Genomic DNA, 72,089 nt, shown 5'->3' with positions numbered 1-72,089 from the left:
CTCCCCCTAGCCCCTTATCCCCACCCCTGTCCCCCCATCTTCAGCACCTGGCCCCTGGCCCCCCCATCCCCACCCCCCTCCCGTCCCTTATCCCCACCCCCTCCCCGTCGGCCGCCACCCCCATCTTCACCCCCTCTCCCTACGGCTGCCCCTCCCTCCTTCTGCTACCATTCCCTTCGCATTTCCCTCCCCCTGCCTCTACCACCTCCTCCTCCTCCTCTTGCTTGCTCCTCCTCTTGTTACTGCTGGCCACTCTTGTTACTCCTCGCATTCCCTTCGCATTCCATTTACTGCTGCCATTCCCTTAAGTTTTCATTTGATTGTATTTTTTTGTTAATTTATTAGGTTGATATGTGTGTGTATATATATGACGATAATGATATTGATTATTGTTGGGAGTGTTTGTTAGTGGATTCATAAAGCCTTAAGTTGTTGCATGTGATCATTAATTTGGTTTAAAATTATCAATTTTCTCTATTAAAATTTTTTAAAAGTCTTGGGAGGTCTAATTTTTAGGGGAGACTCTGTCAAAATTTTTTAAATTCATTCTTTTCCCTTGAATTGCTTAAATTTAGTTTTTAAGAAAGCCTCATCAAGTTGTTTGCATGTGGTCATTTTTAAGAAGGTCCAATTTTTAACATTAGTATATTCTTTAAGAGTTGACATATAGATTGTAGTTGGATGAATGCTAGACCAACGAGTGATGAGTATGATAATGGGGTGAAGGAATTTTTAGAATTTGCTAAAAAAAATGCTGTTGACAATAGTGCAAGGTTCTATTGTCCTTGTGTTAATTGCTTGAATGAGAGGAGATTAGGTGCTGCCGAAATAAGAGAGCACTTGATTTGTGATGGGATTTGCAAGAATTATATAGTATGGATTTGGCATGGTGAATGATTGGAAAATTATAATAACACGTCTCAATACATGGAAATTGATAATCTAGATGATGAAATAGATATGAATGAAGATCGGTTAGAGGACATGATCCGTAATATGGGGAAATAAGCTTTTGAATGAGTATATGTGTATGATAACTTGTGCACTGATGCGGAGAAGCCTCTATACCTGGGGTGCATTGATTTTAATTTGTTATCTAGGGTGTTAAAATTGGTTACCTTAAAGGCAAAAGCTAGGTGGAGTGACCAAAATTTCACTTGGTTGCTAAAGTTACTTCAAATAATGTTGCCGAAAGGCAATGTACTACCAAATCATTATTATGATGCCAAGAAGATCTTATGTCTAATGGGTATGAAGTATAAAAAAATACATGCACACTCTAATGATTGTGTGTTGTACAGAAAAGAGCTTGAAAGGGAGGAGAAGCATTTGAAATGTGAGGCACCACGGTATAAAGAGAAGGGGGCTCCTGCAAAGGTCTTATGGTATCTTCCAATTATACCAAGGTTCAAGCGCTTGTTTGTAAATACTAATGATGCGAAGAAATTGATGTGGCATGCAAATGAGAGGATATCTGATGGAAAACTTTGACATCCAGTCGATTCTCCTCAATGGAAGAAAATTGATCAATTGTTTCTTAAATTTAGTAATGAGCTATGAAACCTGAGGCTCGGACTTTCTACTGATGGAATGAATCCTTATGGTAGTCTCAGTAGTATACATAGTTCATGGCCTATTCTTTTGGTGATTTACAACCTATCACCTTGGCTGTGCATGAAACGAAAGTACATGATGCTATCCATGTTGATTTCAGGACCAAAACAACCTGAAAATGATATTGATATTTACCTAAACCTCTAATTGAAGATTTGAAAATGTTGTGGGAGTTAAGTATGGAAGTGTTTGATGCAAATTGGAAGGAAAATTTTAAGTTACATGCTATGATCTTTTATACTATAAATGATTTTCCTGCATATAGGAATTTGTTTGGCTATAGTGTGAAAGGTCATAAATCTTGTTCAATTTGTGAAGAAAGCATAAACTATCATCAACTTCAACATGGAAGGAAGACAGTCTACCTTAGCTATTGGAGGTTTCTTAGACGAGATTACCCTTATCGTAAATTGAAGAAAGCTTTTCATGGTCACCAAGAGCACAATCATGCTCTAGATGCTTTGACTAGGGATCAAGTATTTGAATGGGTGAAAGATATCAATATTGTCTTCAGCAAGACTAAAAAGAATATTGGTGCAAAAAACATATGGAAAAAAAGGTCTATCTTTTTTGACCTTCCATATTGGTACAATCTTGAAGTGAGGCACTGTATTGATGTTATGCACATGGAGAAAAATGTGTGTGATAGTATTATTGGAATGCTTCTGAACATACCAGGAAAGACCAAGGACGGTGTGAAAGCAAGATTGGATTTGAAAGAAATGGGAATATGAGAGGATTTACACCTGAGACCAGAAGGTAAGCAAACTTATTGTCCCCCAGCCTCTCATACATTATGCAAGTCTGAGAAAATAAATTTTTGTGAGTGTTTACATGGAATTAAAGTTTCTTCGGGGTATTCTTCAAATATTGGGAAGCTTATGTCTATGAAAGAGTTGAAACTGGTAGGCTTAAAGTCTCATGATTTCCATGTCTTGATGCAACAACTATTAACTTTGGCTATTCGAGGTATATTGAAAGAAGATTTAAGACTTACAATAACTAGACTCTGTTTCTTTTTCAATGCTTTATGCAATAAAGTTGTTGATCCCTGTAAACTAGAAGAGTTAGAATAAGAAGCTTGTATGATTTTGTGCCAACTTGAGATGCACTTTCTTCCTACTTTTTTTGACATTATGGTTTACTTAATAGTGCATCTAGTAAGGGAGGTAAAATTGTGTGGTGCTATTTATTTACGATAGATGTACCCAGTTGAGAGATACATGAAAATACTAAAAGGGTATGTCAAGAATTCATATTGACCTGAAGCATCGATAGTTGAAAAATATGTTGCCGAAGAAGCCATGGAATTTTATTCTAATTACTTGTCAAGCACAGAATCAATTGGACTTCCTAAATCTCATCGTGAGAAGAGGCAATTAGGTCAAGGCATATGTGGAGTATCAGTAAAGAGCATGAGTCATGATGAATTATAAGAAGTATATTTATATATCTTGAATAATATTGATGAAGTTAAAGAATACATTTCTTCTCACAAAGAACTTCTAAAGGCAGAAAATTATCGAATGAGAATGACTGAACAAAGGTTGTTGAAAGAGCATAATAAGACTTTTGTAGATTGGTTCAAGCAGAAAGTTTTGAATGAAAGTAGCGTTTCTGATACAATTAAATGGTTGGCAGGAGGTCCTAACTTTGATGTTATATGTTGGAGTGCATATGATATTAATAGGTATTCTTTCTACACAAAGTCCTTGGATAAAAAGAGTACAGTGTAAAATAGTGGGGTTATAATAGTGGTTGAAGCCGTTCACTTCTCTAACTCAAAAGATAAGAAACCTAAACTAGCAGCAAGGACTTATTTTGGGGTTATTAAAGAGATTTGGGAGGTTGATTATACAAAATTTAGAATTCCTATTTTTAAATGCAAATGGGTTAACATCAACAGTGTTTATGATGATAAGTTAGGATTTACAATAGCTGATCTTAAACTAACTTATGGGGATGAGCCATTTATCATGGCAGACCAACCTAAATAAGTTTTTTATGTGACAGATCTAGAAAATAAAAATTGGTCAATAGCACTGAAAGGAAAAATGGTGATTGATAGTGATGATAATCAAGAATCAAGCTTCGATATTTCTGAAACCCCTACTTTCTCATTAGGGCTACCAATTTTAAATGTAGTAGATGAAGTAGATGACGAACATGCTACAAGAAATGATCACCATGAAGGGATATGGGAGAATATCCCTATATGAATTTAGTTTTTAAATTAAAGTATGTTTCTTAAGTTCAATTAAATTTATATTATGTTTTCTAACTATCTTATATTTGTTTATTTTTCTAATTAATTTAATCTATATGAATTAATAGGAACATGGAGTATTAGAGTGAACATGGTGATGACACTCAAAGCCAACCCACTATTAGCCAGCCACTTAGTGATAACTCAAGTCAGGGTACCCTTAGTGAGAGCCAGTCTGTGAGGAGAGGTAGACGTAGCATACAATTGAGAGATTTAACATTAAGTAGGAGTGTTGGGCACAAGTTACTAATCCAATTTGATCGGAGATGGAATTCGATAGGGGAACACAAGGCTAAGTTTGTTAGTTTTCTTGGCCTCCTATCTCGTACCAAGCCCCCTATTATATTTAAGGACTGGTATGATGTGCCAGAATGTGTGAAGGATCAGATATGGGAAAGTATTTAGGTACATAATTAATTTATGCATGTAGTTATATATCATTGTTAAATTACTAATTATCATCTTGTGTTTTAATTTCAGCTCACGTATAATGTTCCTTCTAATCAAGATTGCTGACACAGGTTGATTTCCTACTATGGAACGTGCTGGTGAAATTTTAAGACTGATCTTGCTAAGAGATATATCCATATTGAGGTGCTAGAGGGTTAGGCTGCTCCTAATCCTCTCGACACATACCAGTTCCTTGATGAAGATACTTGGCAAGAATTTGTCAGGATTCGAACTTCTAAAAAAGCTTTGATTTGTTGATTTCTAATTAATTTAAGTTTTGTTTAGTTTTATTTCAATTATAAAATTTAAAATTAATTTTTTTAACAGGAAAAATGAGCTAGAGGGTAGGAAATTGCTTGATAGAATCAATACCCCCACACGCTGTCTCATGGGGGTTATGTTAGGGCTGATAATATATTAATGGTGGAGAAATAGAAGAAGAGAGAAGAAAAAGCTAAGAAATAGAAGAAGAGAGAAGAAAAAGCTAAGTCCGATCCTTCCATACTCCTTTCTCCACCATCCCCCATCTCCTGAGAGGAGAAATGGAGATATGAACACCAATACAAAAAAGGAGGCAAAAAAGGCTATACAAGCGAGACAGTGCGCGAGATTGCTGAGAGGATTGTAAGTAATATTATTATTTCTTGTCCCTTTAAATTTCTATACAATTATATATAATATTAATTAAGATTGTTATTTTTATGTTACAAGATGCTCTTAAGGAGCAACAAGCTCAAGGAAGTTTCATTCCAGAAGGCAGAAATGATATCTTGATGGTTGTAACAGGAAAACTAGAGCATCCGAGTCGTGTGAGGGGTGTTGGACATGGTATGGGCATAAGAGACTACTTTGGAGCACCTTTATGCCCTAACTCAGGAGGTGTAGTGACTAGAGAAGAACTTGAAACATTGATATCCACTGTGAGACAGCAAACTAAAGAAGAGTTTGAAGCTTCATTCAAGGCTCGACTTTTACAAATGAAGGAGGAGATGATGAGCATGATGAGCTCACGACAGGAGACGCCTACTGAACCAGTTCATACATCTCTTAGATTTCATAGCACAAAAGGGAGTAATGTTCTTGAGTGTATGTCAGAGGGTCCTTCTGGTGACAATATTAGTAAACCATGCAAGATGTTTCTAAAAGATCTTGATAGATGCTTGGTTGCTCTTGGTAGTGTTTACAACTTGGGGTCAACCATCCATCATAAGAAAATTCAAGATTATCAAGTAAAAGTGGTAGTTGAAGATCCAAAAGTGCCAAACACGTTGGTTCCATTCCCTACTAATGAGGTGAAGACTGTAGCAGAAGCTGTTGGCAATTTTATTCTGTGGCCCAAGAGACTTGTGAATATGGTTCATCCTGTGGTATGTAATTTTATTATGTTGCAACTTTCCTAAAATGTTTTCTTACTAACTATTTCTTTCTTTTTTATTATGTATAATAGCTTTTCTCGCCAAATCTCCCAAAACTTCTAGAACCCTCGTTAACTCCACACTAACAAATGATCTTAATGGCATATGATCCATCATTCAAATTCAAAAATTTAAAAATGGATTCAAAGGTTGTGGGTAAGAAAGATATGATAGCGACAATTGAACGGGAAGATTTGCTTGGATTTTTGTCAGATAGTCAGCTTACCACACTACACATTGAACTATTTATGATGTAAGTTTGTGTTTCTTTAATGAAATTAAGTTAATTATCAAGTCTAATGATCTAACACAATTGTATTACTGTAGGTACCTTCATTATTTGTGTATCACATCAGGCAAAGATGATAAGTTTGGATTCCTTTGCCCACATCACATGACAGAGAAAGGAAATACTCTGGAGTTAAGGGCCCAGTATCTCTAACAAAGAATATGTGAAGTCAAGAAAAATGTTTTTATGGCTCCATACGTGCACTCGTAAGGATCAATTTGTAATTAATAGTTTTTTTAATGTAGATTTACTTTAACTCGTCATATTTTGTAGGAACCATTGGCAGTTGTTTATTCTTTTAATGAAGAGCAACTGTCTTCTTATATTCCCTCCATTACAAACTTAGGAAGGAAATGAAGAAGATGATAGACTCATAAGTATATTTGTGCAAAAACATTTAATATAATTTACACTAAATATTGTAGTTACTAACTTGGTGATCTTGAACATAGAGCAATGAAAACATATCAAATGTGGTCATGCAAAAGCACGAACATGAGCTCAAGGATCCTACATGGATCGAGCCAAAGGTAATGCTATACTTTATAAATATGTTCAATTACTAAGATTTTTTTTATTGATTTCTTATGATTTATTCTTATATAGAGCCGTAGACAACTAGTGAAGACGAATTTGTGCAGCCTATATGTCATAAGACATATGCTCAACATTATCACATTGGGTATGACTGAATTTACAAAAGAGGTAAATATATTTTTAAGAGTTTTATTTTATTATGTTATTTGAGAATACATAATAAGTCTCTTTTACAAATTATATTTTAGATATTTGACAATTCAGATCCATTCCTCGAAGCTGAAATTGAAGACATTCGCATATGTTGGGCAACTTATTTTGGGGAGAATTTGTGAGTTTTGTAGAAAGTTTCATACAATTTAAGAAGTTTGTTAGTTATAAACAACTTTTGAAAACATTTATTGACACAATATTTTGGATAGCTCAATATATAGTTCTTAGATAGTTCATAGATAACTTTGAGTTTTAGATAGTTGTTAATTTAATTTTATATTGAAAATTGTAAATAAATTGAGCTCTCTGATTTGCCTGTGGTAATTTTTATGTATAGAGTAGGGTAAATTTAAAAATATGGATATTTATTTTAAAAATAAAATACACTTTTTACAGAGGTTATTACCATAACCGATGTAGAAATAAATATTCTACATCGGTTAATGTAAAAACTGGTGTAAAATAGCAAACTTTCTACAGTGGTTGTGTTGGAACAATTGGGCAATTGAAGTCAACACTTCTTGAGGTCAATGGCTGATGGTTTGCACATGAATTATGATTATTTTAAGAGATTAAATTAGCTTAAATGATGTGGATGACATATAAAAAATTAGATACACATTGGAATCATCTATAAACTAATAGGAGGTTGCCACCTTTCAAGTGTGACAAGGCCCTCATTTCCATTTTAATTTCTTTTCTTATTTTTTAATTAAGCCTTCAGCTAATGGGAAATAGAATAAGCACGCCATTTTACCCCTCAAATGAGATCCAACACTCATCTCATTCATCTTTCACATTTTCTCTCTCCTGTTCATAGTGTTCTTCATTTTCTCTCTTTTGTTCTTCATTTTCCAGCACCCTAACCTCCATTTTCAGCCACTAAACCTCCACAAAACTCATACCATTCTTCTCCTCTCTTCATTTTCATTCCATCCCTTCCATTTTCAAAAGGATTGAAGCTCATTTCCATCATTCAAGAGCTATGGAGTTTGGTCTTCACAAGAAATTACTAGGGTTCTTGAATATGATGAAGATTGGCTAAGTTTCTTTGTATAATCCTAGAGAGATGAAGATGAAGGATGAGTCTTGAGCTTCAAATTGGCTAAGTTCTTTTGTTTCCTACCCTTTTCTCTTTTTACTAGATGGTTAGATTCCTTAATCTAGGGTTTAATCATCTTAACTTGTAAATTTTAATTTGAATTTGATGTTAATGTAAAGAGAGAGGATTGTTTCATTTAATTTCTTCCTTGGATAGCCATGACTGAATTTTGCCACTCTTTGTTTGGCACATAATCTTGTGTTTTTCAATTAGTAAATTACTTGTGTTAATATTGCATAATCTTGTAGTGTTAATGCTTGTATTGTTGAGTAGCTTGACATAATCTTGTGGTTACTCATATTGTTGTTTTGATCATGGTTGTTGAGAGGAGATTTTGAGTGAATCACTTGGCTAATTTCTTCACCAATTGGTTAATTGAAATAAGGACTTTAGTCTAAGACCTAGGGAAGTTAGCTAATTAGGTTAATTGGCTTAATATAATTTTCTTAGGTCATGACATCTTTGGTCAAGAGGAAAGGGAAGCTAAACTTAGCCTAATCATAAGAAGATAATGAGTTCAAAATTAACTAATCTCTTGGGTTCCATTATTGTGAAAAGAAAAGTTCATTTCACTCACTTTCACTAGCATTTTAATTACTTGCACATTAGGTAATTAGTTTAGATAATTAGCTAGGTAACTAAATTCCTACAAACTTTGGTTGATTTATTTCACTAGATAACTTTCAATTAAACTTAAAATCATTCCTTGGGAGATGACTTAGGGTTGACCCTATATTGCATTAGGGTTACCTTTACTTTAGTTTTGAGGATAAGCGACTAATGTCCTTATCAGTTGACCACCAAGCCACTCAAGTCTCTCAATAATATAATGCAAATAATATGTAGAGAGAGTTAAATCCTAACTTCATTTGTTATAAACACTAACTCTGTTAGTTTTTTGCATTATATAATTAAGAGGCTTGGGTGACTTGGTGATCAATCCTATTTTGCCAAGTAAAAGGGTGGTGGGATTAAATCTCTATTGGCCAAGTCAGAGAATTAGTTCTCTGCCAACTAGCTAAGCTCTAGTAATGGTGGCAAAGCTCTGGTGGCAAGAGCCCTGGTAGGCTTCTAGCCAGGGTGACTAAAATATGTTCAAAAATAAATAAAGAGTATTTCAATAATTTGCCATCAAAACATAATTTCCATTCAGTCCCTAGTAAAATTTCACAATCTATTGGATGTAATTTGAAGATAAGTCACATTCATGATCCTTTAGTGATGAACATAATTAATTGACAAAAAAAAAGTGATGAATATAATTATTAAAATTTTTATATTTATAAAATTTTATTTTGATAAATGTAAAATAAGAATAAAAATTTTTAAATCTAAACCATCTAAATCTTATTAGGAATGGTAAGTACAATCTGTTTTGATACAATTACCCATTATTCATGGGTCGAGTTAGGTAGGACTACATTGGCGGCAAAGCTCTCTCAATGAATATTTAACACAATTGCATATTTAGGATTTGAACTTGAGGCCACTGGCTAAACTAGCACAACCTCTTACCAGTTGAGTTATGTGCTTATTGGTAGGAATGATTAGTACAATAGTATTCATTGTTTAATGAGCATTGAAGATAGTCTAGTTTTAATATTATTTTTTATAATTTTTGTAAATTTTTATTTTGAAAAATAAATTATTAAAAATACCTAAAAATCAATTTCAATATCAAATGAAAAATATCATTTCAAAGTAAAATAAAAAACTCAAATGAATGAAAATATTGATAATCACTTGATGCTCATCACCTTGATGAGAATTTAATGCAGATCTATCTAAGAACACAGTCTTATCTAGTAAAAGAAAATGGATGCAATTTAGGGTTTTTAATATATATATATATATATATATATTTCATCCTATCCTTAATTTAATATGAATTTTGAATTTTTTTTATCCTTAATGTAAGGCAAAGTTAAAGTGATTAATGATTTATTCTAATTTATTTATTTATGGGAAAATGATAATAAAATTCTTCTAAAATATGCAAATGATAAGTTAGTCCTTTGAAATGTCATAATTTCATAAAAATCCCTAGGGCTTTTCTGTCACTAATGAAGTTATATAAATGACCAAATTGCCCTTGATGAAAATAAAACAATTCACAAGTTTTGTTTAAATAATCACAACTTTTTTTTATATTCACAACAATGCAATAACAAATTATAAATTTAACATGTGAAGTTGTAATTTATTATTGTATTATTGTGAATATAAGAAGGAAAGTTGTGATTATTTGAACAAAATTTGTGAATTATTTTGTTTTCAACAAGGGCAATTTCATCATTTATATATAAATTCATTAATAATAAAAAAGTCTATAGGGACTTGAGTGAAATTATGGCATTTTGAGGGACCAAATTGTTATTTATATAAATCAAAGGGATTTTATTATTATTTTTCCTTTATTTATTATCATTTGAATTTTTAGAATATAATTTATTATGATTATTAATTGCAAAGAATGATAAAATTAGGAACTTATATTTTTTAATAATTTTAGAGATGTAACTACCATTTTTTAATAAATATGAGATTGGTTAATTTTGTTTTATATTAAGAATATGAATATTTGTTCCCAAAAAAAATAAAAAATAGAAGACCGGAGTGGTACTCACAAGTCACGAATCCCGGCTACCCTTGTATTAATTTATCCTTCTGCACTTATGTTTTTTTTAAATAAAGTAATTTCTTTGGACATCTCAAATTTTGTCGACATAACATTTTTCTGTTTGTGTTAAGCCCGCGAGGGTGGTAGCAGAGGGAGGAACATATCAATCAAATTTTAAAGTTTAAAATGTGGTCCTCAGAATTCAAGGAACTATTTTATTCATTTTCATAACTATTTTAATTCCTTATTTTCTGGTTCAATCTTTTTTTTTTTTAGAAAAGTTATCATGAAGTCGGATTAACGTAGAGTCATAGACCATATTAGATAACAAACAACCATGCACCTTTTTCTATTTTACAATATTTACCAACATAAATATAAATAATAATTACATAAAAAATTGTATTTTGCATTAAAAAATAGGACAAATTGAGAAAATTGGACATCTAGAATTCTAAACTAATTTTTTGTACAATGTTTTTCTTCAATTTTGAAAACAAAATAATTTAGATGTTCTTGTTAACAAAAGTTAATTCTGACAGCTAGTTAAGTAAAAAATGATCGAAAAAGACCTTATGATGTTCAAGGGAGATTAAAAAAAATTATAATAAATAATCCAAAATTATAGTTAATTAATGGTCAAAATTAATTTTGTTAACGTAGGAGCCAAGTTACACTATTTTCAAAAGTTAAATAAAAATATTACATAAAAAATAAGTTTAGAATCTTAAATATTCATAAACCTATAATTTAGAGACCAATAATTTTCTCTTTTATCCTAAAAAAATAAAATGATATTTTAAGTAGGACATTTTAACATAGAATAATTGACCTATTGACTTGTGCACTCTTGATCTTCTTCCGCCGCCAAAGTGGGGCAGTCATAGATTTTGTCATAAGCACATATGGCCAATACATTTCAGGTTAATATTAGAAAAGCTTCCAAATTTTTAGCCAACACAATTTTGTTTTCCCATTTTTCTTTGTTCTTCAACGGCGTACGTGAAGATTTCGTAATAGCTAGCGAGTGTGGGTTAGAGATTGAGATATAGAGCTTGTTTGGCGTACGTTGTTGGTTTGATCTGAGGAATTGATCGAAGCAGTAAACATGGCGCACGGGAAGATGCAATCTCGAACGGAGTTTAGGAATGTCTGGCGAACCAAAATGATGAGCACCATCAGTGAAGATTGCCCTTGTATGCAATTTCACTCTTCTTGTTTCTCTCTCTATGTGCCCAGAATTCTCTTAAAAAAAAGTAAAAAAAAAAAATTGGAATGGCATGTCATGTACTAATGATATGAAGTTGCAACTGGGGGGAGAGAGACAGGTAGAAATTATCTGCTTTTCATCCTCGAAAAAGAAGCACAATGTTGCCCCTAAAGTACGTGGGACCCATTTGAGAGGCAATACCATGTATTGACTAAAAGTGTATTTGGTTGGAGGTTTTTGAAGGAGGGAGGAAGGGAGGTGAGAGGAGATGCTCCCCTCTTCTCATTTGTTTAAAAAATTTTGGATGGAAGGGGAGTTAAAATAACCCCTCTCCTCCCCTCATATAGCTCCTCTTCAAATTGAGATTTTTTGAAGAAAAACTAATTTTTTTGACCATTTTGTCCTTATTTAATTTTTAATATTATAAGTATATTCATAACTAAAAAAAATTTCCTTTATATTAGATTGCACTTCACTCCTAAACTTCAACTAACCTCATTGGATTTTTTTTTAAAAAAAGTTACATTTTATCATATTTTATTATATATTTAGTTATTTATTTTTTATAAAAAATTTTATCATTATAATTATTGGTTTTTAATTTTTTTAACATATTGATAATATGATAGGATAAGAGTGAATTTTAAGAAAATCATGCAATTTAAATTGACGTGTAAACTTTTTTTTTTACAAGAAAAAATTTTAAATTATTATATAAGGATATAATAGTAAACTAGTTATTATCTCCTCTCCTCTCCTCTTTTAAACCAAACAAAAGATTATTAAAAATTGCTCCCTTCCTATGCTCGATAGCAAAACCAAACAAAGTAACATTAAAACCTTTCCTTCCTCTCTCTTTTCCTCCCCTCCATCACCTCCCCTTGAACCAAACACACCTTAAGGGTTGGTTTGATTACAGGAGAGAAAAAGAATTCTAATGACTTTCATTTAAAAAAAAAAAGATTAGTGGGATTGAAAGATTTTAATGATTTTTTTGAAAAAAAAATTAATCATTTAGTTCCTATAATTTTAGCCCGATTATAATTCAATTCTTAAACTTTAAATCTTTAACTCAGTTTTTACTATTTTAACAATTTAAAATATTGATATCTATATTTTAAAAATTAAATTATAAAGATCAAAACTATTTTAAATTTTAATCTTCATATATATTAAAGGGGTTTAGTAATTTAAAATATTAGTTCTAAATTTTAATATAATTTTAATCTTTATAATTTACTTCTTAGAATATAGGGAGTAATTTTTAAAAAAATATAGGGAATAAATTACAAAAGTTAAAGTTCAAGAATTAAATTATAATCGAACTAAAACTGTAAGGACCAAATTATAATAAGTTAAAGCTCAGAAATCAAGTTATAATTGAATCAAAATTACAATGATTAAATGATTACTTTTTTCTTAATTTTTTCACTCATTTAATTTATATCTTCTATTAATTAAAATTTTATAATTTTATTTTTTTTCTAAATCAAAATCACTAGAATCTCTCGTTCTCTCCCCTAAAATTAAACGAGGGTGAAGGATGGGAAGGGGCATTTTACATCCAAAGAAGATACATTATTGAGTATCGTTTGACAAATGGGGTCTATATCTAATTAATTATATATATCCTCTCTAAGAGTTATTATCTCGATTTATTTCAGATGAATTTTGGGTCAACGAATCAATTTCAAAATGGAGAAGACTCAATTCGAAAATAATAAAAGAAAGTTGTATGTAATGTTATTTTTTTTTTTTAAGAAAAAAAGATTTTAGGTGAGTTGGATCCTAAATTTTTAGGGACTCACCAAGGTCAGGATGTGTTTTCAAGATCAATGAGAGCTTATAGATGTATTTACAGATTGCCAACCAAAAATGTTTTCATGACAATATTAAAATTTGATCTCATGACTTTATAAATTATGGGTCAAAATTACATATAATTTAATTAAATAGGCATTCATATGTATTTTTTTTTTAATTTTTTGATATAATGGAGGCCCAAGGCCCAAATACAGTTCATACGTATGTTTAATCCCACAAATGTCATCACCATTTGTTATGAGGATGATTCAATGACATTCACAGGTAAAAAAGTATGGAAAAAATTGCTCATCAGAGAGGATTTAGATTATATTATCAACAAAAAGTTAGCCGAGTTAATAAAAATTCAGTCTATAATTAATAAGATTATTAGATCAAATATTGCTAGGGCTGTGCAACAGGCGGGACGGGTTGGCCCGTAAGGCTGCCCGTAGCCCGTCCCGTTTTGTCCAAAACGGGCTGGGCCAACCCGTACCCGTTTGTAGCCCGTTTCAGCCCGTTTAAAAACGGGCTGGGCGGGCTGCAAATGGGTCTGGGCGGGCTGGCCAGCCCGTTTTGGACAAACAGCCCTCAATTTGCTTTAAAATAAAAAAATATTCTATGCTTTAAATTTCTTGTAATTCTACCTAAAAATAGTTAAAATATCACCATCATCAAAGGAAATAAACTCTAATATTAGCAGTTACATATTACAGTCATCCAAGGCATCAAGCATCATCAGTCTTCAAAAATACAACATTAATCAAATCAAAGTAACCATACAAATTGACAAATGGTCTTGCCACAAGGCACAAGCAAAAAGCAATAATCCGACACAAATAATCTTGTCACAACTCACAAGCCAACAAGGCAACAAAACAATCCATCACATATTTAATCTTGCATTGGATCATCGTCGTCGTCGTCGTCATCTTCAGAATCACTAGAGATGGTTGAACGTTGAGCCCCTGATTCTTCCTCTACAAAACAAATTAAGAAAATTATATTCATTAATATTTGAACAATGTAAAGTAATATAAAGTGAAAATGTTAATGAAATTACCAATAATAAGATTGTCAGACTCATCAAAATTATCAACATCAAGCTCTTTCAATTTAAAAGTAGGTTGAGAAAGCCAACTTTGAGCACAAATGAGTGCCTCCACCATTTTTGCAGAGAGGGAGCTCCTAAAAGTATCCAGTACTCGACCTCCCGTACTAAAAGCAGATTCTGAAGAGACAGTAGAGACAGGTGAAGCTAACACATCACGTGCAATCAAACTCAAGACCTTATACTTGAAAGCATTTACTTTCCACCAAGCTAAAACATCAAATTTTGGATCACGAGAAGCAACTAACTCAGCGTGAAGATATTCATCCACCTCCGAATTTTTTTCCTCTTGGCGTTCAATACTTGCAATTGTATAGAATTGTCTCATTGTTTCATCATCCATGACCGCCAAAACATCATCATCGGGAATTGAATCTTGATTCTCCCCAACATTGTCATCACCATGTTCTGCTCTTGCTTGAGATTGAGAAGCTTCACTATCAAAGACATCCTTTGAATATTCACCATATAAGCTATACAAGACATCCATGATATTTTTTGTAACCAGCTCACGTTGTATAGGCTCAGAATACATATTTTCCAAAGCAACTTGGACATATTTAAATTTGTATCTAGGGTCTAGTATCACTGCTATCACCAACAATGGATTCATGCTATCTGCCTTACCCCAATATTTATCCAACTTACTTTGCATTCTTCTCACCATGTCACCCAATAGAGCATTAGAATTAGTTGCACTTGTCTTAAACTTAGTTTGCATTGCAACTATTTGCTGGAAACATGTGTTAGATGTCACAAAATTTGATGCAGAAAACTTCAATGTCATGGAGTAAAATAGCTTCAAAAAGACTATAAACTCTTTTGCAACACCCCAATCATATGGACTAGGAGGTTCTTCTTCAACTTTCTTTTTAAAGTATTCATTGTAATCTTCATCTTCTTCTTCCATCCGATCAAAAACTTTAATGAACTTCACAGCATTTTCCAACATCAGATATGTTGAATTCCACCTAACAACATAAAAAAAGCTCGATTAATATTAGAAAAATAAATATAAATTAACAATTCATAACAATAATTAAAATTACCTAGTGGGACAATCCATACTAAGTAGACTTTTTGAATCAATTCTTTGCTTTCCCATGAGCTCCTTGAATCTACGTAGCCTAGCCGGAGAAGATCTAACAAATTTTATCGCATGCCGAATGAGTTCAATGGACTTATTCATCTCTTTCAATCCTTCAGAGACAATCAAATTCAAAATATGAGCAGCACACCGCATATGCATATACTCTCCATCACATATAAGGCCATTCCATTCCCTCAAACGTTTTTTTAAATATGCAATTGCAGTGTCATTGGAAGAAGCATTGTCAACTGTAATTGTAAATACTTTGTCAATACCCCAACTAAATAAACATCCCTCAATTTCCTTCCCGATGGTATCTCCTTTGTGGTTTTCAATTACAAAAAAATTCAAAATCCGCTTTTGTAATGTCCAATTCTCATCAACCCAGTGAGCAGTCAAACACATGTAGTTGGCATTTTGGATTGAAGTCCAACAATCTGTGGTAAGGGACACACGAACTTTAAATTTCTTAAAATATTTCTTTAGATGTCTTGCTTCTTCAAGATACAACTTGTAACAATCCCTAGCAACTGTCCATCGTGAAGGGATTTGAAATCTAGGCTCAAGTCCGTGCAATAGTTCTTTAAAACCCTCCCCTTCCACAACTCGAAAAGGCATCTCATCTTTTACAATAAATTTAGCAAGATCCTTCCTGCACCTCTCTTGATTGAACAATTGTGTAGACATTGTTTGGCTACAAGTAACAGAGAATAAAGATTGTGTCATCTTGTTGGCTTTGTTTGGATTCTTTGGGCACTTTTCAAAATGCCGCCAAAGTGCTTTAGTCCCATGGTTCGAAGGATGACTCGCATAATCCATGCCACAATAGTTGCATTTGGCACGGTGCTTCCCTTTAGTTTGCTCAAGTGGCATCCTCGTAAAATGCTTCCAAGCTTCAGATCTTTGCTTCTTCCTTTTCCTAGCCGGTGCTTGTTTTTGTCCCTCATTATTTGTGGCATTCTCTACTCGAGTAGTGGGACTGTGTGATGTCGCAGTAGCCTTAGTTTCAATATCACCTTCTTCCACATTTGCTTTAAGGGTTTGAGTGTTGCTCATCCTTTTAAATTCTAAAAAATTAGGAAGGTACAATTATTCCAATCAAGCAGCCACATAATTTCATAATACAAAAAAAATCACATAATTTTAATTTTCAAGCATAATTTCAGTCAAGCAATGTATTTATACATGTTCCCACCAATGTGGAGATCTTTACATTATGAAATAGTTCAATATATTCAAAAGTAAGTTAATTAACTTATGCATCCATTCTTTTGTGGGATTCTCATGGAATCTGGTGCTTCTTTGCAAGCTGGTTACAAACTTACAGGCACATCGACACTGCTTGGGAATATGGCGTTCAAGAAATTAATTAACTACAACAGGTTGGACACGCAAGCAATACTGGAAATTGGAAAAGAAGGATTTGTTTGTCACCTCTAAACTCTGTTAATGAAATCTATTGGTGGCATATCCAATTCAGTTAAACTAATTCACAACTAAGAGCAAAGGCAGAGTCGCTGAGTCAAATAATCATCACTATAATGTTAATAACTTACTTGGTCTTAGCTTGGCAGGAAGACACGCACAAGATTGAATCAGGGAGTGAGCAAGCCAGCAAGGCAGCAAGATATTGTGACTAAGCGACAGAGCAAGATTAATTATATCATACACAAATATCATATAAGAAAGAAATTACAAGTAATTAATATAGATTAGTGATTAATCATACTTGGAAGATGTTTCTAAAAAGCACGGTAGCGACTGTGAGAAAGAAGAATCCTTCGAAAGGAATTCTCAAAAGCTTACCCCACAGCCTTGTGGCCCAGAATCCTTGGAAACACTCCAGAAGACAAGTTTCCTCTACGACTGAGAATGCGAGATTGGAGCTGTGGAGGTATGCGACTATGTCTATGAGTCTGCCCGAGTGCCCTCTGCCGCTCTGCGTTTACGAGTTTGGCTGTCTGAGTGAAGCTGCAGCTGCCTGGTCTGCCGTCTGTGAGAAAGAAGAATCCTTCAGAAGGAATTCTCAGAAGCTTACCCCATAGCCTCGTGGCCCAGAATCCTTGGAAACACTCCAGAAGACAAGTTTGCTCTACGACTGTGAGAATGCGCGATTAGAGCTGTGGAGGTATGCGACTATGTCTATGAGTCTGCCCGATTGCCCTCTGCCGCTCTGCGTTTACGAGTCTGGCTGTCTGAGTGAAGCTGCAGCTGCCTGGTCTGCCGTCTGCGTGCGATGATTTGCGATTGCGAGGGAGAGGGACCGAGTCCGAGGGTTTTGATTTCAGGCTTTCAGCAGGCAGGAAATGGTATTTGAAAAACCGCAGAAGGCAAAACGCAGCGTGTGCCAGCGTCCTGTTTCACTGTTCACTCTTCCAGTATTTTAATAAAAAATAATTTGCAAATTTTTTTTAATTATTACGGGATGGGACGGGTTGCCCGGTGGCTAACCCGTAGCCCATCCCGCCCGTATATCTTATTAACGGGCTAGCTCGTAATTTCAGCCCGCCCGTTTTTTTGTTAAATGGGCGGGTTTTTACCCGCTCATTTTTAACGGGTACAAGCGGGTCGAGCGGGTAGCGGGTTACTTGCTCAGCCCTAAATATTGCTATAGATATAAGGAACTTGTTGGTAGATGATTTGTAAGTATCTTTATTAATATTATTTAATCTTGAAACATGCTCTAATTTTAATGAGTTTGCAGGACTTAATTCACATAATTTTTTTTATTAACAAAAAAAAAATTACATTGTGGGGCCCACCACACTCCTAATGTGCGCAAATTAAACTGTTGAAAAATGTTGGTTAGTTAAAAAAACCCGTTGAAAAATATTTTTTTCAACAGTGTTTGCCTGTTTGGGCTTGTTTTGCATATCTCTTTCGTACTGATATGTCTGAACTAATGTGCAGGTTGCTGCTTCGCATGTTTTTGGTAAGTGGTTTGACCATTCTTTTTAATGATAAGCGGTTCCTTAATCAAGTTGCGTGAGTTTTGTTTGTTGAATTTTGTTAATACTTCCTCCAATAAAAAAAACGTAAATTATAAATAACTAATTCACACAAATTAAAAAAAATTAGTTAAGTTACTTGTTTATGAAAAAATATGTCTTGATTTTTCTCATAAATACCATCCCACTGTGCAGTCAATAGGGTAGGGAGTTTTGCAAAATTAATAAATGTGAGTGGTAAATAAGATTGAGATCTTAATTAAGGTGTTGGAAGGAAAAAAAAAGGGAGATCTAAATTTAGGATTAATAAAACAAACTACTCAACTAGTTTCTACATTTAAGACTGGAGAGGGATTAAAAGCAGGTTACATTATGGTAAGGATATCTTGGACATGGAACTTAATTATTTCCTGCATTTTATTTCCATGGCCCATAAAAGAGAAAATAGTCAAAATACCAATAATCAATATGTGAATATGTGATTTCATCAATAATCAATATTTTTCTCATCAACCTTGAAGTGATTTCATCTGCCGAAAATATATGGAAATAAAAAGGTTCTTCATTTTGGACCTTACACTAGGAGATTCTATCGCTGGGTCTTAATTTGATATTTCTCTTATTCTTAGGAAAAGGGCACTTTTTAAAATAATTTTTGGGTCACTAATATAAGGCAAGTAGAATGTTATTTATCATTATTTAATTTTATCCCTATTATAAATTTAGTTTTATGATTCATTATATATTATGTATATCTCTCTTTCTTTTTTAATAAGGATAAAGTTGAATTTTTTTTCATTTTTTTATACAATTTTTTTTGTTTTTAAGACATGAGTTAATTGTTATTTCTTACTTCTAGTAAAGCAATTACCTCACACTCCAAAAATAAATGATGACTGACACAGGATATGAACCATATCACACATCCCTTAAACTTAAAATTTAAAAATCTTTCTATTTTAAAACATAATTGAATTTGTACTTAAAATTATAACATACTTAATAGAAATAATTATAAAGAAAGTTTCAATATTTTTGTAGAAATTTCGGTAGAACCTCCCTTATAAATAAAATCTCCTGAAAATTCTACAACACAATATAGTATCAATCAAGAGCTTAACTCCTTCCAAACAGTAGACAACATATATTAAAATAGAAACTTAGCTATAGGCTATGTGGAGCATCTTAACCTTACTTTCAAAATAAAATACATCAACTCAAATATTTACATCAAGCGGAGATAATGCAAGGAAAAATTCCACCCAGAACAATGGTATGCCCTTCAGAGGTTAGTAGTAGGATCAGTGTTAGCTAATAAATTTGAGACCAAAATAAATTTCTAGTGAATAACATCCCAATAATAAATAATTAAATATGTATGAAATGAAGGTTTAAAATAATTATGTGTGCTAGAGATGACAATTTTCGCAAATAATATTTAATAAACTTTAGCATAAAAGGGCTCTGTGTAACTTTAAATAAAATCTTGATTCATTAACGTATTATGTCAAATGTCATTATCATTTAATTTCAATAAAGCAAATAACTACATTAAATAATTATAAATGTCACTGATCAAAACTAATGAAAAATATATTCATTAAATAATTAAAAATTCATAACTATAGGGACTTATTAGAACAAGTAACAAACGTGGACATGCAGTCCACGAGGATAAATAACCAAACGCGACTTATGCCATGAAAACAAACGTGGACACACATCCACAAGGGTAAATAACTAAACTCGGCCGGAGCCATGAAACAAACGTAAACACACAGTCCATGAGGGTAATACTAACCAAACATGGCTTGAAGCCATGAAAACAAACACGGGTACAAGACCCACTAATAACAAATATGAAAACAGAGCTCACAAATATCAAACTAGCTAGTTATTAACTATGGCGTGCCGAGAGCTAACGGAATTGCTGTTAGCAACCAATGTTTTACATAAAGTTCCCTTCAAATCTATTTTTAAATATGTGAGAAAATCATCGCTTTCAAAATAAAGTTTTTATTTTCAATGTCAAACTCACATGAATCATATTTCATAGCAATTCAATAATTTTCAGAATGAAATCCCATAATTAGAATTCAAACTTGTATTTACTGATTAACTAAAATTATCAATTCTGGTAAAATAATTTCACAAAATAAAGAAATTTAATTAATAAAATATCTACTAATCACATTGTTGTTGTAAAAAGAATTTGCATAAAAATGTAATATTTTAATAAAGAAAATTTTATTGAAATATCAATTGGGACACTATCCACTCACCTAAAATTTTCAAGATTCAAATTTTACCTCTCAACTTTAATCAAATTTCTCTTCTTTCAAAGACCCTATAAATCATATTAAAATTTTATTCAACTCTCAGTTAGTATAAGAATTCCTTTTCAACATTCCCACTGATAATCAATTATAATAAATTTGAAACTTTAAAACAAAAACTTTACACTAAAAAATATTCCTCATTAGCATTTTGTCAAGGTACAAAATACAAATCCTTTCCAATTCCCTCATAACAACTCTAGCATTTAAATATTTTCTCAACAAACTATCGATCTCCAAGAATTCCAATAATCCAATATTATTAATTTCATAGTCAAATGTCTTTGCAACTTTCAAGTCCAATTTATAGCTTAATACATCTAAGCTAAGTCTACTTCACACCAAAATCAATGAAATTTCAAAATCAAGTTCAATTCCTCTAACAAGTATTCTAATAAACATCTTATAAATACTAATCTCTAAGTATCCCATCTAAGCTCTTTTTTTTCACTTTCATTCTAACAAATGTTTTAACATCAACCATTCCAAACAAATTAATTTAACTTAACCATAAATATATATATATATATATATATATCATCATCATCAAGCTTCAAGATAAATTTCTAACTCCATATTTGAAGCTCTTCCCTATAATAGCACGGTAGCACAAAACACACACCAATTATGTAATTTCATGCACATATAGACCAAGCGACACTCTCACACACATGAAAAGTAGACAGCACTCACTAGCACATAAATAATGAAGAAAAAGAGACCCGAATCTCCTATCTTTGTTTGGTGCAATTAAGGGCAAAGAAGAAAGTGAAATAGTAACTTAGATCTCCATGGTAGAAAGCACGGAGGCAAGAGACAGTTTCAATAGTTGAATAGGAAAGAAGGAAACTAAACACAACTTGCAAGAAAAGAAAGAAACTGAATCACCAACACATGTCCAAGCTTGCGACAGCACCACCAACTCTTGTGATTTGGTTTCTCACACCCATCAGTGACTTGAATGCAAACATTAAGAATAAAATAGCAATTGAAAAAGGAAACAGAGATAGGAAACACAACGGAGCACCTGGACTTTGCACAGCTACAATAAGAATCCACTTCTGTCAGTGACAACCAGAAACAGGAGGGAAGAGATGAAGGAAACGATGGGAGTTCCAAAGCTTTCTTCTCTAGTTCAGCGTGTTTCTTTCTCTACCAGCTATGAAATTGAGCAAAAATGAGAGAGAGATTTAGCTACTCAATCTTAACAGAAACGAACACCCAACTGAAGGAACAGAAGAGACAAATAGCTAGCGATGAGGAGGCAAGTCCATTGCCAGTAAGGACGAAGCTCGCACAATAGAGGAGAGAAGAAAAATACAGAACACTCGTGAAACTCTCTCTTACTTTCATCTGTCAATCTCACCGAAAAAGGGAAAGGCAGAAATAAAATATAAAGCTTGTGGGGAAAATTATAAAATTAGACCAAAGCTAATTGAAAAAATTACCAGTCAAGGCCTCATCATATGAATATTCTATTTATAATATGTTTATATATATATATATATATATGAAGTAAGGGGCACTTTAATAGTTTTCCATATAAGAAAAATAAAACTAACATTTAGCTTAAATGATATTCAACTCTAGATCTCCATCTAAATAACTGATAAAAATTTCACTAAGCCTCTACTCTTTACTTGTCATAAACTTAAAATAAATAAATATCATTTCGAAGAGAATTTATTTAATTTAAAATTCAGGGTTATTACAAATTAAAAGTTCCTTATAGTAGAGACCAAGATACGTATATATTAATTAATTGATATCTTTCTTTTATATATGTGTTCATCACTATTTCACAACTGGTTAATTAAAATTTGAATATTGTGAAGCTTCAAATGAAGATAGCTCTATTGTATTTGAACTAAAGAATATACATAAAAAAATATCAAATCATGAAATTGAAGATGTCACAAACGTTATAAGTCCTAGATAAAACACAAGTTAGGCTAAAAAAAGTTATGAGTAGTAGAAAATCGACATCACATATTAACTTAAAATTTTAAGCATGAGTGCTTCCAATTTATTATACATTGCTCATGAAGCCCAAATTTATCTGGGATGCAACTTCTCATATTAGTTTAAGTCTAGGGAAAATTTCAATGAGGAACTCTTGACAAACATAATGAAAAGAGGATTCCTGAATTTCTAAAATTTCACTAAATGACCTGTACAGATTTTCATTTGAATTTGTGACAGAAATGATAAAATTGCCCTCATTTAAATGAACAACATAAATGACTTATTTATTTTCATACTGTATGTTGTTCATTTACTTATTGAATATTCATTTCCTTACTTCACTTGTTTCTAGCCCTAGTTTCACTTGATTTCATTCCAAGTATTAGTTTCATGATAAGATGACTTGTTCATTTTCATACTGTATGTTGTTCATTTACTTACAAAATGTTATTCGTTTATTTACTTCACTTGTTTATAGCCCTGAAATAAAATCAAGTAAAAGTAGGACTATAAACAAGTAAAGTAGGAAAACAAACAATATTTCATAAGTAAATAAACAACATATAGTATAGGAACAAATAAATCATTTATGTTGTTCATTTAAATGAGGAAAATTTTGTCATTTCTATTACAAATTCAAACGAAAATCCATATGGATCCTTCAATGAAATTTCAAAAATTCAAGGGTCCTCTTTTTCATTATGTTTGATCGATGGTCCCTCACTAAAATTTTCTCTTAAGTCTACCCACACTTAGACATCGTAATCCTTTCTCTAATGATTTTTGATTTAATTACATTTGTATCTCTTCTATACGGTAGATTAATGGATAGGCATTGTATAATTTTGTTCATGTATTTTCTGTTGTAGCACATCATGTACATCATATATCCTTTAAAAACGAGCAATTTACGATGACATGACAAGGTATAATAATTGATCTTGTTTCAGATTTGTTTCCTCAAGCTTTTCAAAATTATTAAAATGGTCATTTTGTCTTGTTTATAATTTGTTGCAGATATGAATGTTGTGCTAGATACATGCCCTACAGTGGTAGGTGTAAGGAAAGTGAATGTCCTAAGTTTTTCCTTTGCACTGAGGTGTATTATGTTGTACTCTTCTTTATTGTTATTGTTGTTGTCGTCGTCGTCGTTGTCATCATCGTCATCGTCATGGTTGTTATTGTTGTTGTTGTTGTTGGTGTTGTTGTTGTCATTGTCATCATTGTTGTTGTCATTGTTGTCATCGTCGTCATTGTTGTTGGAACCAAAAAAAAGGAGATTATTTATGCTTGGCTATAAAATTATCAAAGTATTCAAAGGTTAAGGTATAAAAATACCCATAAATTTTTTCTCCAGGATCAAGTTTTTAGTATTCTTAAGTTAACAATGCTATATGAATTTTCATTACTTTTATAAAAGAGGTTAACCTCCTTCAATTCATTAAGTTCTAAATTATTCTATCATTAATGATCAACGGCAAGTTATTTTAATGAATTGAAAAATGTTGGAATCTTTTATAGAGTTAATGGATACTTATGCATCATTGTTGATTTAAGGATATCAGAAGTTTTTAGAAAAAAAGTTTCTGAATATTTTTGCACCAAAACCAAATATTCTATTATAATTTTGAACAACACTTTAATTTTCTGATATTAATTTGCTATTATAATGTTTAGTCCCATTTTGCAGGTTTTTTTTCTGCTTAGCAACTTCAATGGCCTCAACTCGCTTTCTCGTACAAGATGAAATCAATATTCAAAATGCATAGTGTGACAATTGCTTGATTGTACTCTCTCTCTCTCTCTCTCTCTCAAGCACACATACAAGCACAAATATTCCTTTTGAACTATAATATAGTCATTATTAATTAAGTTACGTTTTTTAAAAAAAGTTGGTTTAAAATCTTACTTTTTAAAATTTTCACATATTTTCAATTGTACCCTTGAGTATAATAAATATAACATTTAACTTATTCAAAAAATACCCTAATTACTTACTTATTAAAGAAAGGGTATAATTAAAAAATATATATATAACACCTACTACTCAATATCTTCTATTTGAATCAAGCAATATTTCTAGGAAATGAAATATTTATTTACATGATACTGATAAGTGAAATACATGGCAATGGTTATTATATGTGTAGGCGTTTATGATTATTGTGGATCAAATTTCATGCATATTCTCACTTATTGTGTGTATATGGGAAGTGATGAATTGAATGAGCTTGCTCATGTGCTACGTTGTTTTGCTGAATTAGCATACTGCACATGAGAGTTTAGAATATCTTTATCTCTTTGGTTTTGCACTTTGATCATGGAAAATATTATTATTTTACTTTACTAATGTTTTATGTTTTCTTTATAGGGTTTGTGCTTGCATGCAGGTTAGTTAAGTTAGTTAAGTAATATATGATGAAGGAATCTAGATCATATCATTATGTGGTGATTGTTTTTTCCATTTGTCTCTATAAGTTTTTAACTGTTGGAACAATCTCAAATTAACAAATGGCAATGGCATATATGTGATTAAACAAATTTGAATTCCCTATAATGATTGACTCTTCTTAATTTGCCATGAGATTTGTAACACTTGCCCCGAGTGTTATCCAAAAATCACACAATTCAAATAAACTAAGTGTGGTTAAGGAATTAATCCTAAAACCAACTTAGGAAACAAACCATTTAAATCACTAAGCAAATACACAATTGCAAATTAAACATTTAAAGCCTTTAAAAAATTTTATAGGTTCTACCTATAGCACACGGAAGCAAGCTAGACGAAAGTGAAATAAAAAGATGCTGTCATGACAGCATTAAATTGCTGTCATGACAGCCCTCCTGGGCCAACTTCTGGGAGGCACCGTTTCGTCATTCGACCTTCGATCGAAGTGATTTTAAAGCTCACATGTCACATTCAAGGGTACTATAAGTATACCAAATTTCAAAAAGATCCAACGGTCGGATTGAAAATTAAACATGTTAAAAAATTAGTTATTTTTGCTGTCATAACAGCTAAAAAGCTGTCATGACAGCACTTCCGAACCAACTTCCGGAGTACACCATTTCATCATCTGACCTCCGATCGGAGTGATTCTAAAACCCACATGTCACTTTTAAAGAATACTATTAGTATACTAAATTTTAAAAAGATCCAACGGACGGATTGAATTTGTGCAGGTTACAACATCAACACTGTAACTGTCATGACAGCATTAAATTAGTATACTAAATTTTGAAAAGATCCAACGGACGGATTGAATTTTGTGCAGGTTACAACATCAACACTGTAGCTATCATGACAGCAATTTAATGCTATCATGACAGCACCTCATGGCTTCAATCCACTTTGAAACATAATCAACACCAAGTAATATGTACTCAAAACTAAAGGATGGTGGAAAGGGACCCATGAAGTCAATGCCCCAAACATCAAAAATCTCACAAAATAAAATGGGTTGTTGAGGCATTTCATGTCTCTTACCCCAACTACTAACCTTTTGACATTTCAAGCATGCTTTACAAAATTCATAAGAGTCTTTAAACAAGCTAGGCCAATACAATCCACAATCTAAAACCTTCCTAGCTGTCTTATTTGAGCTAAAATGACCACCACATGCATTAGAGTGACAAAATTCAAGAACAGAAGGCACATCAACATCATCAACACACCTCCTAATCACTTTATCACTACAAATCTTCCACATCAAAGATGATTCCCAAATGTAAAATCTAGACTCTCTTTTCAATTTTTCAATGGTAAAACGTGAAGCACAAGGAGGCAAGACTCCACACTCAATATAGTTAGCAAAAGAGGCATACCATGGAGGCTTAGATGAAATGGCACACAATGCCTCATCAGGAAATGAATCACAAGGAATAATAGGGTTAGAGTTTACCATAGTAGCTTTTAAATGAGGTAGTCTAGACAAATGATCCGCTACTTGATTGGTAGAACCACTCCTATCCCTTATCTCCACATCAAATTATTGCATCAAGATCACCCATCGAATCAAGCGAGGCTTAGAATCTGTCTTCTTAAACAAGTACCTCACAGCAACATGGTCAGTGTACACAACAACTTTAGAGTTAAGAAGATATGATCTAAACTTATCAAGTGCAAAAACAATAGCAAACAACTCTTTCTCAGTCGTGGTGTAATTAACTTGAGCTGAATTTAGGGTCCTAGATGCATAAGCAATCACATATTATAACTTGCCCTCTCTTTGACCAAGCATAGCTCTCACAGCAAAATTAGAAGCATCACATGACAACTCAAAAGGCAAAGACCAATTTGGGGCTTTAAGAATGGGAGGGGAAATGAGCATGCTTTCAAAGTGTCAAAACTCCTTTTGCAAGCATTATCAAAAACAAAATCAACATCTTTTTGTAAGAGTTTAGACATAAGCAAAGCAATTTCACTAAACCCCTTTATAAATCTCCTATAAAAGCTTGCATGTCCCAAAAATGATCTCAAATCTTTCAAACAAACAGGATATGGCAAAGAAGAAATCACATCTACTTTGGCCTTATCCACCTCTATGCCATTGGAAGAAATCAAATGGCCTAAAACAATTCCTTTATCTACCATGAAATGGCATTTTTCAAAGTTAAGCACAAGCTTCTTTTCAATGCACCTACCAAGCACTTTATCTAAAGAATGCAAGCATGAATCAAAGGACTCACCATACACAGTAAAATCATCCATAAAGACTTCCATGCAATGTTCAATAAAATCACAAAATATGGACATCATGCATCTTTAAAAAGTACCAGGTGCATTGTAAAGACCAAAGGGCATCCTCCTATAGGCAAATGTACCAAAGGGGCATGTAAAGGTTGTCTTATCTTGGTCACTAGGAGCTACAGGAATCTGAAAATACCCACTAAACCCATCTAGGAAGCAATAATGGGACTTGGAAGCCAATCTCTCAAGCATTTGATCAATAAAAGGCAAAGGAAAATGGTCCTTCCTAGTCACATTATTGAGCTTCCTATAGTCTATGCACACTCTCCAAGCATTTGAACTCTAGTTGGAACAAGCTCTCCTTTTGTCATTTTTTACCACAGTAATCCCCCCTTTCTTAGGTATAACTTGGGTTGGAGACACCCACTCATTGTCAGCTATAGGATAGATGATCCCAGCACTAAGTAGCTTAACAACCTCTTTCTTTACCACATCTAAAATCAATGGTTAAGTCTCCTTTGTGGTTGCCTAATGGGCTTAGCATTGTCCTCAAGAAAAATTTTATGTGTGCACACAATAGGGTACCAGGAATGTCAGCCAAAGTCCAACCAATAGCATGTATGTTCTTTCTCAACACATCAAGCAATGCATTTTCTTCCTTGAGAGATAAAGAGTTAGAAATTATTACTGGAAGCTTCTCATTCTCAATGAGATATGCATACTTGAGATTGGATGGTAAAGGCTTCAACTCCAAGGTAAGTGGCTCTACACAAGAGGGAATAAGCTTCTTCAAGTCTAATTTGGTGAAATATTCCATGGTATTATCTTGTCTTTTAAGCTTCTCACTTGTTTTTGGTTTCTCCTCTTCTTTCTTTACAGCCTCCCCCTTTTCTTGCAACTTGTCCTCAAGTGCTTGGACTTGAGCCACGGCCTCAACATGTGAAAGTGTAGAATTTTCCTCCAATAGCTTGGGAATCCTAAGAACATCAAGCTCGAGTGGAGAAAAACTCATAGATTCAGCCTTAATGGCTTTAGTACCTACAACACAAGAAGATGTACCCTTCTCAAGCATTTCAAGATCAAGCATAGGAGATATTTTAAACAAATCATGAGAAGAAGTAGTTGCATCATTCAAGCATGCATCAATCTCTAAACAAATAGGACAACTACATCTATCAATACATAGTAGTAACAAGAGACAAATCATCATCAACATGTGAGAAAGAATCAAGCATGTGAGACTCACAAGCATCATGAAGCAATAACTCAATGGAACTTACACCTAACAAAGAATAATCCTCAAAAGGATGTTTCATTGCATCATATATATTAAAAATAACATGATCCTCTCCACATTTCAAAATCAAACTACCTTTTTCCATGTCAATCAATGTACGAGCAGTCCTCATAAATGGCCTTCCTAAAATCAAAATATCATCCCCACTCCCTTCTTTTGACATATCAAGCACATAGAAATCCACAGGAAATAATAGACCTTTAACACAAACCAACAAGTCTTCTACTACTCCATGTGGTCTTCTAACACTTCTATCCGCTAATTGGCATATCATAGGTGTCTTATGCATGCAATCAAGACTCAAGGCATGATAAATTGAAAGAAGCATAACATTAATGGCTGCACCTAAGTCTATCAATGCATGAGAAAAATGTGTGTTGCCAATCTTGCATGGAATTGTGAAGGAACCGGGGTCCTCACATTTTATAGGGAGTTGAGGCTTCATGATAGCACTCACAGATGAGGGTAATTGTACCCTTGCATTAGGCCTAAATTTTCTTTTATTTGTACAACAATCTTTCAAAAATTTGGCATACTTAGGAAAGTTCTTAACTACATCCATCAAGGGTACATTAACATGAATCTTGTGGAAGAAATCATATACCTCTTGATCAAATTGTCCCTTCACTTGCTTAGGGACTACTTGTGCTTGTGGAAAAGGAAGCTTCTTCATAATCTCTTGACTTTGCTTTCCTTCTTCCTTCCTTGAACTCTCCTTTCTTGTTTCACTTCGCTCGACCTCTCCCTCTTTTTCCTTACTAAACAACTCGGCCATAGTCCCCTTTCCACCTTAGATGGTGGTTGCTCACATATGATCTCCTCAATGTTTTCATCCTCATCATCTCTACAAAAAGATGCATCATTAGGAGCAAAAGAAGAACTAGAAACATTAACATCAATTGAAGAATTTAAAGAGGGCTTCTTGGCCTTCCCTTGTCTTTTGTCTTCTTGTACTCTTTTTCCAACTCCTTGCCACTCCTCAATGTGATAGCATTAAGATTAGCTTTAAGATTAGCAACGGTGTTGGATGGTAATGTAGAGGCTTGAGCATTGGCTGCACTTAATTGGTTAGCAAGCATATTCATTTGAGAAGTAAGGGCATCAATTTTAGAGTTCATGTTCTCACACTTGTTACCCATACTCTCTACCTTGTTCCCTAAGCCATCATACATGTTTTTATACAAAGAGTTCATTTCAATCAACTGCTTACGTAACACATTCACATCATTAGAAGAGTTTGAATTAGAAGAACTCTCAATTGGAACAAGCTCCTATCACTATAAGAATTAGATGAAGGTGCAAGAGAATTACCACTTGGATTGTAGCTTTGAGAAGAGCTACCTTGAGACAAATGAGGTAGAGGGTCACGGCCAAAGGTGTTTTGATAGGATCCTCTTTGTTGATTGTCTTGTAAAGCCACATTTGGATTTGAATAGGAGAAATTAGGATGGTCTCTCCATGAAGGGTTGTAAGTATTAGAATAAGCTCCTTGCCCTTGCCTCCCACCATAGGATTGTTTTCCATTGTAGATAGCATTTACTTGTTCAAACTTAATAGGACAATTGCTTTCTACATGCATAGGTGAGTCACAAAAAGTACAAGAATAAGGGACAAGTGCTTGAGAAGTACTTACATTGCTCACTTGAGATATTTGTGGAGCCAACATTCTCCCAATCTTGGCAGCTAGCAAGTCCACATATGAATCATTAAGAATTGAAGAACCTACCATATTCACATTTTTCTTTTCCCTTGTAGAGTATTGAGCACCACTTGAAGCCATCTTGTCAATTAGTTCCCAAGCCTTTAAGGGAGTGAGGTCAATTAAGCATCCACCACTAGCGGCATCAATGTTAACTTTGTCTCTTGGAATCAAGCCCTCATAGAAATATTGGACTAAATTCTCACTAGAAATTTGATGGTGTGGGCATTTAGCCAAAAGGCCTTGGAATCTAGTCCAATACTCATAGAGACTTTCATCCTCTCCTTGTTGGACCCATAGATTTGCTTCCTCAAATTGGTGACCTTGGAATTTGGAAAGAATTTATCTAAGAAGAGTCTTCTTAGCTCGGCCCATGTGCTTACTTTCACATAAGAAGGGTAGTTGAAATACCACTCCTTTGCTAAACCTTCAAGAGAAAATACAAAAGCCTTAGCTTGAACATCATCAACATTTACATGTAGGCTTCATAGTATCACAAACCAATAGGAGAGTATGCAAAAACCTATGGCAATCCTCTCCTGGTAACCCATGAAATTTAGGCAATGCATTAATCAAAGAGGATTTAATTTCAAATTGAACATTAGTAGGAGGAACATATAAGCCATAAGGATTATCATGCCAATTAGGTTGAGTTAATTGCCTAATGCTCCTTCCTCTCTAGGGTTATGCAAGCCTTCAAATTCATTATTAACATGGCCATCATCATGCAAATTCTCATTTCCATTCCCCTGGCCCTCATTATGCACATGCTCATGTCCTAAGATACCTTCCATTGTTGAATTACAAACCAAATTAGAATCAAGAATAAGTTGTGATCTTCTCAATCTAGAAATAGTCCTTTCAATTTCTGGATCTAATTCAACAAAAGAGGTATGTTTTCTTCGGGTCATGCACTAATCAAGCTCAAGAAAATTAAGAACAAAGAACAAGCTAAACTAAAATGCAAATCAACACGAAACAATTCAAAACACACAAAAGCAAGAGAAATAATTTTTTTTTTAATATACTCAATAGCAACAAAATGAAAAAAAATAACACCAAACAAGTAGAAAGAGAGTTAGAAATGCTCAATCAAGAAGCTTTGGCAATTCTGGAATTCGCACAGTAGGCTCTCTGGAGACAGTGAACTTGTGAATTTTCTAGCAGCAAATCCACATGATAAATTCCCCTAAAAATTTTATGAGAAACACGAGATATACAGGAAAATTATATAAAACTTTCCGATTAAAAATCCTTCCCAATCGTTCCCAGAATTTTTCACAAGTTGGTCCTCAGGTCTGGAGAAACAGGATTTCGTCCAGAAGACCTTCAGAGCTTCTAACAAACTTTCAAATAGGAAAATGGAAAAATTGAAGAAAATCCTAAACACAAGAAACAAAGATAAGACAGTGATAAGAAAAATGAAACTAGAATCAATCAATTTGAACGCACAAAGAGGAAGATATGCTAACTCAAAGTTGAAACAGGGTTTGGGAATCCTCTGTAATGGCTCCCTGGACCTTGTTAGATTGTAAAATTCCCACAGGACACTTCCCACGTCCAAAATTGACCAAACAAATTTTAAAGTGAAGCTAAGATATAGAGCTTTCAATGAAATAAATTTAAAGTTCAAATTCCCTCAGACTCATTCCCAGTTAATTTTTCAATTTCAGACAGAGACACTAGAAACAGAGTATTTTCAGCTCTACACCAAACCAACGAAAATTGCACTAATTTTTTTTTCTTTTTCAAAACAGAATAAAAACACTCAAAACACACAAAAAACACTAAACAAAACACAAAACACAAATTTTTAATTTTTCAGGAACACTAAAAATGTAAATTAAGTACTAAACAACCTTAGAATTAAACTTAAACCATTCCCCGGCAACGGCGCCAAAATTTTGATAGGAAATTAGTTTTATCCTCAAAATTACACTAAAGCTAACCCTAATGCAATATAGGGCCAACCCTAGGTCATCTCCCAAGGAATGGTTTTAAGTCTAATTGAAAGTTATCTAGTGAAATAAATCAACCAAAGTTTGTAGGAATTTAGTTACCTAGCTAATTATCTAAACTAATTACCTAATGTGCAAGTAATTAAAATGCTAGTGAAAGTGAGTGAAATGAACTTCCCTTTTTACAATAATGGAACCCTAGAGATTAGTTGATTTTGGACTCATTATCTTCTCATGATTAGGCTAAGTTTAGCTTCCCTTTCCTCTTGACTAAAGCTGTCATGACTTAAGAAAATTATCCTAAGCCAATTAACCTAATTAGCTAACCTCCCTAGGTCTTAGATTAAAGTCCCTAGTTCAATTAACCAATTGGTGAAGACATTAGCCAAATGATTCACTCAAAATCCTCTCTCAACAGCCATGGTCAAACACATAAATTGAGCAACCACAAGATTATGTCAAGCTACTCAACAACACAAGCATTAACACCACAAGATTATGCAATATTAACACAAGAAATTCACTAATTGAAAAACACAAGATTATGTGCCAAACAAAGAGTGACAAAATTCAATCATGGCTGTCCAAGGGAGAAATAAAATGAAACAATCCTCTCTCTTTACATCAACATCAAATTCAAATTAGAATTTATAAGCTAAGATGATTAAACCCTAGATTAAGGAATCTAACCATCTAGTAAAAAGAGAAGAGGATAGGAAACAAAAGAACTTAGCCAATTTGAAGCTCAAGACTCATCCTCCATCTTCATCTCTCTAGGATTCCACAAAGAAACTTAGCCAATCTTCATCTTCAAGAACCCTAGTGATTGCTTGTGAAGGCCAAACTCCATAGCTCTTGAATGATGGAAATGAGCTTCAATCCTTGTGAAAATGGAAGGGATGGAACGAAAATGAAGAGAGGAGAAGAATGGTATGAGTTTTGTGGAGGTTTGGTGGCTGAAAATGGAGGTTAGGGTGCTGGAAAATGAAGAACAAAAGAGAGAAAATGAAGAACACTATGAACAAGAGAGAGAGAATGTGGAAGATGAATGAGATATGTGTTGGATCTCCATTTGGGGCTTAAAATGGCATGCTCCTTGGTGTCTCCCATCAGCTGAAGCTTAATTAAAATAAGGAAAAAGAAATTAAATGTAAATGGGAGCCTTGTCACACTTGCAAGGTGGCAACTTCCTATTGGTTTGTAGATGATTCCAATGTGTGCCTAATTTTCCATGTGTCATCCACATCATTTTAGCTGATTTAACCCTCAAAATAATCATAATTCACGTGCAAACCATCAGCCATTGACCTCAAGGAGTGTTGACCTCAATTGCCCAATTGATGCACAAGTCACATGCCACCTATGTCACATAAATCACATAATTCAATTAAATAGCATATGATATAATAAAATCTAATTCATGTCCAGAATTAAATTCATAATTAGAAGGGAGAATTTATTAAATTAACCAAGTTTCAGGCTGCACAAAATTATATAAAAATTTTCACACAAAGGCAAACCAAAAACTAGGACAAACTAAGACACTTAAGAAAGTGTTGACTTTTTTATTTAATTACTCCCAAACTAAAATGAATTTTAAAAATATAATTTCACCATTCATCAACTGGACATAAAATGCACTTTGTCAATTTTTCTTGTACATTTTCTCAAAAGTTCATTTTTTGGACCAAAATGCCCCTAGTGCACTGAACCTAGAAACTTAGGCAAAGTTCCAAATCTAATGCAATGTGTGCACTTGAAGGTGATAATCATTAATAAAATGGTCCTAATTGACAAATAAAAGTGGGTAACAAATGTGTTCTATCAGCGGGTTTGAGACTCAATAATTTTTCTTTCACAAACATAAGTTTGATATCAAATACTTTATTCGGGTTTCTTGGTTTATATAGTATACTACAGATTTGTTATCACAGTAAATGGTTAGAGGACATGATATTGACTCAATTAGGTGCATGGCAGATATCAACTTCCTCAGCCATATAGCGTGACATGTAGTCTCAAAACAAAGAAATATACTCAACTTCCATAGATGAAATTACTATAAGTGTCTATTTCACACTTTTGCAAGAAACAGTTCTTCCAAACAGCATGCAAATTTAGCCAGTTGTGGATTTACGATCATCCAGACAGGAGGCAAAATCTAAATTTAAAAAGCCAACAATTTCAATATCTTCTGATCCCTTAAAGTCATAACCAGAATACCCAATAACCTCAAGAGAATTTGACCTTTTGTAAGTCAACATATAATTCTTCGTACCTTAAAGATACCTCATAACTTTCTTAGCAGATTTCCAATGATTCAGACCTGGATCATTTAAGTATCGACCTAGCACTCTAATGGCGGCTATCTCTGGTCGAGTACACACTTGAACATACATAAGGCTGTTGACAATGGAAGTGTATGGTATCTTTCTCATTTCAACCCTGTTCTTATCATTCTTAGAACACTATAACTCTGACAATAGCTTACCTTTCTATATAGGAGCAGGTGAGGTAGAACATGAATCCATTTTAAATTTTTAAGTACCTGCTCAATATAGATGGTTTGTGATAAACCAAGAATACCATAAGATCTATCACTTATGTCCTTCATGTCAAAATGGCAAGATAATAGGTATTTTATCTGATTGAGAAAATTTATTAAATTGCTGGCTTACAAGATATTATTAACATAGAGAACAAAAATGGCAAAATTGTTCCCATCAAACTTCTGATAGATACACTAATCTAAGACATTCTCAACAAAACCGAGCAAGGTGATAACTTTATCAAACTTCAAATACCATTGCCTAGAGGCCTGTTTTAGCTCATAGATGGATCTCTTCAATCTGCACACTATATGTTCTTTACCAGATTCAACAAAACTATTAGGTTGTGTCATGTAGACTTCTTCATAGAAATCGCCATTTAAGAATGCAGTCTTGACATCTATATAGTGAAGATCAAGATTAAACTGTGCAACTAAAGCCATTACCACTCTAAAAGTATCTTTGGTGGATACCAGAGAGAAGGTCTCTGTGTAATCAATACCTTCTTTCTGGTTGTAGCCCTTAGCTACATGCCTGGCTTTGTATCTATCAATTTCACCTCTAACTCCTCGTTTTGTTTTAAAGACCCACTGGTTTAAAACTTTTTAGTAGCTCTACAAGCTCCCATACGTGATTACGGTACATAGAGGTGATTTCTTAACTCATAGCCTCCAACCATTCAGAAAAATGTGAGCTAAAAACAGCCTCTTGATAAGATATCGGGTCTAAACTATCAATAGTATCTGAATCAAATTCCTGCAAATACATCATGTAATCATCTAGAATAGCAGACCTATAAACCCTTTGGGACTGTCTTGGTTCAACAACTAGATCCTTATTATCCTCTAAAGGTGGTTCATCTTCAGCTTCATCTTGATCCATGACATTATTTCTGTCAAATGAGGGGTTGCCACGATAGGCATAGGCAAAATACTGCTTTTGTCATGTAAAGTGATATGCCTTGGCATAGAGCTCCCACTGTCTAAGGCATCTTCAAAGAAATAAGCTCGGTTAGATTCAATAACTTTGGTAGTGTGATTTGGACAATAGAATCTGTACCCATAAGATCCGATGCAATGGTCGATAAAGAAACCATCAATAGTTTTAACATCAAACTTCATCAGTTGTGGATTATAAGATCTTACATGTGCTTTACAACCCCAAACTCGTATATGCTTTAGCGTAGGAGTCCTTCCAAAATACAACTCATATGGAGTGTTAGAACTGACTTGCTAGGAACTTGATTCAAAATATAAACAGCAATTTTAAATGCATCACCCTATAAGAATTCTGGTAGTAAGGAGTGACTGATCATGCTTCAACTATATCCATAAAAGTATAATTTCACATTTTTGTAACTCCATTCTGCTGCAGCATGCCAGGCATAGTATACTGAGCTTCAATGCCATGCTCTTGAAGGTATAAAGTGAATGGCCCAAGGTTCTTACCAGTCTCAGTATATCTCCCATAAAATTTTTCTCTTCTATCAGATCTCACACATTTAATCAACTCGCCATATTTCAATTTGACTTTTGCCTAAAGGTCTCAAATGCATTAAGAGACTCTCTCTTTTCACATAAAAGTTTAATCTATCCATGATGAGAAAATCATCTGTGAAGGTGATGAAATATTTGAAACCACCCATAGCTGGAGGTGTGATAGGTCCATAGATGTCAGTATGAATTAGGCCTAAAGTGTTTTCAGACCTCTTTACCCTTTTGATTCTAGCTCTAGCAAGGAATTTTTCCTTTATGCAATCAACACAAGTCTTAAAATATGAGAAATCAAGGTCTTGTGAGACACCTTGCTTGGCCATACGTTCCAATCTCTCTCTAAAGATATGACCCAAATGATAATGCCATAACATAGAGGAATTATCATTGGGCCTTTGATGTTTATGCCCAATAGCAGCATTGAAATGGAGATTAGGAAGTTCAAGTGACTAATCATTCAATTGATATAAACCCTATATTAAAGAAGCATAACAAACATTAATGGAATCAAAACAAATATCGATTTTTACATTTCCTTGGAAGAATGAATAGCCATAAATATCTAATGCAAAAGTTGAAATTAAATTCCTCTTTGTAGAAGGTACATAAATAACATTGTTCAAATTAAAAACATGACTAGAATTTAAATACAAAGAAATAATTCCAATGCATTCAATTGATGCCTTGCTCCCTGCTATGTCAAAGACTGACGTCTGTGCCTCACTTGGAACCTTTGGTTTCTTAGCCGTTATAGAGAATTAACATCATGTACAGTGGCATCAGAATCTAGCCACCATGAGTTAAAGGAAGTTTCAATGGTGTTAGATTCAAAACAAACTAGAGCTAAAGGGACAGTTTGAAGAATTTTACCTTACTTTCTTATTTGTTCTTCAGTTTGAAGTAATTAGCTTTAATGTGACTCAATTTCTTGCAATAATTGCATAACCCCTCAAAGGGTTTCTTCCTTGACTTCTCACTCTTATCACCATCCTTCTTAAAAGTTAAATTATTAGGCTTTGGGGCCTCATACTTCTTCCCTTTTTCTTATACGACCCTCTAGATTTGCTGCTAAAGCCATGAGAAACATATTTTACTGAGTGAGAGGAATTCTTCTTTATAGCTTCTTCTTCTTGAGTGACTGTTGATATCATCTGGTCAACAGACCATTCGGCTTCTGTGAGTTGTATAAAGTCCTTAAGAATGCGTACTCCGATGGCAGTGATTGAAAAACATGGTAAACTAAGGTACTTTCACCCAAGTCAATTTCATATGATTTAAGCTTGTTATAGTATAAAACAAGCTTCAGAATATGCTCCCTGACACCAGAAACTCTATCATATCGAGTATTGTCAAGAAGTGACAAATAGTAGTTCTTTTGAGTCTTACAAGCTTCTTGTATTTGTTACCAACAGCTTTTAAGTATTCCACTGCAATATCCTTTTCAAAAATGCTGTCCCTAATTCCCTTTTTAATTGTATACTTGATAATCACTAGACAGATCTGGTTGGACTCACTCCATTATTTATGGAAGGCCATTTTAGAAGCACTGAACTTGGAAGAGAGATCCGCAGGCTTGGGTTCTCTCAGAGCTAAATCTTTATCAAAAATGGTAAGATACATATTCAGGAACTATTTCCAATTATCATAGCTAGTCCTATTGAGAGCCTTCATAAAGAACAGTTGCGCAAAAGCAGAAATTGAAATTGCAAAACAAAAAATGGAAAATATAAATTATGCGTGCACAACATAATTATAAAACAAAATTCCCCAACAAGCAATTATCAATTACACAACTATAATCATGCACCAAGAAGGCTCAAATACCATAAAGATTTTAGCTCATACAAAAGTCCATACAAAATAATGCATTAAAATTTCCATACCTATAGGGTACAACAAATATTAACAAATTAAAGGAGTGCTATTAGCCTATCTTCAAAACTAACCATCAAAATTACATTAATAATGTCACGCCTATGGGTATGTCCATTATCAATGGTACAAGATCCTAGAGATTATCAATAACTCACAAAGTCATAAATTTATGACCTTAGGACAAAAGAAAATAATTTCAAAAATCCTTGGGGTCTTTTGGGAATTAGGGAACAAATATAGAAGTTAAGTAAAATTTTGAAAGGTGCCCAGGGGTAAATAAGTAATTCTAGAAGAGATTTAGGTCCAAATGTAATTCTAAAAGTTAAGGGACTCAAATGTTATTTTCAAAATTATCCTGGGGTTATGATGTAAATCCTAAAATTATAGGCCAAGTAATGTAATTTAAACTGGGACTGAAACATAATTAACAAAAATAATATTTATATATATATATATGGGCCTAAGGAATTTTGGCCTAGAAACTTTACAAAAAAAATTCACTCGGTCCAGTTGTCTTCCCTTACCCCCTCGTTTTTTAATGATATGTGCCCATATGAAAAATGGGCCCAAAACCTATGAAACTGGATCCCTGAGATTTAGTTCCTGACCCTATTTTAGGTCTTCTCCAGTTGTGAGCTAGAAATGAGGAAGAAAAGGGGGTTGGCGTTCAGGGAGTTCCAGCTGCCAGAAAGGACAACACTATTGGGGGCTGGCGTTTAGGGAGTTCAAGCCGCTAAAGAGGACAACCCCGCTATGATGGCGACTTGGGCAGTGGTTGCTGACATCATGAACTAAAACAATGAGACTATGTTGGTCGACACTCTACTGCTGATCATGACACGACAGCGTGAACCAAGACTATGCAAAAATGAATCTACAGCAACCAAAATGGCGGTACGAAACTAGATTCTCTACCGCAGGTTTGACGCCATGAAGGAGAATCTCTGGCAAAAACATAGCGAAATAAAGAAGACGCTGAGGAAGAAGAGAATAATGAATGCGACAACAACAAAGGGATAACATATTAAATTTTATATTTGATCACAATATTCCCTTAAACATAATATCACAATTCACACATGAATAATTGAATATATTTAAATCTCATTCATACTCATGTTCAATAAGAAGGATACCAAGAAAATTGGTAACATATGAACATGAATCTTTATCAATATATCATCATATGCATTAGAAGAATTGAGATATAGAAAATTTAAAATTCGTAACCAAGCTCTGATGCCACATGTTGTGTTTGTATATCTCAATTCATATAAACAAGTAAAATAATGTAAGCATACCTAAAGAATTCATGAGCATTTGAAAAAGCTCAATTACCTCGAATGTAGGCAGATGCACAAACCTACTGGTCCTCAAAGTCTTTAGAGAGTGTAGAGATAATGGAGCAAAAGAAAATAAGTCGTATGTTTGCGGTTAACCGACTGATTGACTTATAAGGATCATATCAGTAACCACTTTATTTAAATAATTAAATAATTATTTTCTATTATCTCTGACTCAATCAGTTAGAGATAGGAAATAACTTATGACTATTGGGTGATAAGTTGGACCTTTGCCCATTGGGCTCACTTGTGTGGTCTACCTATCACAGTCCACACAAGATTATAAAGACCAATCTATTTGAGCTTATTAATTAATGTTAATCCATAAATAAATATTTTAATAGAATAATCACGCAAAACCACCAAAAGATATTGATTGAAGGTAAAAAGATGAAAGGAAGAAAACTCAGCAACTGCATCCACTTCCTTTAAAAACTCAGCAAAGATAAAGTACAAAGACGTGATTTCTACTTTAAATTTAACTAGTGCAAGGACCTATGTGTTGCACGAGAAATTCATGGATCAATTTTTTGAACCCAATCAATCAAATATTAGTTAAGATTGAATGATATAGAGTCCATCTTACAATAAAAGAAAAAATATATATTTTATTGAAGAAAATTCAATTAAAAATTGAAAAACATGTTAATAAGTAAAAACATTTAAAAATTCAATTAAAAAGTAAAACCATTATCAATTTTTTTTAAAAAACTAATTTTTTTAATCATATGATATTATGTTATATCATGTGACTTGTTAACTCATGATAAAATTAAAATATAGTCTTACTTTTAAGTTAAGTAACAGTTTCATATCTATTTCTTATATTTAGATTATTATATACATATATAATTTTTTTAATTTTAATTATTACATCACTGATTCAACCATTGGTTGGACCATGTGAACCGTGAACCACTAGCTTTTTCAGTTTAATATCCAATCTAATTCTGAAGACATTAATTTGTATGCATAGTGATCTAAAACCAATTATTTGATTTTCACCATTCTTGTTCACAAAGCTCTTTCTTCTTCCTATGTGAAAGGAGCCATGCAATTTAAGAAACTTTAAATATAAAAAAAACAAAATCCGAAAGCATCTTTAAGGATACATATATTATAATACTATGAAACCCCTTTGGCATCTGTTAGAGCATATCTCCATCTGAAATAAATTAATGAGGAAAAATTTGTCATTGCCATCAAGAATTCCTATGATTCAATAAAATTCAATAATACAAATATAAACTCTAATTGATTCACAACAACAATCATTATAACATGTTATATAGCTAACCAAACTTTCATTATGTTTGAACTCATAACTATAATATTATGACTTGGACCAAAGACATCATCATCAAATTATGACTTTAGACAAGAGGCTACAGACAATAAATTAGAAGTTTGGACTTTGGATAACACAAAAATAAAAATATTAAGTAATAAAGTTGTCTTGTTAGATACAATGAAAGTTGTTTAGATGTATATTTAAGATACAAGAAATATTTCACGTAATGTTGCCAAAAAAATACTAACAGAAAAAGGTAACAATGTCTTCTAATAGGAAGATATTCAATATAAGTGTATTAATTCAAACACATAGTTATACCCATTTTTTTAGAAAATTTGATCAAAATTTACATTACATAATAGAGGATCAAAGAAGTTGATAATAGTTATTTAGGATCATTTAAATGTTTCTTTCTCTATTCAGTATCATTAACCACACCCTTCATCTTCTACCCTTTTGCAAGCAAATCTTTACCTAGACCAAGGTCCTTTCCTACTTTTTTTTAGAGTATTCTTTTGAATTTGAAGTTCCATAAGCTAAAAAACAATATACTACAACCATTTAGGAACCATCTGCCACATCACCTACTATATATTTTTCCTTACGGAAATAGAAGCTATTATTACTAACTATTTTACACTATCTCTTCGAAATTCTTGCATTTGATTCATCTCTACCTCTTCTACATGCATTTATTCTTCCAACTTTACAAGACGAGGGTATGAAAACAAAACCAAACAATCATCAACCTAATTTTGAACATCAACGTAATAAGATTTTAAAGAGATTTTGAAGTGACAACACTATACTTGCCTCTTTCCTCCTTTCTACTCGTTCACTACTTTTTGAAGTTGAAAGCCACAGCCCTTGGCCTAGCCTCAGACTTTCTGGAACTTGAATTGACACTTGGGTTCACCCTAAACAATAGTACCATACTAGTTCATATCAAAAGGAAAGAAAAAAATTGATCCTTAATATAAGTGTACAAACCATTTGGGTTTTAAAAAGTACGAAGTTTCCATGTGTGAAATATGTAATGTTTTTAGACCTAAGAAACAACAATTTCCCTTTCCCCTCACAAGTTACTTTTTTCTCACTTTTTGAAACCTGTATACAGAAACCCATGCACACTGTTGTTCCATTTTCACTAATGATGATGCATTGAGGGCATTAATAATCAACATAATTTATTAAGACAAATAATTATCAACCTATTAATCTTCCATTCTTCTAGAGATACACTACTACCATTAAATCCTTACTTCTTTTAAAGTTTTGCTTACTGAATGAGTCCTTGGGTTTGCGAGTTTTGATGAATTATTTTCCACATTCGTTTTCCTTAGACTCTCTCTACTAGAATTTCTTGCCAAGCCCTCAGGTGATCTAACTAAACTATTTTTCCAGACTTTAACACAGTTGACTATAGAGCTCAACCCACACTCAGGCTGTGTTTACTATGCATTAGTCCACAAAATCACAGGACAACATATTATATGAGTATATTTAAATATTGCACAACATGAACAATGCATAAGTAAACACCAACAGAAACAACTCCATATTTAAGAAAAAAATATTTAATAATGTTTAACTATATTATTTCCTTTCTAGACTTTCCATTATTTTCCCATGGTTAAAAAAAAATGAAGCATCACTAAGGAGAAGCATACCCTTAGAGAGGGACTTGGAAGATCATTGAGAGTTGCTTACTCAACACCTCTAGCTGGTTCAGTCACATTCATAATTCTTAATGATTCATCATTATTGACAATAGCATCATGGTCCTTTTTCACTTCCATAACTATTGTGTCATCAACAGAGATTATGCTGCTTGTCTCTTTTTCAGGTTTAGGGAGCTTCATCAAAAATTCTATTATTATCAATAGCATCCTCCAAACATTATAGTTGCTTCTAGCAAATTGCATATGCTAGTTAAAAGATGAAACTTTTAGCCCTTCTGTGACCAAATCTTCCATTTCATATTCAGTTACTCCATACTTTCCATTATAATCTTTTAAGTTTCAATAGAGACTAAGTCCATATATGTTTTATGCTAGTTAGTAAAAAAGTATAAATATGAATACAAAAGATAAAAATAAGGCTTTTTTTTGGTGTGGGGGGGTAACCATCCTAAGATGTTACAGGAATACAAAGCAAACCTATCATAGTTAGTTGCCTCAAACTTAGGCCCTAGCATCAATTTGCCTCCCATCAGTAGATAATCCAGGCACAGACTAAAATCAGAAGAACTGTCATGAATACATGAAAAGAAATTTTAAAAAGAGAGGATAGTTAATCTTAACTGATACAAAGGCAAACTACTCAAACTATAGAGAAATTATTCTGTACAGCTATTACAATACAATAAAGCAACTTCAAAGTAACATATGAAAGTTTAGATTAAAATTTTAAACAATTAAGAATCCCAAAGCTATAACCTAACTATATTGATATGCTGGCTTCTACAACCAAGAATTTAACTACACTTTCTAATGAGTTTTCCATAACTTCTAATACTCAATTCCAGACAAGAGAGCATAATGAACATCAACTATCCCTGTTTTAAATACAAAGTAAATTCACTTGTTTTCCTTCTACTTTGTTCATTTGTCATGCATTAAGGAGTTTTACTTTCTCTTTCTTAGTTACTGTCCAATAAGTAGATGTACCTAATAGTTGTAATGAAATTCAAAAGAATAATACATTCATTCAAAGCTTTTTCTTCATCATGCATTGAATGAGTTTAATTATTTTGAAGTAATCTAAAATCCTGAAAGCACCAATCATCTGTGGAATGGGGATAAAGCATGGATTCTACTATTAATCACCCTTCACCAACTCATATACAAGTACATGCCATGCATGTCAAACACGTCTCTTTTATTATTTCCTATAGCATCAAGTTTTCACTTGATTTATTTCCTTTTGTATTAGCAACATTTTATATATAGGTTGCCTTTTCTTCTCTAATGAATAAGATAAACAAAATTTTTGTCAATGCTCCCAAAATCTACAAAAGCAATGGCAAGACTAATTTTTAAAATTCTTAGCTTAAGAAAAATCAAGAGCAGCCATGTATTCGCTAGATTAATATACTTGGTTGACAAAAAGTTGTAGGACTTTCACATTTTTGATGTTGAGGTAAAAATATAAATTTAATTCTCAAACACTGCTTTTAATGCTGCATTTCAAACCTGTAGTGACTAAGAAAAAATAATCTTCATGTCACAAATGAATCATGCTAGTAAATGTTTGTTGTTAAGTATTAGCTTTTAAGAGTTAGTAACTAAGGGAGTTAAAAAAAGATGGTAAACACTAGCCAAAATCATATCACTTGGTTTGACACATTATTGTGGTGAAAATGCACCCTATATTTGAGTCCATTTTCCTGGCTCAAAATCTTAGTATATTTTTCTAGAAATTCTTGAGAAGACCCACATAATTGCAGTCCCAAGAAGTGGTCTTGGTCCACAAATAAAATTTTGTGTCACTTAAAGGTTCACAAACTCTTGACTTGAAGGTTCATAAATAAATATAAGGGTAGAACATTTTAGATACCTTTATAAGCTTGTTGCGTGCAGCTTGATCAACTTCAATTGTTTTTCTCACTTGAATGTTGGTCATGTTTGTTGCAACAGTTAATTCCTCCTTTGTTAGTTCTGTTTTGAGATCCTTTTGTAAATCTACTTTTACTCGAAGGAGAGCATAAATGATAAAGTTTCAATGAACTTAAGTCAAGATTTGATCTATGTTGCTCCCATTCCCGCATAAAATAATTTCCACCAAATGTTATTTGTGAACCTTCAAGTTAAGAGGCTCTAACATGATGAACATGTTAAAGTAAAATCTAGCACCACTTGACTGCTAAAGCTGTAGACGAACTATAATTAATCTTATGATATTTAAAGGGCTTATTCTCATTTAAATCATGGCATAGAAGTTGATCTTTTATATATTACACGTTCCTTAAAACAATATTATTATTATTAAAAACAGTATTCATTCTTTAACATGCACATCAGAACATTGATTACTAGCTAATTTAATAAATCACAATACAAAGACAAGTACCATAATAACATTGCAACTTCCATTAAACATCACAACACAATTTCCTCTATGAAAAAAAATTAAAAAAACTCATCAACTATTTATCACTACATCTTACATTGTTTAATATAACTTCAATGAACACATAGTACAAATTTCAATGATCATAGCAAAACAATGATAAAAGTCATGTGCAAACATTCATGTTAATTTTTTAATTTATGTTCAAGAAGAACATGATACTTCAAAATCTTGACATTGTCAATCTCTTACACAAAAAAGCAGCAAAAAATGTCTAGGATTTTATAATTTATTTACTTTTCAGTAGTTGAGCATGAATGTTTGCTAATTTATCAAGAATTTCAATAGATTCATACACATATACCATATTTATATTATTTATATTAATTTTTTCAAGGAAGAACATCACCACTACCAAGTTCAATGATGATTTCTTTTGTATAAAGAAGTCCGCAAAACTTTTGAGAATAATAAACAAAAGGATCAAGTTCTTCAAAATAAGAATGGAACTTTTGTGTTTTACAGCATTTTATGCAAAAAATAAAATAAAATAGAAGCACCACAATATATGCATAACGAACATTTCTCTTAAAACAAACAGAGATTTATTTCCTTACCTGGCTTTATGTATCTTTTAGCTACTCTTTGTGATCATTGACTTGTTGCATCAGGTTTATGTTTTCAAATACAAATTTTTGAATCCACAATGTAGTTAACAAAGAATCAGAGAAAAAGAGTGAAGATCCCAACAATAGAGGTAAAGGAAAAATATGAAAGAAGGAAATCGCCAATCTTAGCATAGCACATAATTCAATGTAGGCTCAGATAGTCTGCTTCATGCATAATTGTAAATTTATGTTTTGCAGGAAGAGAATGATGATAACTATAAAGAGGAGCTAGAAGTTGCTGATGAATTTGATAGGGATTTTGATGAGGATGTGAGTTACAAGTGCTTGTTTGTGATTATGTGCTAAAAATATTATTTAATTGTGTCTTAGTTATGCAAAAGGATACTTGGCGTATTTTTCTTCTTTATTGATGCAGCTGTTTCAATTGTTCTTATCAATATTTAGTGCTGATATTGAATTTCAACATCCTTAAGAACTTGAGCCTAATGAAGAAAGTGAAAATGAAGCTGTTGAAAGGTAAATCTTTTTATCTCTTAGTGCAAACTTGTAACGTGCAGATTTTGGTTTGTTGATATGCTAATCTATCTAAACTCATATAAGGTGCCAAAAAAGAAGCAATTAATATTCCTAGGGAAGAGAATGTCTATGAAGAAAAAGAAGAAAGGAAACAAAACACATACTACTCTATACCATCTCATCCTTGGGGACAACTAGATACTATTATGCTTTTAACTACATAACTCCAACAGTCTCTGAGGCATCTGTCAACAAAAAATCAGATAAAGGGGATAAAAAATATATGAAATAATATGATTATAGACATGAATTGTTATAGTAGATAACTTTTTATTTTCTGATTATAGTTTGTCCAGTGGGCTAAAAACACTAGTTTTTGGCCTATTGCTTAGCCATATTTTTTGTCTCTATTTATGGTTTATTTCTCCATTTCACACCTTCAAGAGAAAGTTGTTTACTTTTTAGTATCAAACCACATGATTTTGGAGCCACAAAAGTCACTCCAATGTTTTCTCTCACTTTTCATAAGTTGTGGTAGAATAAAATGCTAACTTCAATTATTCTCATATTCCAAATATCTTTACCTCTAGTTTGTCCAACTTGTACTTTTAAGTCACACTTTATGATGTTCATGTGCGCCATTTCTTCTTAGTCTACTTGTTCATCAAAATAAGTAGATTTACAATCAAAGAAAGCCAAGCACAACAACCCTGTCAAAGTTAATACCAAGAAGGACATTATGTTAGGCTTTACATAACACTTGAAACAGAAAACAGTAAGTTTAGAACTAAAATATAACATGAAAATGTATGAAAGAATACAAAATTAGAGTAATAAATCAAAGAAAGTAATGAAAGAAAATATATATACATGATAACAAAATTATAGAAAATACCTACTCCAAACTATACAATAGTGCATGGAGTCTTAGGCCTATCAGTATATAAGGCATGGATTGCTGCAACTTACGTAAAAAAATATACACAAATCATGTCAACTATTACACATACATCTAGGACTTTGCTTATGACCAAGTGATCAAGTTAATGACTAAGATATCACCTTGTCATCCAACCTTCCTTCAGAAAATAAACATATCCTTAGTGACCTTACAAAACAATACATTAAATAATAGGTTATAATGATTGTTGTTAGTTATTACCTGTAAAATTCAAACTATAATGTCTACTACAATATCCTAACAACCTTGAGCCAAGGGCAAAGCTGACAAAAGAAAAGAGATGCAGATAAAGTCAGAACCATTTCAAACAAATTCTTTCAAACAGTGTCTACATCTCAAATAGTAACGTGAGGGATGAGCATACTTTATTGTACAATCAACTAAAGCAAATGTTTGTAATAATTTAAATATAATCATGGTTGTAATTCAGTACAAATTGAATTCTTTTTTTTAAAGCATAACATGAATGTTGGAATATTTTTGCAACTAACTTACAAAAGTGAACCAAGAAACATCAACTAATAAAAAAAAAGTACGTCAACTACTACAAGTTTATAAAAATCTAAACTAAAAGTATGAGCATAAATGGAAAACAAACTTATGAGAGAACAATATTAATCTCACCAGTTGACAAAACATATGGAAATTGTGAGCTAGAATGATAGTTATAGGTTATGAGACAAAGTAACCGAACAATTAGAAATGAAAAACCATAATTACAGATGGAGTAACCAAAAACAATTAGAAATGAAATACATAGTTTATGAGAAAATAACCACTCAAAACCATATTGCAACTAAAAGGAACCTGCATTGAACTTTTACAAGAAATAAAAGAAAATAGGGGTAATCAATACAGGTAACAGCATATAGAAAAGCTTTTCTTAAGATGATGACTGATACAAGTTCTCCAGATATTCAAGTTTCTTTTTCTTCTTTTGTGACGGGGAACTAAAATCATCAAGTAGAAGATGAAAATAGTGGACAGGAACCATGTTATCATGTAACAGTTTGCTTCTAATTTCTTTAGTTAGCCTTGTATTCTGGTTTAGTTTGTAATTCAAGCTATATGCTTGCTTGATAAATATTAAAAAAATCAAGATTGAACCTTTCTCATGTTCTTTTGGATTCTGGGGAAGAAAAGGAACATACAATTAACAAAGAAATGGAAGAGATATAAAGGGCAAAAATAATTTTCATAAGTATTGAATAGCCTTGCCAATGTCACCAGAATAAGGAACTTGATGAAATAGTGGAACGAACCCTAGGAAAAAAAGGATATGTTTAACCATGAATTAATATAAAGTTTTGAATCCAATCATATGTTAACCTTAAACTATGAACTAAAACATCCTTCAGAGATTTTCTAAGATAAATCATTCCCAGATAAAGGGATAATGGTATAACATCCAATAGTATGATCAATTGATCTATAGGTCAAAAGGCTCTATGAAAAAGAGTAGAACAAATCCTAGGAAAAAATATAAAGTTCTGAATCCATTCATATAATTATCATCTTGAAAGTTAGTTCTTATTTAATATTAGTTGTCTTTCCCACATTCCTATTTTTCCCTCTTTTTTACTGTTCTCTCTGTTTCTTTCTCCTTGAGAATTCTATCTATACGTGAAACGCAATCCAGCTACTTCTCCATTAAGACCCTCCCAGGATGCGAATAGAAACTTCACCATATGGGTTTTCTATAAAACATACGACCACAAATAAAACCATTGGTCCAACTTTCTATATGGAAATAAAACAAACACCTACTTCAATATTATAGTAGTCTGAAAATCCACATAAAAAAATCAATGTCATAGAGAAATAAGCCAACATTCAGACCTGAAAGTGATAATCAAAATAAAATTTCTACTATTCACAAAAACTTGGATTCCTTATCATAACAGATCTGGAGTCAACAGAAGCACCCTCACTTAACAAAAATTGGTTGACGAGCACGAAGAAGGAAGAAACATGAATAGTATAGCAATTAGTTCAGAACAGTTAAGGTAACATTGAATATCTCAAAACCTTCAGAAAAATACATGGATGATCGATTAGACTCACCAAAATTAATGCAAGGGCTTCCCTTTGCAACTCGATGAATGAACTCAAGCACCATACTCAGTCTCAGCTCAGGCTTCTGATGTGCTAAATCTCTATCTCTCACAATCTCGTATTCATGATTTTCTACTAAATCTCTCTCTTATGCTTTCATATATTGCTTCACTACATCTTCTTTAACCTCGAGCAGAGAGAGAGAGATTGCGTCTGGAGAGAGAAGTAGTGGGGTTTAGAGGTGGTGATGGTAGATGAAAGGGATACAAAGAGAACGTAGTGACAACAAAGGAGGGGAGATGAAGTTGAAGAGAAGCTCAATTGGAGGAGGACTGAAGACAAAAAGGAGGCACGGTGATGATGGGGGAGAGTCTCCGCCGCAGTGGCAGTAAGGATGAGAGGGTAAGAGGGCGGCAAATCCGATAGATGGAATGATCTGGAAGGTGAGAGAGAAGAAGAAGATGGCATTTTTCCAAAGCCAAAATTTAAATTACAAACATTGTGTGGGACTTGCACCAGAAGGTCATTCAGGATAAAACACTGTAGAATACACTCATTGAGCAGGGCCATTTGAGGGAAACACTGTAGATGAATAGTACAAGAATAAAAAGTACACGGGCCTTATAAGATATAAGATACTTTGCATCCCCTGCCTTTAGACATTTTAAACCCATAACTCAAATTCTTAATTCTACCATGGATACCATTATGGATGGCTAAATGTGTGTGTATATATTAATGACTCATTTGTTTAAACTTAATTAAAAAGGTGATTTATATATATTAAGTCAGGGCTCTTGTGTTTCAATTTATTTATAAAAGGGTTAATAAACATCACATACTCTAAATTATTATGTGAGTAGTTTTTTGGACCCTAAACTTTTAAAATATAAAAAAAATTCTCTAAACTTTAAAATTCAAAGTGAATTATTAACGCACCGTTAACATATAAATAACTGCCATTAGCTATTAACTTTATGGGGTTCGGTTAAATGCTGATGTGGTAGTCCTCCTTGCTGATGTGTCATCCCTCCTTGCACATAAACGATGCCACATATGAGAATTTTCCTTTTCTGTCATTGCCATGTTTCTTCATTCTTCTTCTTCCTGTGCTTCTTCTTTTTTCTTGTTCCATGTTGCTCATCAGACCCAACTCACACACACATTTCTCTTTGAGTTATTCTATCATGTTTTGGCAACTATTCTACTAAAGCCATGAGAAGAGAATAAGAATGATGGTATATTAAGATCTAAGTTAGAGCAGGCTTGTGAGTCTTATCTGAGTAATGACGCTAATATAAGTATTATGTTAGTGATGGGTAGCGAACAGAATGAAGAAGAAAGACATTGATTTGTGCCTTTGTGATGAGTAGCAACGTCGATCTGAGCAATAGCAACGCCGATCTTCCGTTGCTTGCTAGATTGCCAACTCCAATTTTGGAAAAGTACTCACTTCTTCCTTGATTGATGCTTGACTAATCAAGCATTGAGTGATCTTCAAGCATCATCCAATGTAGATCATGCCATGGCATGCACTTCATTGTTTAGACTCTTAGTTTTGGAAAACCCCTTCTCAAATGTATGCTTTTGACCTTGGGCTTGTGCAATTGGCAATTTTAGTAAAATCAAAGTAGATTTGAGTTTTTGTTTAAACTTGCAATTACTTTCATGCTACAATTTTTGTTGAGGTTTTGAAGCAATTTTCTTAAATCCTCTTTATTGTTTGAAGTTGATGGTGATGGTTGATTGGGTATTGATATGATTTTTTATGAATTCCTCCTCATTGTCCCATCACCGTCGTCCAAGGCGAACCTGGAGTATTCTTCTCTGGCTTTTCTTGTTGATATGGGTTGTTGATTTTTTGTTCAGGATAATTTGGTTCTTTCCTTTACATGTGGCATGCTAGCTTGTAACTTTTGATCTACATAACAGTCAACATTCTACAAACAAACGATGGGGGGTACAAACATATGATGGGGGTAATCTACTCTAAAATTCAAAGTTTAGGTGAGTTTTTGCACACTTTAGGAGTGTTTAGGATACTACTCATGTAATAATTTAGGATTTGTGGTGCTCTTTAACCCTATATAAAAAATCAATTATTTTTTAAAAAAATTATTTTGCGAGTTTTTATAATGTTTATTTAAAATTTTGAAAATAATTTGAATCTAATAAAAAAATTCTAATGACTTTGATTTTTTCCCCTAAAAAATGGATTAGTGGGATTAAAAGATTTTAATTTTTTAAAAAAATTAATGATTTAGTTTTTGTAGTTTTGACCCAATTGTAATTTATTTTTTGAGCTTTGACTTGTTATAACTTAGTCTTTATACTTTTATTTTTGTTGTAACTCAATCCTTGAACTCTTACAACTTAGTCCTTATAATTTTAACCATTTAAAATATTGGTTCCTATATTTTTAAAATAAAATCACAAAGATTAAAGCTATTTCAAAATTTTAATCTTTATAAAGATTAAAAAGGTTTAGTAATTTAAAATATTAGGTCTAAATTTTAACATAATTTTAATTTCTATAATTTTATTTTTTAAAATATAAGGACTAATATTTTAAATATTTAAAATTATAAGAATTGAGTTATAAGAGTCAAAGTTTAAAGATTGGGTTATAACTAAACCAAAACTGTAAGAACCAAACTACAAGAAATCAAGATTTAAGGATTAAATTATATTATTAAGTTAAACTATATATCAAATGATTAGTTTTTGCCTCTTCTAAAATCAAACAAGCGTGAAGGATGGGAATAGGCATTTTGCATCAAAAGAAGGTATATTATTGAGTCTTATTTGACAAATGGGGTTCATATCTATATCGTCTCTAACGAGTTATTATCTTTTTTTTTTTTTTTACGTCGGATGAACTTTAAGTCAACGAATGAATTTCAAAATGGAGGAGTTAACTTTTTTTTTTTGTTTTTTGTTTTATAAAAGAGGAGTTAACTTGGAAAAAAAAATGAAAGAATGTTGAATGTAATGCTTAATTAAATTGGGCCTACTTATGTTTTTGGTAAAATGGAGGCCCAAGGCCCAAATACAGTCAGATGTATGTTTAATCACACAAATGTCTTCCCCATTTTTTAAAAGAATAACTCGTTAAAGAGGATCTAGTTGCCAAAAAAACAGAAAAGAAAAGATCTGAGAGGATGCAGATTATATTACCAACAAAAATTATTTCAATGATAAAGATTTGATTAAAAACTCACAAGGTTGTGGACAAAATTTTATTATAAATATAATGATTTTATTGGCTGGCGATTGGTAAGTATAATAATAAGTACTTAAAGGCTTGCTGTGTTATGAAACCCAGTTCACTTAAATTTAGTTATTTACCAAAAATTTATATTTTGGGGCCCACCACAGTATCTCTCCTAAAGCACACAGATTTCATTGAACTATTGACAAATACTTTATTTCAGTGTTTGCCAGTTTGGGCCTGTTTCGCGCATCTCATTCGTTCTAATGTGTTTAAAATAATGTGCAGTTTGCTGCTTCGCCTGTTTCTGGCAAGTGGATCGAACATTCTCTTTAATGATAATTAAGCTGTACTTTAATCACGTTGCGTGAGTTTTGTTTGTTGAATTCTGTTAATACTTCCTCCGATAATAAACGTAAATGCTAAATAACTAATTCACATAAATTAAAAAAATTAGTTAAGTTAGTTATTTATAAAAAAATGTGTCTTGATTTTTCTCAATACCATATCCCTTTGTGCAGTCAATAGGGTAAGGAGTTTGGAAAAATAAATGTGAAAGGTAAATAATATTAAGATCCTAAATTTAGGAGTTGGCAGGAAAAAAAAAAGATATTAAATTTAGGATTAAAACAAACTACTCAACTTATAGTTTCTATATTTAAAATCAGAGGGAGTAGAAGTAGGTTGCATATAATGGCAAGGATATATATTTTTGACATAGAACTTAATGATTTCCTGTATTTTATTTCCATGTCCCATAAAAGCGAAAAAACTAATCATAGATATGTAAATATGTAAATTAGCATCAATATGTAAATATTTTTCTAATCAATTCCTTGAAGTGATTTCATCTGCTGCTGAACATATCAAGAAGAAAACATAGAGGTTCTTCATTTTGGATCTCATACTATTATCGTGGGGTCACAATTTGATATTTCTACGAAAATTGTTTTTGGTCTGGTCTCATAGTTTCATTATTAATTGATCCTTCTTTTCTGTGACCATCATTTGACATCTGATTAATTAAAATTTGAACATTGTGATCAAATCGAGATAGTTCTCACGTATTCGAGCTAAAGAATATACACACAAAAAAAAATTTAAATATCAAATCATTAACATGAAAAATGTCACAAACATCAAGTTCTAACAGTTTGACATCCAAACAGTTTCACTAATTGATCTTTCATTTAAGGGTAAAAAAGTAAATTGACTCCTAAACTATAGACTCAATAGCATTTGCAACATTAAACTCATTTTTGATGCAATTTTGCCCTTCGACTTTTTAAAAGTATAATTTGACTCCTATCATTAATAAAAATTAAATTCGACCATTAATTGATTTTCAAAATTACATAAAATTAACAAAAATTACAGACAACCTAAAAAATTACAAAAAATGACTAACGAAATTTTATTGGTCATTTTTTTATAATTTTTGAGGAATTTATTTAGACAATTAATCGTCAAAGTTAACTTTAATTAACGGTAGGAGTTAGAATACACCATTTTTAAAATTTGAAGGAAAACATTATATCAAAAATAAATTTAGAGTCCCATACGCTCTAGAACCTATAGTTTAAAAACTAATTTACTCTTTTACCTATAATTTAATTACGTTTGTATCTCTTCCATAGGCCATGTTAACATACATTGTATAATTTTGTTCATGTATTTTCTTTTGCAGCGCCTCATGTACATTGCACATCCTTCGAAAATGAGAAATTAATAATGACATGACAAGGCATAATAATTTATCTATATGTTCAGTTTTGTTTCCTCAAGTTTTTCAAAATTATTAAAAATGTCATTTTGTCTTGTATATAAGTCGTTGTAGATATGAATGTTGTGCTGGATACATGCCTTGTGGTGATAGTGTATGGAAAGTGAATGTCCTGAGTTTTGCCTTTTGTACTGAGGTGCATTATGTAGTCCTCTTTACTGACTTATTATTATTATTTTGCCTTCTTGCATCAATATTATAGGATTAAATGGCCAATTGACTTTTAAACTTATTTCTAGTATAATTTTCTCTTTCAACTTTTGAAAGTGATATAATCTGACTTCTATCATTAATAAAAAGTAAACTTTAAATATTAATTGACTAGACATTGATATAAAATAACAAAAAAATTATAGTAATAGACCTAAAAATTACATAAAAGGCCCAAGGAAATATTATTGGTTCTTTTTCTTCCTTGTAATTTTTGAGATTATTTTCTATCACTTTCTAGTTAAAATATAAACACAACACATGATAGAGGACTAGTCTACATAGTTGAAGTAGAGGACTAGTCTAAATTACAATTATAACTCTAATCAGATACATAATGTATATAGATGAGATGCATATATATTGTAGACACATCACAAGATAGGGATGGACAAGTGAGATAGGATGTTTGAAGGAGAAGCAATAATAAGAGTGCCATTGATGTAGATAATGTCAAGGATGGATCAGCTATTGTCTCTAATAGTAGGATACCCTCCTCCTCCTCATCCACCAATAATAGATGGACGGCCTTATTATCCATCACCTCCTCACTATCCTCCTCCTCCTTATAGTGCCCCTCCACCGCCTCCTCATCACTTTCCTTACCCTCCTCCTCCTCCTCCTTATGATCCCTATGCCCCTCTGTAAGATATGTTGGTCACCCAATAGGGGGTGAATTTGGTGTCCTCTGATCTTTTACTTAAAGCTCTTGACCACAGAAAGTTGGAATATGAATGGTAGATTAAGATGAGAGAGATAAAGAATAATACACAGAGAATTTATTCTAGTTTAGCCGAATCCACTTGGCCTATATCCAATCCCCAAGAATCTCCTGAGATTTTTTACTATAACCACAAGTTCAATCTGGGCACTCGTAAAGCCACAATATAATCTCAGACTTAATGTCTGTATCACTTTCCTTTACAAAAACCCCACAGTTTGATCTAGACACTTGTAAAGCCACTTACAATCTCTCAAACTTACAAGTTATTTCTCTACCCTTATAGAGGTAATTTTAACACCCATTTAAGATTCCCTTATCTTAAGTCTGCTCAAATAAATAATAGAGAAATTTTGATCACAAAGTGATCTTGATACTAGCTTACTCATTGAGTAAATAAATACATTGAAGTATAATAATATTGGAGACAAATACAAAGAGTAGTTGAAGGTATTGAATATCACAGCTTGTGCCACTCACTTCTCTTCTCTACTCTCCTTTGGTCTTCATAAATAAGTCCTTTTATAGTTAGAGTTGATCAGTGATTTGTTAGACTCATTAAAATAGCCATTGGAGTAGTCTCCTTCTCTCTTTTGATCTTTTCCATATAGTATAAGTTTGGTTAGAGCTTTCGGCAAAGGTCTATTTTGTCTTGCAAAGCATCCATTAGACACAATCAATTTTTCGTTGCTCTTCAATCTTTAATGTTGTAGATGTAAGTATAGCTTGTAGCTTTGCAATGGTATTGTTACCTAAAAAGGATAGTAATAATTGATAGCTTTTTAGATGGGTTTACTTGTTGGAGCCAAAAGCAAATATAACAGTATTTATGTATTTAATGCTTTGACAAAAGTAGGTGAAGGTTTATACTGGTGTAGCATTTTAGCAAGGTGTTATAAATCAATAATGAATCACAAAGATTTTGTCTTAGTGCTAATAGACAGAAATTTCTTCAAGGAAGAAGATTAGTACTGGTGTTGTAGAATAGTATAGGTGTTAACCAATGAAACACGTAAACAGCCACTTAGAATATTTGAAGAAATAAGGATTGGTACTAATGTAAAAAAGTAATATTGGTGCTAAAAAGTAGTGCTGGTGCTAAAAATATTAATAGCATAGGTGTTAACACTTAGTACTAGTGCTAAAGAGAGATTTTTACCAAAACTGAAGGAATAGCACTAATGTTAATAGCACAGCACTGGTGCCAAAGGAACATTTTTGTAACATAGTTTATGGGTCGAATTCTAATAATTATAACTCTTTCATTTTAAATTCAAAATAGGAAAATGACCTATGGTTGGAAAGTGCTGGATGTCTAGTTTCCAAGGAAATAATACCACTCAAAAATTCATACTAATGTGAGAGATAGGATGAAAATTGTGAGCAAAGGTTAGTAGCGTTTTTCTGTATATTGGAAGCTTTAATAGCCAACTATAAAAAATCATATCTATTTCATATAAAATCTATTTTGAATGAAATAGATGTCTTTAGAAATATTTAAAAGTATACTTTTAAATGAAAGAAGTTTCACATTAGATATATTTTCATAATAAGAGATATATAGAAAATACTGAATCAAGGTTGAAACTGAATATCTCCAAAACTCTTAATGAACTTCAAATGTTAATAATATAACTCCACTTTGAGTAAATATAACTTTTAAGAAACTTTATGGAGTTAGTTTTTCAATAATATTTAAGAAAAATTTTTTTAAATCTTGTGAGATATAATTGATTGAAAACAAGATTAAGGTTATATCTCACTATTTATTTTAAAACTAAATTATATGTTATGATGCATATAAAACAATGAGTTTAACATAAAGATTAGAAAGCCTAATAATATTATACTTATCAAGACCAAGGCTATGATAGATCGAAGCTTGTTTACTTAAACTTCGATTGGATCATCTTTCTTATTATCTTTATGTCCTTTATTTCTGAGTGAAGCATGTTAATGATAACTCAAATGGCTTCCTCTTCATGCTCAATCAAATTTCTATTTTAGATAACCTTCAATAATATGTCAAGAGTAAAGTAGTTAGTCCAAGTATCAATATACATGGGAATAAATAAAAAAGTTATTATATCATCCTATGCATATAAAAACTCTTATATATATATATATATATATTGTAAATATTCAAGTTATGAAAAAGAACACCTTGATCACTCTTGGATATATAATCAATTTAGGATAAAGAAAAATATGATAGAATAAAATAACTTTCAAGCACATAAACGATTTTTTCAAATCTCATATAGTATGTAATAATATAAGTAAAAACACTTTAAAATACTTATTCCATAGTTATAGTTAACTAATATATATAAGAAAACAACTAATGCATATAGTCATATAGTCAACTATTCTATATTCTCAAACATATTACCTATGTTAATATGACTATATTTGTTATCATCAAATCTCAAATTTAACATAATGTCATAAGCTATTATGTCCAAGACCCTCCACCATGATATTCCAAGTAATTCATCACTTTAGAATTCATACACTTACCAACACTATATACATGTACATATGTATGTATATGTATAGCATAGTCTACTTTGTTTCTTCTTACTTACTTCTTTCTTTCTTTAGTTGCAAAGACTATGGATCTTGTAAACCTCTTAACTTTCTCAGGGAGAAATATATTCCAAGCATAACTTTATGAGGCAAAAGTATGCCTTCGATTATTTACCTTTACATAAAATTTCAATTTGGTTCCTCAATTTTATAAAGTGTTTTTTTAGTTTTTTTAACTTTGACATCGTTAGCCTTATTAATAGAAAATACTGACATTACAATTTTAAATTCTAATAAAATATTTTCAAGTGTTGACATATTAATTTTAAGTTTTATCGGCATTTATAATTGCAATGTTGGCAGTTAACAAAATTAAGGCTGAAAGACTAAAATGACACCTTATAGAATAAAGTGGCCAAACTAAAACTATATAAATTTAGAAGATCAAAGATATATTTTTTCCTTCTTATTATTGTTTGAGCAATTCACCCTATAAATTCTTCAATAAGAATTTAAAGTCCATAAAAATTACTTTTGTTTAGATGTAGATAGGATAAGATGAGTCTATACATATATTTACATGTAACTAATAAAAATATAGAAATGATAGTTGTTGGATTGAAAGGTGCGACAAATCACGATCGTAGATCGATCGAACTCATTTAAATCAAGGTAGATAGAAGAGTTACCTTTTGTTTTTGAACTTCTCAATTGTTTTCTTCAAGTATTCAAATTTCAGGAGTTGACAATATAGATTTGCTCCCTCTACTATTATCCATACAAATAGCTTTCCAACATGAATAGCATGCTAGTGCTCTTTGTACATAATGTCTGTTTGTCAATCAGATGCTCCTTTTATTTTCTAGGGTATTTTCATGGCTTTCAGAGTTTTGCCATCAAAAGACTCACTCACTTAAGAAACTTGTCTCTCTTCTCTATGTTATATAAATTAGGGTTTTTATGTAGCCAAAGAAATTAAATTAAATTTATCTCATAAATTAAATCTATGATATCATCTTATCTAATTTGAATTTATCTCATAAATTTAAATTATAAAACTAATATGATATCTTTTTATATCATGTTAATTATTAAATTTAATTTATCATATAAAACTAAATTTAAAACTAACATAGTAATATAATATAATATAATATAACATATATATATATATATTATATACATAAATATATATGTATTTCAAAACACACACACACACGCACACACACAGATATTATATTTTAAATTTCATATTTCATATACATATACTTAGTTAAAAATTGACTAATTAAGGGATAAATTAGCTCAAAGTATGATTAATTAATTTAATTATATTTTTGGGTTGCTAATTGGCTTTTTAGGTCATATTTGGCTCTAAATTGAGTTAGGATGGAAGTTGGATCAAATCAGGTGGCATCGGGGGAGTAAAAATGACATTTTGCTTACTGCGTCGTGAGCCGCAGCGCATGACATAGCACAAACAAGTTAAATTTTGAAAATCATCAAAAAAAGGTAGTTTTTATGAGGGGAAACCTAGAACACGAAGGGGAAGGGTTAAGGAACTACTAGGGCTTCATTTTAGGATAATTTTAAAGACAAATTGGGCCTTCAAACTCTTGAGTAAGTTTTCCACTCTTTTCCTCTATCTTTCTATCTCATTTTCCATGGAATTTGAAAGTAGGAGAATTTGCTCTAAATGGATTAAGCTATGGGTCTATGTTTTAAAGATCTAAAGTAATTCTAAAGGTTTGATTTAAGTTTCTTAACCTTGGATAAGTGATAATATGAAGCTATTTTGTTGTTTGGTGAAAGTTACATCAAGCCCTAGCTTGATTATGGGGTTTTGAAGTATGATAAGTTGAGATATTAAGTGTTATGTTGCAATAGAGTAAGTGGGAGGTTTGAGGGGAATGTGTACAAATTGTAATCTTGGCAAGCCTCTTTGTTGAGAATATGAGTGAGAAGTGGGAGAATTGGAATGTTATTGATAGCTAATAGTGCTTGTGTTAATTGAAAATTAACATATAGTACTTGTTGATGATTGTGGTGTGGGAACACTTGCCTTGACACAAGAAGAGATTTAGTACCATGGGTAACCCTTTTAGTAACAAAAGAGTTGAGGTAACTAGATAATTTGCATTACTTATTACCTTGTATAAGTTATTATCAAGTTGTTCTTGTATGATTTGTTATGTATATATGTATAAATTTTGTAAAAGTTAACTATTTTAGAAAATGAGTGAAATGTTGATATGTAAAATGTCATGTTTTTTAAGCAAGTGTTAAGATTCATTATCTTGATTTAGAAAGTGGTTTATGCATGGTTAAGTGGAGATATATAGTGAAATGTAGCATCTTAGAGGGTGGGAGGTCACCTAGTAGAGTTAGTGGAGGTTAAGTCCACATGGCATTGCTGGCACCTCGGGATGCCAGGTGCAGCTCATATTTCTCCTTAGTGCTTAAAAAGGGTGAGATATTCCAGACTTACTCTCCTTAGTACCTAGAAGGGTGTGAAATTGGAGACTATACTCCTTAGCACGCATAGGATGCGATGTTGGAGTAACGACACTTCAATTACTTGTAATAAGGGAAACCTGTAGTTCAGAAGTGGTTTAGGACACCTTGGTTGGGTAGTCCTACCATGGATGGTGAGTTTTGGGACCATACATGCAGTTTGATTCTGTGAAATAGCCTACCAATTTAATTGAGAGTATTAGAGGACCGGATGATTAGCGATCATGCATTTAAATTGTGGTGATTGTATATGGTGTCTTTATTATGCTTATTTTAAAGCTTGTTTATAACTTGGCATGTTAATCGATAATGTACATTATCTTACTTACTAAGATTTTTATCTCACCCTTTGATTATCATTTTACAGGTTCAACCGCTAAGTCTGAGCAAATGAAGGAATCAAGTAAGGGCTAGCAGACTTGCTACATTACCATTGTAATACCTAATTTTATTTTGAGTTGTGTATGTAAACTTATATGGATGATAACATGAGTTGCTAGCTAGGAATGCATATAATTTTGACTGGTTGCACTTGTATTGTACTATGTTATTTTATATTTTACTCCAATATTGTATATGATGTGAATATGTGGTGATTTTTATGGTGATGGGATAAAATACTAATATAAGTATAAGGAATGTTGTATACATGTGGTGATAATGTATATGTGATGTATTATGTGGTAATAGAGGCCAAATGGTGTATGTAATATTAATTTTATGTTTTGGCCATATTGGGTGAAATTGGCATTAAATGGCCAAATTTTGTGTTTGGTATGTTTTTGTGAATTTAAATGCTCAATCAGGTGTATTTTGATCTATTAGACTTGGTTCAAGCCTCAAAATGGGTTAATGGTATAAGTTTTGAGTTTTGGGTACTTGGATGCTTGAAAATCGCTTTAAAAATTAACTTTTGTATCTGAGTATCTAAAATTCTCATATGGTGTCAGATTATAATGAAACTTGTATCATTAGTTATCTTATTGAATAAGCTTCGCATGAGCACTTGAATCGCTTTAATCGGATATGGGATGCAAAAATGGCACTCGTTTGAAGTTCGTCCTAAGAAGCTATCATGATAGCATTTTGCTGTCATGATAAGGACATATGCATCGTGGTGCATTGTGTGCAAGCTGCGGTGCAGGGTATAGCAGTGAAATTGGCCTCTCTGTGCCATGTGTCACAGTGTACTGACCACGAGCCACAGCCTATATACCAAAATACTAAAAAATGACATTTTTAGCTTTATTTTCAAGTGTTTAGCTTCCCAAAACTTTTCCATGCTTCCAATACCTTTATAAATCATTAAGTTTGAGCTCAAACTACAAATTTGAAGGATTTTTATGGGATCTCAAATATTTCAAAATTATTTCTAAAGGATTATTGGTTTTAACCCTTTTATATTTGATGTGAGATTAAGAGAAATCCTTTCTCTTAATTATCATTATTTGTTGTGATTGTGTGGTGAATTTTAGTAATGTTAAAGTGGATATTACAACTTATGCCATGCAATTTTCTCATAGTAGGTTAGTCTAGTACCTTGTACCCTTTCAAGTGCTGGCAACTTTGATTTATATCTTTATAATTAATCAAAGTCATACTAGTCTTGTTTTATCTATGATCCCTCATTGATGACTGACTAAGGATATTTAGGACAATTACTATAATTTATCAAACTATACAATTATTATAGTGAACATGCAATTAATGTGATAGCAAAAGATAAATTTATTAAATAACAGTGTTCATAGTACAATGATTGGCTTTATGGCACAATTTCCAACAACAGTATCATATGATTTTAAATAGTAGTAAACAGTTATTCAATGTTTTCTTTGGGATTTGTTTACTAGGGCTCAATGTAAACAACTTTATTATTTGTCATGCTCTAAAATTTTTCTCTGATTTTCTTCAAGATAAAGAGTCACTAAACAATCTCAAATTTTAAAACACTTACCATAATAGAAAATTATCTACTATGGTAGAAAGAGTAAAAGATATTTTAATAATTTTAGATTCTTTCAAAACCCTACCATGGTAATAAAGGGGTTTACTATTGTAAAAAAAAAAGAATTATTATTTTAAAATCCTAGCATAGCTGAAAGGAGTCTACTATGGTAATTAAGAATTAAAATAGCTTTAAAAAGGCTTGACATGGTAGAAATTATTTTTCATAATAATACAAATCATTTTCAAAGTCAACTACTTTGGTAGAAAAGAATCTACTAAAGTGGAAAGAATTAAATATATTAATTTAGTCCTACCATGGTAATTTAGGAAGAAACTAAATTAATGAAAGGTATATCAAATGGGATTCAAAACAATTGTTTAAAACCCAAACTAATGATATAGATTATGAATACTAGTGAAGCATGATTCGTAGAGGCTAATTTGTCAGGAAAAAAAATTTATGTAAGGGTAAAAAGTGTCAAAAGCAATATTTTGGAAAAAAATTAAGTTGAAAGGGCATTTCTGAAAATTGCATGTCATCCACTTTGGCCAATGCTGTCTACAAACGGTGGATGACAAAGAAAAGACATTCTTTACAAAGGGTACGCACTATAGCCAAGAAGGTGTGCGCCACAGTGCATTGCGCATATCAATACTATTAGAATGAATTGTACTTTTAAACTTTAAACTTGCACTACTACTACAAAAAAAGAAATATAAAATGACTATTTTTGCTAATATTAAACAGTTATGAACTATTAAAAAATTAGGTGCTGAATATTCTTGGAGCTTTTATTCAACATTTTTAATTATTGAATATTCTTGATTTATTAAATGATTTTCAATCCAAAATCATTTAATATTTGTTTAAGGTATTGACATAGGATGTGGGAATCAATTGTGGCAGTGTTTGTTAGGTCATAATGTTAAAAAGTTTTTCCTCATAATAACCATTTAATATTATGACCAAATTTTTTAAAATTAAGGGGTTGCATTTCTAGTGATCTCCTGCATTGTAAAAGCTATTTACAATTTGAAGTTACTTAACTTAAATTAATTAGTGGCCAAAATAAAGCTCCAAATCCCAAAAATTGGCCAAGTATACCTATATCATCTATGTCAATTAACTTTAAATATATCTATATCATATATTTCTTCATTATTGCTATTGCTAGTTGTTATAGCCAAACCAAGCTTGGAAAATACTACCTACTAGCTATTCAATGACTTATTCCATTTGAGCCTTAATAAATGTCACTATATGCATCCTTGTAGTACTAAATGTAAAAAAAATGGTATATTAAAATCATGTTAATTAATAAAAATAATATAATGATGATAAGGTTGAAAACATATATACATTGTTTGGAAGAGTTCTAACAAGAGCATGCTGGATTATGTCCTTAATTTATTTCATGATAGCATACTCACAATCCCTAGATTTGTTTGGTTTTTCTAGGCATTGGAATTAGATAATGGATAAAAAAATATGATCAGTTAATGATATGACATGGCTTTTAGTCACATTGCCAACATAATTATCATTAATTATATTAGAAACATAACTAAAAGTACTTTTAGTACACGAGTCCAAATTGAATAACTCAAGTGTCCATACAAAGTTTATTACATAATCTAGCTATTGGTTTTAGTTTGGCACAAAAATACCTTCAAATGAAAATTTTATCCACTAAAACCCTTCAAGGACCACAAACATAACTTTGCCAAATAAAATCGTTACAAAAACAACACCAAAGCCAAAGTCCATGTGTGGAGCATTTGACCATATCTAAAAACATATCAAACAACATTCACAACTTAATAATTTATTCATACATATAAAATTTCCATAGTTGGGTTAGATCAACCCAATACAAGTTATATAAAAAACTTAGCAAACTTGTGATCATGAGATTAAAATCTCAAAATATGCTTTCAATGCTTGAACCATAACAAAATATGACCATAAGCAACAAAAATCCATCTCATGGCATTTGCTTATAATTTACTCATAATATTGAATCACATGCTTACTTTACAAAAATATGCTCTTAGGTTGGCAAATATACATAATCTAACAAAATGAGGTCAATAAAAGAAAGATAGGTGTTCTATAGACCAATTTAATATTTCTCCAACTAAACAATTATATGTAAAAATGTTAACTGTGGGGAATGAGATACAAAGGTTATAGTAACCAAGACTAATATACCATAATGCATGCCATGAAAATAATAATGTGATTACTAAGGAGGGAATACAAAATAATTTTGAACAAAATCAAATATGGATGCATGACCTCTAACCTTACCTCATCCTTTCACCAAGACCAAAATCCATGCTTGGTGCCTAACCCTCATAGCTAAAGGTAAGCTAGTCCAAGCTATAAGAGCTATTCATTGCATCCAACTGATAGCATACCACGTGGCATACAACAATTAAACATGCTTCTAAACATAATAGTTCATATCGAACATAATCATATGTGTGTGTGTGTGTAATTTTGCATCCCACTAGCAATACATTTTTTTTTCAAACAATAATTATACATATTTCCAAACAACAATTCTTTTCAATAAAACATATATAATCAATCAAACAAAACATGCCATAACATAGTAGTAGAGGTTACCTTTACTCCTAGCAATCAATGTTCCATGGACAAGTGATTTCTCACTATAACACTTCAACGACGATACTAAAACATAATTAGTACTTGTATTTTAACACCAATCACATCCTAATCCTAAGGTTAGGTTAATAAATATCATAATCCTAATACCCTCTCATACACTTTAACCATTAAACTTAGTCATCCCTATCCTCATTAAATCTCTTAAACATAAATTTTCCCTCTAATCACTCTAATAATCATTAATCACCACCTAACTAAACTAGGGTTTTAGATTTAAACATCCCATTACCATAATCATCATCAAAACTACATAAACTACATTTATTTAAACTCAAACAAACCTTATAATTTCAACCCATTGCTTGAGAGCATCCTTAAAAATGAAAACCCTAACCTATAACTCAATCTAAACTAGCCAGGAACATAGAATAAGAGGTAGAGGATAGGTTAGGATGATTATCTTGACTCTTTGGAGCCTAAAAACTGATTCCTAATGATGGTGAAACATAATCCCATCCATATAACCATGCTTAATTGTACCTTGCCATGGTAGAAAAGGACTTTCCCCACCATAGGAGAAAAGAGACATCCTAGTCTATCATGGTAATGACAAAGTTGGCCATAATTCTACTATGATATTTAAAGCAAGCCTAATTAGCTAGCGTGAGCCCCTACTATAGTAGAAAAATGGTTTCCAAGCAGCATTCAAAGCTACCACAGTAAGATAGCCTAAAAGTTCTTTCTTTCTTTTATTTTAAAATAAACATAAACACAACCCACATCTACTATGATAGGAAAGGGATGAGCTTCCTTATGAAAACCTTACCATAGTAGGAAAGGAAAGAACCTATACAAATATACATGTTAAACACATGCACGCATGCAGATTTCCTAACACACAATCCATCACATAAAAATAACAACAATGAACAATTAATAAATAAATAAAATGACACAACTTACAGACTTTAGTTAAATCCCCTCAACTTGGGGGCTGAAGACTAAAAGAATGTACATCTTGAATCAAAATATAAATAAAGATGTCAAATAAACAATGAAAATAAATGCAGTTTTTTCTATCTGTTAGCTATTCCTATAGCATTTAAAACAAGAGTAAGACAATGTCTTAATAACTTCTTTGAAGGTTATAATGTCCCTTAGGTAGGCAAATAACCTAGTTTAGTGGATTTTCACAATTAGTAGTCCACAATACAATACAATACAATCCATCTCTATACATTTTTAAAAGTTACTATAACAACGCGAGCAAGCATGTTTGTGAAAAGAGTAGGCATAAAACCGAAAATGTGTGTGTGTGTACACAACCTTATATTTCAAAAAAGCATGTTGGAAGAGCTTAAATCATAATTTGGGGAAGTTAGCATGCTTGAAAAACAATAAACATGTAACATCCTAAGTGTTCAACTTGAAACTTTGGGTGTTCAAGAAAGGGTAAATAGGTTAAATATGTGATTTATAAACTAATGGTGTTTTTAGGACATCAATAAAGTTACTTGACCTTTGAACATCTTTAGAAATGAGCTAAGATAATGTACGATTTAAATGAGCTAGAGAGGGTGCCTAAAAAGGCATGTGCCAGTTGCTATGCCATGTGCTATGGTGCACGCATAACGGGCCACGATGCATAGCCAATATTAGACATAAATCATATGTGAAATATGCCTAATTCAAAAGAGGAAAAGTGAGAAATGAGGAAGAGATGATAGAAGTTGAGTTTAAGGTACCTGGAACAAATCCCTAGCGTGATTTTAAAAGTGTTTAGAGCTTGCTACACATTAGGTATGCTTCCTTCACATCTCCCTCTTCCTATATATGTAAAATTTATGAGTTTTGAGCAAAATGGGATGGGTTTCATGTTCTCATTAGGTTTAGACTGAACCCATTACCTTAGTTAAGATCTTAGGGGGTTCTAAACCTAAGTTTATAGGTTTTGTATTGATTTGAAACTTTTGGTTAGGGTTTGAATGAACCCTAAGTATAATTTAGGAGTTTTAGAATAATTTGGGTAAAGGATTATGGATATTAGTGTGTTTAGGTGCTAAATGGAATTAATAGAGTGTGTTAAAAGGGTCGATGTTAATAAAATGAGATTTTAGGTATAATGGGTACCCAAAATTTAGTAATTTAAGGGTGTAATTAAAGTGATAATTGACAATTATTGCCTAATCATGTAGATTGAGCATTGCTTGAGGGTTATCGCACGTGTAGAACATATAGAGCAAACATTTGACCACAGTAACCCTTTTTGTAATAAAAGGGTTAAGGTAACGAAATAATTTACTCTATTTGAGTAAATGCTTAACTATTCGTGAGTAGATATGTAATTTGTGTATTGTCCGCCTTGACATTTCTAGGACAATACTTTTACGTGCCGTTGTAATAACCAAAATTAAAGAAAATCTCAAGTAAAAATTATCACAACCTAAAGGTTTAAAAAGTAATTAATTAAAATAATGGAATCCCAATAAACCCTTTTTAAAATATGTTATTTAAGCTCAAACTATAGTTCAAAATCAATTAAATATGATAATAGAATCATGAAAATCAAATAGAACTTAAAACAAGCTGATATAAATGGACATTTTTAAAAATCTAGTCTATCCGCCATGGTGTAAGCTACACCTACCATGGTAGATGGCACAGAGGGATGAGTCCCTCAAAAGGCACTTGTGCCGTGGCGCAACTACATGTGCCATAGTGCGCACCTATTGTCATGAGAGCATATTACTATCATGACAACACTTTGAAATTTTAGAGTGTGCTGTTTTGCCATTAGATGTCTGATTTGAGCGGTTTGAGTGTCCACACAAAGCTTTTCGAGCCCTCTAACTAATGGAACTAATCTCATACTCAACTAATAATCCATTAACCCAAACCCAAAATGATTTGTTTTCACCTTAAAACACTTTTAAAGGTGTCCAAAATACACCAACAAATGCCATTAACTATGGAATCATTTTGACCATCTCAATTAGACCACACACAACATGACAGGCTAACTATATCACACAATTAAGCATTCATAGTCAAAATGACCATCCAACCTTCAATTTACCAAAATACAAATGGATGGATAAAACTTAACAAAAATATCATTTTGGTCAGTTTAACATATAAATCATTCAAATATATCACTTGTAATTATATCATAGCTAAGTACACTCGTTAATCACAAGAGCATCAATCTTGGGCTAAGATACAAACACTTCACATATTCTTATACAAGTGGTAACAAAACAATGTCATGTTCTTAAGTTGGCATTATATGATAGCAATATTCATTACAAACCTAAAAGGAGGAAAGGGAAGAGCTATACTACAATGCTCTTCACTCTTCAGTCGTCTATTCCTTACCCTTGTTCCTACTAGAGCCCTCACCTATAAAATATAACCACGGGGTGAAATAAACATCTTAGTAACAGAATAATTCACTATTATTAATTAACATGCATAACCATGAGGGAGTAAAGCTATTAAGCACTAAAAAATACTTTAACATAGTTCAAGATAGTCTTTCTCATTTCCACTCCAGTAATTTAACAATTTCTTTCTATAAACACAAGTTATTTACCACTAGCATGATCATTCTACTATCCGAGCCTTGTTAAATTAAGCAAACTCATTTTGAAACTTGTCTTGCTCTTTATCATTTCTTTCCAACATGGCATCCATGGATTGCTTCATGGATTTAAGATCATCTTGAATTTTTCTCATCATTTCTTGGATTGTTAAAACTTTTTCTTAAATTGAATCCTCTTGATAGAATGAAGTTCCTTGTGCTTCATGCATAGGACACATGTAACTATTTAGAAAATAATATAGACTTCTTTTACTATGAACTTGAGCAAATGTAAGTTCTCCAAATGTTTGGTAGCAATTGCCTACTTGGTATTTATAACATTCCAAAAATTATCCCCTTAATTAATTGAGCTAATAAAGGGTAAATTTGTAAAGTTAAGTATAAATGAGTTTGAGGATGGTTAGAGATGGCTAATAGGTTTATTGTGTTTGGTTCTAGTCATTAGATTGGGTTCAAAAATGAATTAGGCCACCTTGGCTCAAATTGAAAAGAGAAAATCAGAATTTGGCCAATTGTGCGTTATGCTGTAGCATAATGCATTTACACTACAACATAATGTCATGAATTTGACTTAAAAAGGGCATCTGCATATATGAAAAATAGAGGAAAAAGAGGAGAATGAAAGGGCTTATGATCCTCTTTGCTAGGGCATGATTTTGCTGGTCTTTTGGGAAGATTTAGAGCTCCTAATCACTAAGGTAAGCCTCCCTTACCATTCCTCTTCCTCTCTACACCATTTTTAAGTTAATGTTTGTAGTTGGAAGATGATTTTTAGACCTTAGGAGCTTTGGGTCTGAACACATTGACTTAAATAGAGTTAATAGGAGTTGTTTGAGTTATCTAAGCCTAGAGATAGAGGTTTTATGCATCCATGAGAGTGGGCTTTCAATTATGGACGAATTTATGCATTTAAATGCCATAAATGGTGGTGCTTGAGGTAAGTGGCTACCATTGATGTTGATTAAAGATTTATTAACGTTAGTTGGATCTAATAGGAGTTAATAAACCTAATTTAGTAATTAAACTCAATAGTTGAGAGCTTTGGGTTATTAAAGTGTTGAAATTTAAGGGTTGGAGTTAGTAATTTATGACATTGATAATGATTTTGGATTATTGGATTATATAATAGTGATTATTTAAGTTGTGGAAGAACTCATTGAATATGAGGTTGATCTTGTGGTTAAGAAATTTAATTATTAAAGTATGAAATTAAATGTTGGAAGTGGTGATTTTAATGATTATTAGTGATGGGTATTAATGTGATTGTAGACTAACCTCACAAAGCATAAGTGAGCTTGAATTTAGCTCAAAAAGTAAGTTATGATTAAGGGGTAACCTTTGACCTCTCAAAGGTTTGAGATAACTAGTAAAAACCTTATTTATATAGTTTTATGTTAATTAAGTAGTTGTTTAAATTTATGATTTGAAACTTGTTTGATATGTAGAAAGTTATTGATGCAATTTTGGCAAATGTATGGTATTATACATGAAATGGCTTTTGAAATATGAAGAGTTTTGTGCATGATACATATGTGTGAAGCAATGATGCCATTTGACTATGATATTGTGAAACTATAACGTCTATGATATATATATATATATTACTTGTGGAGTTTACTAGGAGTGAGAAATTGACATAGGCATGACATGGCATTAGTCTTGGCAATGATCATTAGAATCAGAAGCTTGTCTTGGCATCAATTGTTGTCATTGGGAGGTAGCCCTTGTCCCATGATTAATTCAAGACTGTTTTACTTGTTCGATAAGGGATTCAAACCTAACTAGTCTCCACTAGTTCATGAAGAGACTAGATTAGGGGTACGACACCCCATGGTTATTAGTATTAGGGAAAACGAGATTACGCAAGTGAGTGAGTTGATCCTGATCTGGTAACTCCTCATAAGTGAAAGGTTGGGTTAGTCCGTGAAGGGCATAGCCACCGAATGGCCATTGGTTTCATGTCGGAGGTAATCAGGAGGATATAAGGTTGGTATATGATCATGCTTTTTGTCTCAACCATATGATTGTTAGTATTGTAGTTCGGTACAGTTTAAGGGTACAGGTTTATATTATTATGATCCTAGGTTATGCATTATTGATAAATATGATTATGTGTTTCAAGCCTAGTCACATGGTTGTTATTGTTATGGTTGAGGCTATACGTTGTCATACATATTTTATATGTGTATTTATTTCCAACTGCATCCTTTTTCAATTGATATACAATTGTATAGATTAGATGAAACTTGGTTACTGAGTAATTGTACTCACCCCTCTATTTAACATCTTATAGGCATTAGTTTTGAGTAGGATAAAGGGAAAGCACTAGAGGCTTGAAAACTCAATTTTCTACTGTAGGCTTCTCATAATTTTAGTTACATATGTGTGATTAATTGATATAGCCAACTAAGATGGTCATATTTTGTTATTACTTGCACTATCGAATATTGAGTATTGAAAGGTGTATTTTAGATCTAGTACTTCTGGTATCTTTTTAGTTGAGATATATGAGCAAGGTCAAAATACTAGTGAAAGTATAAATTTGTCTATATGCATGGTTGTATTAAATTATACTGAGTTTTGAAGTCAAAATGCCTCCCCCTATTATTTCTTAAATCAAGGGGTTAAGGGTTGAAATTGTGAAATATGTGATATCTAGTTGTTGTGGTATGTTACATAGGTTGTCTTAAATCTATTAAGTGTTGTTTAAGGGTTGTTGTGGGCATTTAGTACTTGGATTGAGTTTTAGACACCCTAGTTGTGTTTTGAAAGCATAAATGAGTGAGTTTGCATTTTGGTGTCTAACTTTTGATTGAGAAATGATTTGAATGTGAAACTAGTGCCATTAACTAGAAAGCTCAGAGAAAGTTTTATGTAGCACCTAGATCACCTCAATCGGACATCAGACAGAAATTTGTTGTACGTTAGATGTTCGGTAAAAAATTTACCATGATAGCTTGTTACTGTCATAGATTTTGCTGTTTATGCCACAGCATAAAATTTTATGCTAAAGCATAATTGTGCTGGAATTAGCTTTTTTCTATTTTGACCCCAATTTGATGTTATCTTACCTTGTATGATATCCATGCTTCCTTATACATGTTTTGCTCTGATTTTAGTTTATAAAATAATTTTATATCATTTTAAGTTTTAAAAATTTGGGATCTCATTTGTAAAAATTTTGCAAACTTGGTAATTCATTTGGGTTATTCTTGTAATTACCTTGATTTTGTGGAGTTAACTATGGATAAGTAAGGGTGACCTTACAGTATTCATGATGTGCTGATAAATATCCTACGAGAAAAGAACATTTAAAATAAAAATGGTAAGGAGACTCACAATGCACAGAATATTTATTTCTTTATTAGTGAGGTGGGTTAAAATTGTACTGTACTTGAAATTGGTCATGATAAGGAGGTGTAAAGTTATAGCTATGAGGGAACATGATTAATCAAAGCATATAAGCAAGCTCTAGAATGCAAAAACAAGTGAATTTTTTTTCTTACTAAAAACACAAAAGCAAAGGAGAATTTTTG

At 32.2% G+C, this 72,089-nt stretch overlaps 1 long non-coding RNA gene and 1 other non-coding gene across 3 annotated transcripts; one reads left to right on the top strand and one right to left on the bottom strand.

Moving 5' to 3' along the window:
• The first annotated feature begins 30,866 nt into the window (after positions 1 to 30,866).
• LOC129312222 (small nucleolar RNA R71) lies at positions 30,867 to 30,972 on the top strand. Its single transcript, XR_008593474.1, has one exon. It is a non-coding gene; the product is annotated as a small nucleolar RNA R71 (small nucleolar RNA).
• A 2,864-nt stretch (positions 30,973 to 33,836) lies between these two features.
• Positions 33,837 to 49,858, bottom strand: LOC129312148 (uncharacterized). Of its 2 annotated transcripts, XR_008593454.1 has the most exons (6): positions 49,409 to 49,858; positions 47,546 to 47,607; positions 46,968 to 47,093; positions 40,986 to 41,038; positions 39,869 to 39,972; positions 33,837 to 33,973 (listed from the first exon to the last, which is right to left on the bottom strand). It is a non-coding gene; the product is annotated as an uncharacterized LOC129312148 (long non-coding RNA). The 2 variants fall into 2 exon arrangements; XR_008593455.1 differs by lacking the exons at positions 33,837 to 33,973; positions 39,869 to 39,972; positions 40,986 to 41,038 and adding an exon at positions 41,981 to 42,084.
• Between the last annotated feature and the right edge of the window lie 22,231 nt (positions 49,859 to 72,089).

Source organism: Prosopis cineraria, unplaced genomic scaffold (assembly GCF_029017545.1).
Source record: "Prosopis cineraria cultivar Desert tree isolate PC_DT_omini unplaced genomic scaffold, ASM2901754v1 PC5, whole genome shotgun sequence".
NCBI lineage: Eukaryota > Viridiplantae > Streptophyta > Magnoliopsida > Fabales > Fabaceae > Prosopis > Prosopis cineraria.
The sequence above is the reverse complement of the archived record's forward strand: the minus strand, read 5'-3'. Positions and strand labels throughout refer to the sequence as shown.